This window comes from Oxyura jamaicensis, chromosome 2, assembly GCF_011077185.1.
Source record: "Oxyura jamaicensis isolate SHBP4307 breed ruddy duck chromosome 2, BPBGC_Ojam_1.0, whole genome shotgun sequence".
Taxonomy (NCBI): domain Eukaryota; kingdom Metazoa; phylum Chordata; class Aves; order Anseriformes; family Anatidae; genus Oxyura; species Oxyura jamaicensis.
In genome coordinates, this window is record NC_048894.1 from 113,445,733 (window position 1) to 113,506,680 (window position 60,948).

General features: G+C 37.8%; 1 protein-coding gene across 4 annotated transcripts; it reads right to left on the reverse strand.

Moving 5' to 3' along the window:
- Window positions 1-7,608: 7,608 nt before the first annotated feature.
- On the reverse strand, window positions 7,609-58,292 carry TRAPPC8 (trafficking protein particle complex 8). 4 transcript variants are annotated; one of them, XM_035317552.1, is made up of 31 exons: window positions 58,014-58,292; window positions 53,080-53,274; window positions 50,177-50,260; window positions 47,343-47,432; window positions 45,921-46,095; window positions 44,295-44,448; window positions 43,068-43,152; window positions 41,713-41,960; window positions 40,107-40,222; window positions 39,141-39,291; window positions 37,742-37,842; window positions 37,150-37,255; window positions 35,477-35,608; window positions 33,306-33,530; window positions 32,458-32,566; window positions 31,235-31,429; window positions 30,929-31,056; window positions 29,831-29,905; window positions 29,048-29,174; window positions 27,842-27,999; window positions 26,933-27,375; window positions 25,029-25,176; window positions 23,659-23,755; window positions 22,815-22,883; window positions 22,676-22,716; window positions 21,116-21,301; window positions 20,451-20,552; window positions 13,263-13,310; window positions 11,745-11,890; window positions 10,463-10,552; window positions 7,609-8,652 (listed from the first exon to the last, which is right to left on the reverse strand). In XM_035317552.1, the coding sequence occupies exons 1-31, from the start codon at window positions 58,168-58,170 to the stop codon at window positions 8,418-8,420; spliced, it is 4,416 nt and encodes a 1,471-aa protein (XP_035173443.1). In that variant the 5' UTR covers window positions 58,171-58,292; the 3' UTR covers window positions 7,609-8,417. The 4 variants fall into 4 exon arrangements, with proteins under 4 accessions (XP_035173443.1, XP_035173444.1, XP_035173445.1 ...); XM_035317553.1 differs by lacking the exon at window positions 13,263-13,310; XM_035317554.1 differs by lacking the exon at window positions 50,177-50,260 and having other exon boundaries at window positions 58,014-58,291.
- Between the last annotated feature and the right edge of the window lie 2,656 nt (window positions 58,293-60,948).

The window sequence follows — 60,948 nt, forward strand, 5'->3', positions numbered from 1 at the left end:
GGGAATAGTGTCTGTCCTCAGCAAGTATGCCGACGACACAAAGCTGGGAGGAGTGGCTGACACGCCAGAAGGCTGTGCTGCCATTCAGCGAGACCTGGACCGGCTGGAGAGATGGGCAGGAAGAAACCAGGTGCGGTTTAATAAGAGCAAGTGTAGAGTCTTGCACGTGGGAAGGAACAACCGGACGTATCAGTACAGGCTGGGGGACAACCTGCTGAAGAGGAGCTCTGAGGAGAAGGACCTGGGGGTCCTGGTGGACGACAGGTTGGCGATGAGCCAGCAGTGTGCCCTGGTGGCCAAGAGGGCCAATGGGATCCTGGCGTGCATTAAAAGGAGTGTGGCCAGCAGGTCAAGGGAGGTGATCCTCCCCCTCTACTCTGCCCTGGTCAGGCCTCACCTGCAGTACTGTGTCCAGTTCTGGGCTTCCCGGTACAAAAAAGACAGGGATCTCCTGGAAAGAGTGCAGCAGAGGGCCACAAAGATGATACGAGGCCTGGAGCATCTTCCCGGTGAAGACCGGCTGAGAGACCTGGGTCTGTTCAGCCTGGAGAAGAGAAGACTGAGAGGGGATCTCATCAATGTGTATAAACACCTGAGGTGTGGGAGACAGAAGGATGTAGCCAACCTCTTCTCAGTGGTTTGTGGGGACAGGGCAAGGGACAATGGCCGCAACATAGAGCACAAGAAGTTCTGCACCGACATGCAAAAGAACTTCTTCACAGTGAGGGTGACGGAGCACTGGAACAGGCTGCCCAGGGAGGTTATGGAGTCTCCTTCTCTGGAGATATTCAAGGCCCGTCTGGATGCCTACCTGGGCAGCCTGCTCTGAGGAACCTGCTTTGGCAGGGGGGTTGGACCCAATGATCTTTCGAGGTCCCTTCCAACCCCTACAGTTCTGTGATTCTGTGATTCCACAGCTCTAGGCAGTAACGCCTCTCAGTCTGTGAGGGAGTTTGGGGAACCTGCTACATTATGTCAATGCACATCACACACAGATCATGGGGCTGCTGGCTCTCCTTGGACTGCTCTGGGAGAGGCCAAGTCACAGTGCTTCATTTATCTGGTTAGATTATTGGTCCTGTCATTGGTCCTCTCTGCTCCTCTGTTTTTGTGGAGAATAGTCTTTTATCATCACATAACCTAACAATCTTCTGAAAAGGAAAAAGTCACGTTCACCTACTGATGAGACAGAACACATTTAGAAGCAGAAAGCACTAGATGGCAGCAGTGCTTAACTCATATAATTTGGATACAGAAGTCGTAGGGCAGCCACCCATACTCAACAATACAATGGGATTTTTATGTATTTCCCAAGGCACCTGAGGCAAGAATTTAAAACTAAAGACAACGCAGATAAATCTCACAAAGCTGTTGATAAAATGCCAGTGAATACAGAAAGCAACAGTAGAATCAAGAGATTTTCCAACTTCCTGCCAATGTAAGACATGTAGTAGTAACATGACATGACATAATTATTTAGTAGTAACTACTGGAAGTATTTTTCAATGTCAGAGGGAAAAAAAAAAAAAAGCAGAACTGGAAAGCAATACAGTGCTCCTAAATTAAACCCTGTATACAGACAGGAAAAAATACAGAGTGCCTAGACTTGTCTCTCAATGCAATACTGGTCCTATGGCTCCTGTTCTTGGGACAAAGTCACATGGCCCTCTCTACCCTCCTTCATACTTAGACGAATACACATTTCCACTCTCTTTTCGTGGCTATTCCCACATTCGTTATCCTTTTTTCAATCTTTTTGTTTCACCACATTCTCCTGCAATCCCTTTCAAGGCCTTCTCACTTTTCATGTTAACTTGGCCTCATCTGTCTCCAGTTCTCTGCATCATCCTGTATTTTAATCTTGCACCCCCTGGCCTACCGGATGCTTCTTTGTGGTTACCCTCTGCTTCTCATGACACCTCCTTATTGTCTTTACCTTGCTTGCCTGGATAGACAACTGCTTTATTTCAGAATGGGTGTCCTAGTTCTGACCTTGTTTGAGAGCAGTACTGCTTGCCCTAAAAGTTTAAAGCTCCCAAATTTCCTTCTTCTTTATTACCTTTTTAGGTTTATGTCACTTCTAGCATCTGTATAATTCTCTCTCATCTTCTACTTCCCACTTCCATTTGGTTGGGCAATGCCACCCCTCTCCCCTCTGCCTGCCTACCCTGGCAGTACCAGCACTACCCTCATGCTGCTGAAGAGAGGGTGGAAGAAACATGAGAAACCAGCAGCACCCCTGTGAAGGGTTTGGTTCTAAAGGGCAGCCAAAAGTATCCACGTACCTAGGGAAAGATGTTTTCATCAGCATGGATGCTTCTGAGAGCAGCCTCTCACCATTCCCCATACCAGAAGAGCTTAAGACCAAAGAAGCTGTCACCAGCACTATCACCTATGTGCACACAGAGTCACAACGGTGGTCAATGATCAGGTTTACCTTTAGCCTTGACAGATGGGTCCCATCAGCTGGAGTCACTTCCCCTATGTTTGAATGCTCAAACACCCATTGCTGCTACGTAGGGGCAGACTGCCAGTGCAAGGAGCTCAGCTGGATCCTTTTTGCTTACGACACCGGGCGCTCAGTCTCCAACAGTCATATCTTGGTTTCAAAGGATGGGAGTTACACATTTACATTGATCAAGAGCAATATAAGAAAGCTAAAAGTGCTGTTTGGCAGGGACCAATTTCAGATACAATGGCACCATGAATAGACATATGTCCAAGCATACCTCTACCATCTTTCACCTGCTGCCCGCAGACACCAGTAAGTTTTGGAGTATGCAGAATCCTGTCCCAAAGGATTCTGGAAACAGGTAATTTATCTATATCCTCTAACAACTGTTCAGTCACAGAAGAGGTGACTGTCCTGCCTTAAGAGAGGTTTCAAAGCATTACTTTCCCTGACAATGGTTTCCTCCCTGTGATTACAGGTGCCTCCCAGATTGTAGTCTTGACCCAGAATGGATGTCTCCTGTGGCAGCATCGGGCTTGTCACCAGCATGATGCATGTTGCCATGGGTGAGAGCATAGATTTGAAAAACACAGATACTATTTGAAGAAAGAGGGTGATTGACCATGCTAATTCCTGTGATCAGCAATTTTTCTCAGCTGTATGACCAAGAAATGCAAACTCAGCTTGAAGTTAGCAGTCTGGAAATCTCAGCAGTCCTGCACTGGGGGGATCCTCACAGGGAACTTCCAGAACAATGTCTATTACTTTGACATGCATGAAAATATCTTTGAAAACTGTATTTGTGCTCAAGCCTGACAAAATGTTTGTTCACTTGATGACGGTCAGCAATCCCTATGTGCAGGCTTTCAATGCAAATGTAATAGAAATTGGACTTAAATATGACAGAAACATCCAATAATTCTTGCATTTAATTCTGGAGCAGCAGAATGTGTTGCAGAATGTCTCTTCTTTTGCACAGGCTGACTTCTGTGATGGCATATGTGATGGAGAGGTGTCTACTGCCACTGTGGACATCCCTGACAATGTCATTGGCTGTACTGATGTGGCTCCCACATGCCTGCACTTATTGCAGTGTCCTGCCCACCTACAGGAAACAGCACTGAGAAGTAAATTCAGTTATGCAATCAGCCACAAGATACATGTCCCACAGTTTCTTGCTGGAGAAAATACACAGCTGGACAACCTACAGATCAAAGCTAACTTCACGAATCTGGGATGTCCTTTATTGATACATTGCAAAAATCCTCAGGCACCAGTTCTTGAGTTACGGGAAGATAAAAAATATCAGAAGTACGTCTCTGCTGACTTTATGTTTGAAATACACAGAATGAATAACTATGATTATCTTTTGACTGCATATGACAAAGTGCTTCTCTCTACCTCGGAATTGGACGACTTTGCTGGAAGAACAGGAGTTGCCAGACCCACATACTGCATGGACCAAAAGTAACTATATGAGCTGTAAGAATAGGAGTGAAGCTGAGTTAAAGCGGCCCTCCATCAAGCATCTGATTCTTCATAAAGATGAAAATAAGATCATTTTCCCTCCATATAACAGCCTATGCACCTTTAAAGCCAGCGCAGGGGATACATTTTAGTTGTGATTTGTCTGTAACCTTCTCAGTATATACGCATGGTGCTTTTTCCATGAGCTTTCTAAACTTTTGGACAGCACTGTCAGGCATTCTGATTTTATTTTTGATTTTGACAAGATATTCCCTACCTTATTTATCACTAAAAACTGAATGCCAAAAAAAATGCCAAGAGTCAAAGTGTTTTGACTGCAATTTTTGAAAGCCTCTGGGAGATCAAATTGCAGTTCTCTTTTGTTTGGGAAAGCTTTCTTGTTATTACAAAGATCTGATAGGGAAACTAGTCCAATGTCCTTTTACCTAATTAGAAAGTTAAACTTTTATTGTTTTGAAGTTGTAAAAAAGAGTTCATTTCACAATGGTTTTAACTCGTTAACCAGCTTTCCCCATTTTTTCCCCTAATTTATCATTCTAAACATGTCACTGATCCTGCGTGGTTAGAGACAGCATATATTTTTTTCCAATACAAGCATATGATTTCAGAAACATGACAGTGTTTAAATTTAATTTTAGGAAATAACTTCTAAATCAAGTGGACTGAAGAGAATTCCTTATTAGTAAGAATGAGGACTGTATGACAAAGACCAATTCTATCCAGATTTCCAAATTTGGAGTTGTAAACAACTCGCACAAAGAGCGAGGCTTTTCACTCATGCTGAGTAGCAGAACATTATCTGTTAATAACAATTGTACTGTGAAAGACCAACATTCTCCAGAATGTCTAAATCCATCCTACAGGTGGACTTGGGTATTTAAAGTAAATTGGTAGACATTTTCCTAGTAAGACACTAACAGTTTGCACTCAATACCATGATAGTTAAAAAAAAAAAAAAAAGTTTATATACAGATTAGACAAAAATGGTTACTGTGAATCCTGCGAATTTGCAGTATATGGCTTACTTTTTGGTATTTATTCATAGTTAAAGTCTTACTCTAATATACTGAATGTTTAAACAAGATTTAAAAAATGCAGTTTAGGACAGATATTAAAGATGTGTTTCCATCACAAGTAATTTAGACTTGAATTTAAAGCTAAGATTATTTTTCTTGTTCTGATGCATGAGAGTTTAGTTAAAAACTTAAGATGAGTCAACCAGTGAGCTTGCTCACAGAATAGCTGAAGGTTCCATCTTTCACTAACCACGAACTGCAGTGACTCCAGAATTTGTGGCTGACAGCCTGAACAAGAAATCAAACATAGCTTCAATATCAAATACAGACTTTTAAACTTTTTTTTTTTCCTCCTTGAGAACAGGCATTAGTATGTTGTCTTCTTCAGCTTGCCCTGTGCTGCTCAGTTTCTTCATTTTTATCTGATTTTAAACTGTGATCCCATCCTTCTCCTTTCCAAAGTTTCTCTAAAAGCTGCCCCTTCCTTTTTCAATCCTGCCGGACTTGCACACTTTCACAAGTTTTGCCTGAGTGACAGCAGTCACCTTCTACTATCTCTTTGGTGACAGGACGAGGGGGAATGGGCTAAAGTTGTGCCAGGGAAGGTTTAAGTCGCATATTAGGAAGAACTTCTTTACCAAAAGGGTTGTTAGGCATTGGAAGGGGCAGCCCAGAGAAGTGGTTGAGTCACCATCCCTGGAGGTCTTTACAAGACATTTAGGTGTAAAGCTTAGGGATATGGTTTAGTGGAAGATTTGTTAGCGTTAGGTCAGAGGTTGGACTCGGTGATCTTGGAGGTCTCTTCCAACCTAGACGATTCTGTGATAATCTACACAACTGACAAGACAGCATGAAGGAACTGATGTTGATTTGGAAATAAAGCACTTTGGTTTATGGTTTAACATTTACAATAGTCATTCCTCAGACACATCATAACAGCAGCCTTTTCTAACGTTATACCAAGCTTTAAAAAGTTAGACTCAAATACTGCTCTTCCATTGTTGTCTTAGAGTATGACAAGTTGAAAATCTCAGTATCTTTTTAAGCAACATGTCAGGAAAGAATAAAGAGGGATATTTCACTGAAGGGTGAAGAGAAAGCAAATAGTGTTTTTTTTTTTTTTTTTTTTTTTTTTTTTTTAAGCTATACGATATTATATCTACAGCATAAGTCAAAGTCTAGTTTATTTATAGGGTTGATTTATAGATTTATAGGGTTGAAACAGCTTAGATCCCCTAGCTTTGCTTAGTTGAGAACTCCTTAGGAACAGTTGGTATGCACAGGAAAAGAAAATCTCATGTCTACATAAACAGACGTAGAAAAGCATCTCATAACTATATGCTGGTGGCTGCTAATTTTACCCATGCTGAATAAAACATTACTCCATCTCCTTTAGCCTCCTGCCACTTCAGTTGCTCACCCTAATCCTATAAGCACTGAGAAACATGAAGGGTTGATCTGGTAGCTCCTTCAAGCCAAACTACGTAATCTTATGACAGTGTTTTAAAAAACTAGATATACACCAATAGAAACATCAAGGACTGGTTTACTTAATCTAAAAGTTCGGATCACTGACAAAAAACTACACCAGGCAGCAGCTAATTAAGCAAGCAGTAAGGCTACTCTTGACAACAGTGGAACTTCCAAATCACGAGATATTTCTTAGCAGTTTCTTCTGACAGGCTGAAAGTCAATTAAATTCTGACTCATGTCACAAAACTCATGTGGAAACATCCTGTCTGAATAATGTAACTTCTGCCACTCAAGTATTCAAAGAAGTGCTGAAAACACATCAGATATGACTTCATGGCCTACAGCATGATAGCTGACTGGCATAAATAATGCTCTCTTTCCTAAAAAGAGTGCCAAGACAGAGCACTCGTGACATAGTATAAGGCTACAATGCAATGCCAAGAAAAATTTATGAAGTGTAGCCTTCAAATCTGCCCAATAGCAGAAAAGAACTCCATCCCTTAAGCAGCACATTTGTTATGTAATATTCAACTATTCTGTTGATAAATCAGCACAGCCCATAGTCATTAAGTATGACTATGTAAGGCCACGTGCTGTGAATGAATTCAAAGACTTTTTAGGAATTTAAGTCCTGGAAATCGGCATATTAGTATTGGATAGAAGGTGTCAAAAAAAAAAAAAAAAACCTTCTGAAGGCAGATGGACTGTTTCATAAGTCAGTGCTGTCCTGTGATGGAATTTCCTTCAGCCACATGATAGAGCAGACAGACAGAAGTCTTAGGTTTCCTTAGGTACTTCAGTTTTTCCTTGTACTCAGGTAATCCATCACAAGCCACATCTAACTCTACGCTGGTTTTGCTGCACTTGATTACTTCACAGCCTTCTTTACGTTCAGCAGCTACTACTCAAATTAAATAATCCTCATCACATACTAACTGATATTGCCCAGATAGCTGAATTCTGAGACTTGCTCACTGTGTGAGAACTCAAAAGGCAACTACAGCAACCTCTGCAATTTTCCATGTATACCAACACTACCATGACACAATGGAAACTTCAGAGCAAAAAGGACTAGAATGAACATATTCTAGTGTACACAACTGAATTTATATACAAACTCAGCACTAGTAGGTTGCCAAAGCTGTATGCAAAGGAAAAAAAATTAAAGGCAGGAGTCCATACAGTGAATATGGTGTATGTTTTATTCTATTTACAGTACATTTGTTATAAATATAATACATTTCTTGAAAATCTTGAGTAGATTTTTTTTTAAAACAGATCAATTGTTATAGTTACATAATAAAGCAAGTGACAATTTAAATGACAATCTCATGGTTGTGAAATAGTGCATTCTGTGCTGAGATGAATGAGAAAAAAATACTCAAACTGGTTGAAGAAATTATTTTTGAAACACCATAGGTGGGGCTTATATGTAAACCTTGAAAGGTCATCAGCTTTCATAAACATGAGAACTCAAAACAAAGTTTTATACTAAAGAACTGAGGAACAGATTGGAGATACCCTATTGAACTTCACAGTAAGGTTGGGATTTATCATGACTAATGGCTTTAGACAGGAAAAAGCCAGTGATGGTTTCTTCCTGAACCATATCCTAATACAGCCACAAATATTAAACACACCATGCTGGAAGTTGGAACAGCAGTCAAGCTGCATTTTTGACAGGGCATAGGACATACAAATATGTTCAGATTTGGAGTTAAAGATTATTTTGTGTTATGAATATCTTAATTACCGGAGAAGAAATACATTATAAAAGGATAAAGGAATTTTCAGTCCAACGTGCGTTGCATTGAGAAACAAACTGACAAGTAGTCTGAATGTCTTGCTATTCTCTTTCCTACACAATCTCTAGTAACAAGTTAGATGTTTGAGGTGCTATTTCAAAAAACTGCAGCAAAATGTCAACCAGCAATATAAGAAAAGAATCCCATTTATTTTGTCTTTTAGTATGATTTTTCAGAAAGTGGTCAGATGTTATTAATAATAATCAGTGCAGGCATGGAGTTCTGCTGACTCGTTTCAAACAAAGTAACTTGGTCCGCTAGCTTGGCAAATACTCTGGGGGTTCCAAGATTATAGACACCTGTATGAACAAAGCAAGCTTTTAGCTGCAAGCTATAGACTTCCTGGCTTTTCAGTTGAAGCTTGTACTGTGTTTGCCCAAGCCACGTAAAAGATCCATGGATTTCTAGTGCTTCTGGGCTGAAAAAGAAGGTAACAGGAGTTATTTCTCTGTATTTCTAACATTAGCAGTTCACATGAACCCCTCAATTTGAAGTTTTCCCAAAACTTCAGAACACACTTTCATAATTAGCCCCTTACAAATATGCTTGTTTATGCTTTCTGAAAACTAACCAAAAAGACAGGAATTGGAAAACTAAGTTCCTATTCTAGCAGTCTTCAGATGCTGGAGTGCCAACTGCCAGTCTTCTTTGGAATCTTCAAAGTTGCTGGGCCTTTTTCATTGCTTGCATATAATAATTTCCCTTAAATCACTGCCTTCCCCAAATAAATTGTGCTTTGTAGTTCCATGCCCCCCACCTTATCATTAAGAGATTACAAATTCCCTAGCAAGACAAACCTAGATTTTAAAAGATAACAGCAATCAAAGATACAGACAGAAGTGTGCTTAACATTTAACCAAGATGCTAAACAGTTTCAAAAAAGCAGCATGTTTATATCCTCTTTCCCACCACGCACACCATGAGGCAGAGAACCTAAGGTCACCTTAGGGATCTGCAAAGATACTCACTGTCCACTCATCAGGTCCATTTAACTGAGTCCTCTTTACTTCTTACCAAATATTTTTTACTACTCTGTGAATCTCACAAACTTTTATAACTACTCTTCCTTTGGCTCATATGGATTCGTACAGACTTGATCAGTACAGACTTTAAAAGACTTGAATATATTCTTAATATATTACGTTCTTACTATATTGTACACCACACAAAAATTTATACATCTATTCGTAATTATAAATTCCAGTGTACTCCCAACTTTTATGGAACCATGACATAACAATAGACTAGATACAGATTGTCAGGATTTAAAATTACTGCATAATGTATTCTTAAGGCTTGTCCCATGAACCAGAGACAGATCATGTCAACAGAAATAGTTGTGTATTAGGCTCTGGGTCTTTAATTTCTCATTTACCACCTAGACAGCCTGTTGGCAAGAAGCAATCATTCCCCATAAACAAGTCCTCAATGTGTCTCAATCTGTCATGTCATCTCCTTCCTCCCCCACCCTCCCTCCCCCCAAGATCATTCAAATCAGGAATCCCACAAGTTTATTTTGTGATGAATCAGGTAGCATTGTATCTAGGATTATGGTTCACATGAATTTTATATGAGTTAAACTGCCTTGTTTTAACAGAAATGAAAATTAGCAGTACCTCATGATACTGAATTCCATCTGTCCCACAGAAATATCTGTAAAACTTTTAGAACCAATTCACAAAATGTTTCCCCTGTGGTAGTATTTTCACATATTACTCCAATTCTAGGTGAAAAGCCATAAGAATAAGCCGATAAAATACTAGGGGCAATCTTAGAACCTTAGGTATCTTTTTGACAACTTTTGATACTAAATCACATTACAGCAGAAAGTATTCAAGTTCATACTTCGAAAGTTGTTTTCTAAAAATGACTTAATACTTTAAAACTGAAAAAAAGCAACATAGGTTTAGTAATGGAAGTTTGCTAAAGCTGGTATTCTGCAAGTTCAAAAACGTTTCCACTTTTTTTTCCAGAAAAGGTCTGCAAAGTTTAACTACTTAAACTAGAGTTCAAGGTCGTCTCTTAGATATAGTCAGAAGCAAAACAAAAATTGAGAAGTGACTGAAGACTCCCATTTGACTGTATGAAGCCTTGATCACCTTGTATTCTTTCACTGAAGCCACTATTATAAAGATTTTATGCTAGATATTCTGTGCAGTTAAATTGCAGAACTTCCTAAAACTAGGAAGCAGTCTCAGGAAGTGTTTTGATTAACATACATGCATTACCTTGTTGTTTTATGCCGCAAATCAATCATCACATCTACAACAGCCTGGGAACAATTGGAAAGTAGGAGAGTGACAGGCACCAGACAGAGGCTGCAAAGAGAAATAGTTCCACAGCAATGAAAAAAGTATAATTAAAGACTACCCAGAATAAGACTTAAGTAGTCAAAAGAAATTCCAGGTCATGCAAAATTAACATGTAGTTGTCTATTATACAACAGTCTGAGACAGTGTACATATCATCACTTACTGTCAGTAACTCTAGTCAATGTAAAAAACTATTGAGCCAATTAAGCCAATGCTGAAGTCACTACCTTCCTTTCCTGCTGAGGAAAATTAGCAGAAGCATAATTACCATCTTAATTCACTAGAAATTGCCATTGAAATAGCTCTATTCACCTAAGAAGTGATTTGTGTCACTGGAACTCCTTGCCATTGCTTAACAGTTTAAATATTCTAAGTTAGACAAACAAGAACTACTAGAAACTATAATGAAGATATGAACTTGTTTCTGGAAAGATGCACACTTCATAATTGTCATTAAGATATGACACCTTGTAAAGTGTTAGACTTTGTAAGGAAAGAAATCCCTCTGTTGGCATTACATTAAAGCAAATGCAAGTATACCACAGCAAAGTTCACAGGAGAAAAAAAACTCAGACCCAAATAGCTATTTTTATGTTACATGTACAATTCATTTCATGTCTAGAAATCAATTTGGGGGAGGGGGATTGTTCAGATCACTTTCATTTTGGAAGAGTCAAGCATTTTTGCAGGCTCTAACTAATTCACCCTAGTAGTCTGCTTTTTGACAGGTTAATTTTGAGATTCTTCCAGGTGAAAAGCCCAAGCAATCTAAACCATTATCATCTTTATTTTTGACATAAGTCAGAACCATGGCTGATCTTGACAAGTAGACACAGCAGTTCTTTTAATTTAAGAGTACTGTTTACTGTCTGCCGAGCTCCTCAAAGTAGTTATGCTGCTTCCTCCTTTGACATCCTCCACCAAAATGCACACAAAGGCACCAGAGTATTTATTTTGTTCTCAGTAAGTTTGATAACATTCCCAGTTAACATTAAAACTGCAAACTGTGATATTACAGCCTGTTTTTCTACATTGAACTTCCATTTTACCTATGTATTACCTAAGCAGCAAGTTTAAGAATTCAGCAAGATTTCATGCTGTTTTGTCTTCTGTACTATAATCCACATCGCATCTCTCAACACGATTTATGTCAAATTAACAATATTTCAAAAGGTTCTGAAGAAAATATTCTACTAACCTTTTTTGATGAAAAGAGTGACTGAAAGACTCTGGGTAATGAAGACTCGTCTTGATAAGATTGGAAAGCTGCTCTGGTGTTGGTCTTGCAGGTCCTGGTGTACTTTCTGGTCGAAAGAACTTTAAGAGAGCCATTTCTGGTAACTCCTGAAACAAATTCAGAATGACATTTAAAACACTGGCATGATGCACTGTGCAACACAATAAATCCAGTCACAGAAGTTACAAGTTTATTATGAACTCTAATTCCATGGACGTGTCTAAAGCTTAAATAATCCTACTTTTGTATTTAAGCATGCTAAGAAGGAAATGATATTGTTATCAGTTACCTTCTTTTGAGAGAGATTTCACAGTTGATTGTGAAAACACTATCTGTGCAAGTTTCACAAAAGCAGGCTAGCGTTGTGGTAATTTGTTGCGTTTTGGTTTTGTTTTATTATTTAAGAAAAAGGGACAGCACTTAGTTCCCTTATTCAGAAGCTGTAACTAGAAAAAAAAACTATCACCTACCCTGTGAAGTTCACAACAGAAAAGCCAATAACCAAGTTACCCAGAACAGATCCAAAGTAAAGCAAACAAATTTATGGAAACATGCTAACAATGACAGAAAGATTTAAAAAGGCAGAGTATCTCAAGAATTGTATAGCAAGCTCTTGTAGACATAGCAGTTGCCTTTCCCTGTCCCCAGCTGAAAGCCCAAGTAAAGCACTGACATTACTTGGGATTCATCCTAATGTTATAAGCAGAATCAATCTCTGAAGCAGAAAAAAATCAGATAACAAAGATGCAACACCAAATGAGGCAAATCAGGCTACATTTGGTCCAGCATCACAGCACTATTCTGTTGAACTCTGTTCAACATTTAATCTGTTTTGCAAGCAGGATTTATTGAGGAAGGGGCTACCTTCTTTATTGCCTTATGAATCTATTCTACAAGAAGTCCACCTTTAGAAAAAAAATAGAATTTGCAGCAATAAATGTGACTACTTAAAGTGAAGGAAGATTTAAACACACAAATAAGACAGTACACTGCACAAAGTAATATTTTTCATTTAAGGATGGGGACTTGTACCTTCTAAGTTGAACACAAATACCGTAGGCAACAAAAGCCTGACTCAAACATACACACAGGGCCCAGTGAAATCTGCAAGCGTTCTGCAAACATCAATGTTCACCTCTGCTGATATACCAGACAAGCCAATTTTTGGTGTTTTTTTTGTTTGTTTTGTTTTAAGTCAACATTGCAGTTCTTTCTTCTTGAAGAGTAGCTTTCTTAAAATATATTTCATTGTTACTGTGTAGTATCTCTCCCCCGAAATTACTTTAAGCCCTGAATGATTTTGTTAGTTCCACCCTAACCTTGTATGTACCTAATTTGATGTAACTTGACAGCATGAAAAACACCACCCTTCAGGAGTTTAAATTATAGTTTTTCATTTTAATTTATCTCAATTTATAACAACCTCTTTGACCATACACCAATATCCTACACACTGTAGTTTGCCCTAGAGTTAATTACCTGTTCCAAGTCCTCCCAATCAGAACTCCCGAGTATTTTTTTAAAACCCTACAAAAGACAAATACGAAGATTTATCTCTACAAATAGACAAAAACATCATGAAATGCAGCAGGAACATTTACTGGTGAAAGTGCAGTATACTAGTAATATTTAAAATCTCTGTTTCTAATACTACACCTCTATTGAAGGACTGGAAGGTAGCAAGATTAACAATTTACCATCATTAATTCCAGTCACCCTCTAGGTGTCAGATTCAGCTAAAGATATCAATTTCTTCAAGTTCAGTTGCTCAAAGTCTATTTTCTTTTTCAATTTAGCTAGAACAAAGGCTCTATGACATTTAGCACATGATTCTCTTACCTAATGCTTCAGGAGGAAATTAAACACTTTCAAATGGTAAACAAGAAGATCTGCATGCAGATCATGAAGCTACCTAGAGATATCTAATAAGAAATACTAAGTTGAAAGATGCATTAAACTCCTCCTCTACTCTGGAGCTTCAGAAATTGAATCAAAACTACCAAAAAAAGGATACCCATACTCACTTGGGCACCTGTACCCTTAAAGAATATGCAAACAGATAATAGCCTCACGTCACATTTAAAGTAAAACAAAGCTAAAAATTAAATGAGTGGCATTTTGTTGCTCAAATCCTAGAACACCAACCCAAATGGAGTTTTGCCTTTGTTTTTTTGCCTTTTTAAAGTTCTGAGACCGAAAGTCAGCTTGTTGACCCGTTATAGCTCTTTGCAAAACCTCTGTGGGCCACAGTACACAGCAAGCACTATATGTTCCACACAAGAAGACCACAAGGACATTTAGGATACTCCCTTTAAATAATAGTTTAGGTGCAATTTGAAGATCTCAACCATATGTAACAGTAGTGGTACAGATAAGCTTGATTGGAATGGATTTCATCATAGAGTGTGAAAGAACTGAATTTCAGTTATAGCAGAACCTTTTTTCCCTGTCAAGTTCTATAGCTGCATTTGTCATTTTTTCTTTTTTAAATTGAAACATTCAATAGAGAGCAGCAATGGAATTGCACCACTCCCAGAGTTGCCTTCCAATAGCTACGAACTGTACAGCTGGTACTAGAAAAGCTGTTTCTATTATTAGAAATCTTTTTGCTGTCCAAAGTCATCTACAAAGCTCAGTTTCAAACATACACCTACAAAAATCACAAGCTTAATGTTCCAACTAGAATCTTCACAACTTCATTATTCATTCACTATTTTTTAAAAAAAAGTAAGGACCATTAGAGTGAGGTTTTTTGCTTCTTTGAAGCAAAGCTGTGTATTATCCCTAGTTACACTTCTGAAATTGTGTACTAGTCATGCCAGTTTTTGATTTCTCCTGAAACTGTACTAACAAACTAATTAAAGCTAGAAAAGTTGAAATTTACACCCTGATCAATATAGCTTTTGCATTATATGATAGATGTAACAGACAGGTCTGCCCATAATAAATCCTTTAACTTTAGAAGGTACTTCGAAAGTAAGAAGTCTTTCCTTTCCATCAGATGGGCAGAAATGATGATATCTTTACATGCAACCATTTATTTATTTTAAGGAGTATTGGACAACTTAAAGCTTTCAGCTTCAGAGAATCTTCCCAATTATTGGGTCAGCACGCTCTTAAAGATATCAGGAAACAAAAATAAAACCAGAGTGCCATTTTTAAATCTCAGTTTTAAACTGGTTTTCTTCACCACATGATTTGTCTATATTCACTCTAACTCCCAAGTTACACCTACATTAAGAAGTAGTGTTACCAAAGCAATCATCTCTGAAGTGAAACTCTGCTAATCTGCTAAAAAGTCAACATGCATACCATAAGTACTTCATGGATTTTCCTTTGGGCTAGCACTAGTCTTATCCACAGAACTGAAATAGCAGCCCAGAAGCACATCTTGCGTAGTTCTGGGGCACATACAGAATAGTCCTGTCTGGAAATAACCCGTAAGTTTGTGCATTACAAGACCCCTCCGCAATGGAAGCAGAGAGCCATACAAGGCAACAGAATCACTTAAAAAGTATGCTGAAACTGATGCACTCGCACACACTTAACCTCATATAAACTAAATCACGCTCATATGCTAATGTGTTTCACAAGTATGGGTGCTACTAGAAAAAGTAGAAAGAAAGAGTACTGAACAACAGCCTTAGCTGAGAATGGATGTTTGAGGAAATCTGAAGTTACCCTGTCCTTTAAGTGATGGTGAGGAGGTAAAGAACTCAAGTGACAGAATAGCTGTATTTTGGATGCAGTCATATTTTGACCTTCAGTTAATACAACTGAATTCTTGAAAGCAAAACTCAGAAGAGAAACAGAAACCGTAGCAGTGGTGTCAAACAAACAAAAAGCCATTATCTACAAGTACCGGTTAGTTTTTATTAGTGAGGGTTTTTGCTTTGACTAGGCCACACACCACTTTGTGACGCCTTTGAGTTTCTGATTCAGCCAAAAGCTTTATTTAGCAGTTTTTCCTACCTTTTGCAAAAGGCCATTTTCCCCCAAAGTGCATGTGACGGAAAGGATAGGTACATAAGTGTTTTCTGTACTGTTCTGAGAGCTTTCTACATGATGTATAAAAATGGTTTAACAGAGTCAATATTTGTTAAGTGTTCTGTCAGCATTCTATATTCCAATTCCAAAATTCTAGAAGATGCAAGAAGCTCCTCACATCACCTGAGATAACTACTGTATCCAGCAACCTATGCTCAAAAATATTTAATCACCTACTTAGTTTTGCAGATAAAAACACTGTAGTGTAAAAAAAAAAAAAGTCTGTCTATAATAAGAGACAGACAAAAATTGCCTTGATTATAATGAAAAAAAGTTTAACATTTATGATTATACATTGATCACATGTGGGAATAAAGTAAAGCATGTGCATTTGAGCTTTCAAGTAAAGTTCATATAGAATTTACTTTTCTCTCTTTTTTAATGCAGGTATATAAAAATTTTAGCCAGAAACATTTTACACTACCTTGTACTTTACGGAAACTATGTTTTATCTTTAAAAAAAAAAAATCAAATGCTCTGCTACGTTATGCTGCTGTGGAACAGGAATAATTACATCCTGTTGTCTGTTCCACATCCCTGTTGTATACATGTTCCACAATGAACCAAATGGAAGTAACCTGTCCTTGCATCTCAGTCAGCAGACTTAACATTTTAGCTGAGAAATCTTAAGATAACCGTGTATCATCAAACACAATTACCAATCTACCAGCAAGTGCCTAAAGAACTTGAGAAACACGTCAACGAATACAGATCTAGTGCTTCTCTAATGCAGACCTTTACTGAAGCTTTGTTTCTCCGACAGGACATTTAAGTTTGAATAAATCCAAACAAAACCCTTAAAGGCTAGCAAAAAATTCAGAGCCAATAACTGACAAAGCAGAGGTCAGCAAGCACACAGAAATTAACTCCCCCTCTGCCCCTCCCTTCCCCAAAAAATAAGAGTAAGCCATCCAGATTTACTTAATTATTTGAAGAATTCCATTAAGATTGGAGTTTACTTTAAAATAAATTAATAGAACAAAAAAAGGGGGGAGGGTACAGTTTTATTCATGTTCTCTCAAAGTCTACTGTGAAATTGTTCTTGGTTGGGAATTGCTGTATTGCCAGAAGCAACAGTTCTGTTGGTGGTTACGACACCATGAAACAGAAGCAGTTCAAGTAAAGAGGAAAAAAAACACTCAAAAAGCAACAAGCAAAAACACAGCAAGAAACACAGGGAGTGAAGCAGACTCTTGCATCCTAGGTGACCACTGTTCAGAATCTGCAAATACATCTATTTTCCAGAATCAAGCAGCTCTTCACAGCTTACCTGTATAAAACAGTGGTAAAAAGCATGCATCTCCATCTCCCTCTGCTGTCTAGTCCATAGAAAACAGCTAAACGCTATACTGTCAACCCAAGACACTCCAAAACCAGTTTCCAACCCTACTGATGACTTATACAAAATAAACACAGATTTACAAAGAAACTATTTGACTGTTACAGTTCTGGAAAGTATGTACTGAAAATGTAATGACAGAAGTACTGTTTGACTTTGGGATTTCCTCCACCCCATTTCAATGGTTGTGTAACTTTAACTAAAGAACAAGGCATTTTAAAGAGAATATGCAAGCCTTAACTAAGGGATGACGTATATTATTTTCCCTGCATAGCCTCATTTAATCCTATTTTAGGTATTCTTTAAATTCCTTACTTCATTCTCTCCACATATTTAACTGCTGCAAAGTCTCCGATCATTTAACTTGTTACAGAGGGCAATCAACTGATCAGAAGAAGCCAGCATGGGTCTATAAAGGGCAGGTCCTGCTTGATTAACTTGATCTCCTTCTGTGACAAGATGACCTGCTTAGCAAATAAGGACAAGACTGCAGATGTTATCTGGATATTGGTAAAGCATTTGACATTGTTTCCTACAGTTTCTCCGGGAGAACATGGTTGCTCATGGCGTGGACAGGTATACAGTTCACTGGGTGAAGAATTGGCTGAAGAGTCACAGTGCATAGAGTTCAATCTGGTTGATGGCCCGTCATCAGCATTGTCCTTCAGGGCTCAGTCTCGGGGCCACTTCTATTTAACATTTTCATCAAAAATCTGAATGAAGGGATTGAGGGCACCCTCAGTAAGTTTCCAGATGATACCAAGTTAGGCAGGCCTGCTGATCTACTTGAATGTAAGGAAGACTTTGCAGAGGGTTCTCAATAGGCTAAATCAACATGGATTCCAGTCATGACATTCAACAAGGCTCAGTGCTGGGTCTTGTACTCAGGTCATAACAACCCCAGGCAGTGGTACATGCTTGGGAAAAAGTGGCTAGAATTGCCTGGCAAAAAAAAAAAAAAAAAGGACCTGGGGGGTGCTTGTCAAGCTGAACATGAGCCAACAGTGTGCCCAGCTGGCCAAGGAGGCCAAAGGTATCCTCACCCACATGAAAAACAGTGTGGCCAGCAGGACCAGGGAAGTAATTGGACCACTGCACAGGTCATTGATGAGACCACACCTCAAATACTGTGTTTGGTTTATGGCCCCTCACTACAATAAGGGTGTTGACTTGCTCTAGTGTATGCAGAGACCACCAAAGCTGGTGAAGGGATCAGAAAACAAGGCTTACGAGGAGCAACCAGGGGAACTGGGGTTGTTTAGCATGAACAACAGCAGGCTGAGAGGAGACCTCATTCCTCTCTACAGCTACCTTAAGGGAGGCTGTAATAAGGAGGGCGTCCATCTCTTTTCTCAGGTACCAGCACGTGAGGAAACAGTCTCAAGTTACACAAGGGGAGGTTTATATTTCTTCATGGACAGGGTGATCAAGCATTGGAACAGGCCACCCAGGGCAGTAGTGGAGATATTCAAGAGACATAAGGACAACAAAGGACAGAGTAGGGACTCTGTAGGTCAAGCTGATGGTTGGGCTTGATCACGTAGGTCTTTCCCAACCTTCAAACTCAGAGTCTGTCTTCTCTTTTCATGACATAAAATGCCAATTAAAAGAACGTGAGCATGCAAAGTCTCTCCCTCTTCTGCCATCCTGAGATTACAGGCTCTTGAAGTCCAATTTCAACCTGAGATTCGGTTACCATGAAGGCAGAGGAGTTAAGTATTTATTAAAAAAAACCACCCTAATCTTAAATAGATTTCAACAGCATGACAGTACAGATGGATATCTGCTTCTACAGTACAGAATAGTTCAAAGGAAGTTCTGAAAATTTGTTCATTAAGAAGGTGTATACAATCAATGTAGCGTCTATTTGTAGTTGTAATAACAATACTGATGGGAATGCAGACTTTAGTCTTTAAGACAGTAGCATGCATTACAAGTTGTGATCAACTCAAAACAAGTTGTGATCAGTTTTGTTTAGCTTGAAACAACTAAACTCAATGCAGACATCTAATATTCTGATACAGTCAACAAAAAATGAAAACCCCTATACCTAGCAGGTCTAATGTTTGGTGATATGTTTATTTTAGGATGTAGGTGCAATTCATTCCTACTTCTCTCCCCATCCATTTGCTAGAACAAGACATCAACAGGATCAAGGAGAAGAATTCAACAGCATTTTCCTTCGTAACTTCAGATGTTTACAGTATGACCTACTGTTCTACATATAACTTAAAATACAGAAAAGAATATTAGAATGGGAAGTAGTCATTAGACCAATATAGTATAATATTGTAAGCAAAGCTTGAGTCCACACATGCAGAGGCTTCTGTTGGAGTTTTTGCAAGAGAAACCTCTTCAGAAGTTAGGACTTAGATTTTCTGATTCTTCAGTGGGAATGAACAGCAGCCTGTTTAGATCAAACTAATGTCCCTTCTGATCTATTTCAGTTTCATAGCATAAAAGGACTAAACGGAAAAGTCTTAGTGATGTAAAATACTTACAGGCTTATGAACCAAAGCCAAATGCACAGCTTCAGATATTCAAGTAATTCACTATTTGTGTTATAACAGTTTCTATAGAAAGTCATGTGTGTCTTAGTGTTTTCTTACCAGAAAACATAAGAGGGCTCACTAAAAGCTGTATATGTAATGCAACGCTGGTAAAAGCAAAGAAACCAGCACCAAAGCAAAAAGGAAGAGCGTTGTACTGACCAACAGAAAACAAGTATGGTTTTTATTTTACACATTAGCCACCTTCATATACAAATTGCATCTGTCATACACGTTTTTATGCAAAATCTACAACTTTCATAGTTGTTACTGTTGCGTGTACCAAGAGACGCGCACAAGTTTCTTGCGGATGTTATTTTTATATATATAACCAAATAGGCTATAAAATTTGAAAATGAAATGATATATTATTAGTTTATATATTCTAATAAATCTTTCAATGTCTTACTAATTTCCCCAGTTTCTGCTTTTCAAAATTTTACAATAAAGGCCTTCACTTAGAAGTTGCATGTAGTAGAATTTAAGAAATTTTTATCCTGTTAACAAATAAATACATCATTTTAACTTTGACTTAATCTATTAATAAGCTTCTAGATGTAGTCTAAATACCACAGAACAGTTTACAAAACGACAACTGTACCTTACTGAAGTCTTACATTAGATTTTACAAAAGCACCCAAAATGATTCCACTTACTTCCATTTACAAGAAAATGCATCAAATGCATTTTGGGAAAGAAGCAATTGCAAACAGAAGTTTCATAGTAGATTACCTGCTTCTGAGGAAACGAAAAAGCCTCCTTCCCAACTGTGTTAAGGGCAATATGATGCTGGCCTTCCAAAATAAGCTGCTTATTGTCTTCCACAACATATGCCTACAAAATACAGACCAGAGAGCACAGACATTAGCTGATCAAAAACTATGATAAGCTTTATAGTTAACATTTTCTCCTTAACTGGAAGATGTTTTGTCCAAAACCTAAACGCTAACTTGACTTACATATTTATGTTTATGCTTTAAACTTTTCAAGCACAGACAACAACTGTGGTTCAGACTGCTAATTGCCACTACTTAAGATTTGCATTCTGGTAAATTGGGTCTTCCTCTTCAAAGCAGACGAGGTCACTCTTACAGATCTATGATAAAAGCAAGCATTATGAAAATTTAAAATGTAAGTTCTGTTAATTTTATCTCAAAAAAAAAAAAAACTTAGGAGCTGGATGCATCTAGGACAGCATAAAACCATTTAAGTGATTTACTACAAGTATTAGTACTATCTTGGCTTCTTACCACTTTCTTTAGTTCATTACTCTGGTTTTAAGAAGTTACATCTCTAAGTTTTGTACAAGTATGCTTGAAAGTTCTGGATGCCATATTATATTATTTTCTACATGTCAGAACTCAGCCAAATTTCAGAGAGCTTACAACTATACGTACCTTCCACAGTACAACAACATTCAAGTCCACTTCACTGCATCTTTGTACCAATCTGACTGCCTCGTCAAATGATGGTTTCACTGCCCTCTGAGATCCATGAGTATGAGATTGCACATGCGCTTTTTTTAATTCAGAGGATAAGCTTTGAAAAAGAAAGTCTGCACAAGGACTAGCTGAACTTATTATCTGCAAGAAAAAAAGAGCGCTCTCAGGAAAAGATGCAAGCTGGTACAAGTTTCTTTAATAGAACTCATCATTGTAGTATTTCAGTTCCATTCTCAAACAATCTCTTGCAAATATGCCACTCGTTCTGGTTACAATGCTTGCCCTTTTACAGCCATCAGCACTACATAGTGAAGCCTCTAAAGCAACATACGGGAACAGAACTACAGATCACTGATCTAAAAATCACAACTGCTGAACTTAGAAATAAGGTCTTTGATTATTACCAGACAGCCTACTGAGATGCAATCAAGTGTGGGGAGAGAACTGGAGTGTCTCCCCTGAACTAACTTACATGCAAATTACTATTGCTTTATTAATACTAATTAGTAATTTGAGTAATTATTAGGTTAATAATAAATTCTTCTAGTTAATTACCTTAACAGCCAGTTAGGAATGTACACTTTACTAGCTAAGATTAGAGATTGCACAGCACACTTGATCTGTTTTACAAGTACAGAAGTACTGTGCTGTTTGTCAAGTTTGGAAAAGCTTAACATAAGCAGCGACAAACATTAAAAGCTTGTTAAAGAAGTGGGGGTAAAGACTAACATCAATGATGCCTGGACAAACATCATATATAAGACTTCAGCTTCCTCCATTTAAAAAAATGTTAGACATTCAAAAATATGGTGTTGCAGAGCTGCTATTTTTTTCCCCCTTCAGTAGAATACTTATATCCAAGGAGAAAAACTGTTTTTTGAAGTAACTGTCTAGAATGGAAGGAACCCTTCCCACAGCCCAAGTGGAGAATATTTTCTTACAAGAAAGCTGAAGTTCATGAAGTCTACCCATATTTTCAGTCCTAAACTCAATTTATATGTCTATAAAAGAAATGGCATTAAGTAGCCTTTCTTTGCCTTTTAGAAGCCAGATGCATACATGGAAAATATACCCTCAACATAAAACAAGCGATCTAGTACTGACATCCAACTAACCAAATTCACTATCTTAGTGTAGATTTCTGATCCAACAAAGTGTCTTGTTTTCTCAAGTTTTGGAAAAACATTCCATGTACCAAGATCATTTTCTAAACTGATTCTTCTTCAGACATCTGTATGCTTAAACAGATTAATAGGGTGTGGTAGCCTGTAATTTTAACCATCTTTCACAGAATTAGAGAAACAGACTCCCTGAACTGATTGCAACATAAGTTAGTGGTTTTGAAATTCTAGTACCTACATTCATTAGAGGTTTCCAGTGTTTACGATAAGCCTGGAGTTAGAATTTTTAACTTATCTTAGTGAAAAAAATAAAAAGGCAATAGAATAAGTAATAAAGGATTTCACTAGGCTACGTAGCACAAGACATGATATGCAGTTGCACCAGTTAACTTACCTGCTCATTTCCAAAGACAATATCTGCAAATGTGTAGTTTTCTAAGGGATAAAGAGAGGAGAAGGCATTTCAGCATCACAAGAAGTCAACTGCAGTGTACAACATCCCAACTGTACTCCCCTTCAAAAATGTTACCTACCTTCTGAGTTTTTGCATCTTACTGCTTTAAAGCACAACTTTGCTTTCTCTCTGCTAGCAAGTTTAGTATCTGAAAGAAAAAATTGCAAGATATTTTTTCCCCTCAACATAATCACATAGCATGCCATATTAGCCAAAAGTCAGCCTTTGAACTTCAGAAATAAAACCACACTGACATTTAAATAGCATGTCTGAACAAGCAGAACTGCATTATAGTAAGGATGACCTGCTAACCCATTCCACCTACTCCTATAGCAGAAAATAAGCTGTACTATGTAAAGCAGATACAGGGAAAGAAAGAAGAGAAAAAATCTCATCCAGCTGGTTTACCTAGAATACTAATGCAAGAGGAAGATTTGTCTAGATTTCACTTTAAATATATAAAGCATCAGCATACGTGTAAAGATAGCACATTAGATACAATAATAGATGTCTGTTTTCTTGAGTTGCCTTTTCAAAAATTAGCAGGTTATATTAGCTAATGCAGGATATGCAGCACTAGCGATTCTGGGCTATTTCTAATAACTGAATAGAGCATTTGTCAAATATTCTGTTGATCAGTCAAATTTTACACTGATAAACAGAAATAAAGGAACGCCATGAGACATTTTTCTTGTGAGGCAAGTTATCAGCCAAACCAGACTTGGATTTCTCACAACACTTAACTAATTTACCTGTAAATTAAGACCATTTTTTAAGTTACTGAAAGTTGAAAGGCACTTTGCTAGGAAGGAACACAAAAACATCTATAACTGAGTTATTCTGAAAGGCAAGTTCAACTTCTTACAAGATTAACTTTTGCATCCTTGCTAACTTGCTATCCTTTTGGTATTACGGATACACACCTTTGTCTTCAGAGATGTTAACAGATTTTTGAAGCTTCCAGTGTTTGCTATTACTTGAAACTTGAACTATATGAAATTCTTTAACACCAGCCTCACTCTAAGAAAGAAACAAAAATGATGTCAAATAAGACCAGTCATACTTGTAGTGTTCTTCATTGCACAGTAAGTGTTCATCACAAAGCGGTATTGTTGGAATCTTCATTTAACTCTTCATTCACACCATCTGCAATACAGTACTAAGGAGACAAGAACAGATTGAAGACCCACTGTAATACAGAACAGTCCCAGCTCCCAGCATCCTTGAATTCCAGTAAGCAAAACTGTAAGAAGTCAAAAGATCCTATGGAAAAAACTCCCACAAGGTGGCATTTTCGATTAACATGACTATAATAAAACCTAGACTTTTTAAAAACTCCTATGCAGACCACTGTCCAAAAGGGCACTTAATTTCCAAAACTACTTCAGGATCCTTGCAAAAACATAAATCCCAGAAATTCAACAACTGTAAAATTACATACATATACACAATGGAAAGTAACTTTTGGGATGGTTTTCTTTATTGGAAAGAATGACATGACAGTGGAAAATTAAGTTTTGCACAATGTCATCTGTAAACTCGCTAAGTGCACTCCCTCCTTCCTTTGTACACTCCCTCCTCCTCAAAGACTGGTAATATTCACCTTAGTATCTGAAGGAAAAAATATACACACTTAACATGAAATGACAAATCAGCTCCAAGATCCCACTACTATTTAAGTGTCTAGGAATTCTAATAAGCAGAATATTCTATTACCTGGCCTTGTTGTTGAAAAAATGGGAGCAGCTTTAACCAGAAAAACTAAGTAAATTTAAATTAGCACTGTTAAACTGAAATATTGTCATCTGCTTTGCTAAGCCAACAGACCACAACAGACTGTGTTTGTATTGAGCTTCCAAAAATGTGAGAGTTTGTTAATGAATATGGACACAGAAGCTTCCTTCAGGTTGTTGATAATTCTGCTGGGGTCAGGGGTGCAGCACAGAGAGAAGGAACACAGGTTGTCTCAGTCATAAAGTTGCAAGCATTAGGAACATCCATGAATTTGGAACAAGTCTTCCAAAAGGAGCTTGAATACAGATTCGAAATCACATACATTTTACTATGTGATTAGTTGAGGTGGTTCTAGCAGACATCCACAGCTTGTTTTGAGGCATAGCTTACTGTTAGTACTTTCTTCCCATTATTAATTGGAAAGTCTAAATATGCAAGGCTTACTTAATATTTCCAGTCAGTGTAGTATAAAAGCTTTTAATTAAATATTGGTTCTACTGGAGATGTTTACATGTCTGCTGAGCTTAAGAACAGTATTTTCATTAAAAAAACAACTTACAGTATTGATATTTTCTATATCCACAAACACCAACATGTTGTCCCCTCTGCCTTCATCATCTTCAAGTGCATTACTTCTGCAGACAGTAGCTCGAATATGTAGAGATCGACTAGTACAAATAACTGCAGTGTGCCTTAATACTCTATGACTAGAAACGGAAGAAAAAACAACATTCTGAAGAACCAGGACTGCTGTCCATAACATCTCAAGTCTAGCTTTTACATTTCTCATCAATATCAAGCTATTAAACAATTTATTCCCTTCAACGACCAAAAAGCCATTTTTCTTTTTAATATTATTTTGATAGGATGCTAAACAACCACGCTGCATTGGGTAGGCACTGTTCAAACAGTTTCTTACCCAGTTCAGAATACCAGAAAAAAGGTCAGATGTTACCATGACAAAAAAATACTTCGTTAATATTTCAGATTTAAGACAAGTGGCATAATGAAAGCATGGCATTTATTGGCAGAGGGATGTAATTAAGCAATTTAACATCACCACATGCTTTGGAAAACAGTTTTTCAGCAAGTAAACCATGAAAGGCCCGCTAGTGAATCACACCTCCTGCACAAACATTTACTGAAACACCACCACACTCAAATTCCCATGAACTGGGAATTACCAAAGGGTACATTTACATGATTTGTATTTTGATTTTCAGGAACATGCTGTTGATCTAATCTTGACAGGCTTCAACTTACTTTGCTTTGGTTTACACGATGAAAAAGTTTCAGAAGCCAAGCTCACTTGCTCTCTCTCAGAACTAGCCTGAAAAACAATGCCAGCTTGTGGCTGGAGCTTAAGTCCATGGGACTAGAGCTCACCTAAGGTACCATCATTCTGAATGTCTACCGTATGGAGGCAGCTCCTCAGTCCTGATGCTACAGATGCATTCCTCCTAGCCTGCACTACTATTTAACATAGGCTGAGATGCACTTCTCCAGACAAATGAACCTAGCACATACAGCTCCATTATTTAATTTTCTGGGGGAGAATTTCATTATTACATTTATTAAGTCCACAAACAGATTTCTTACTGGACTGAAAACTAAATCTAGATAAAGTCTATTAAAACTTTTTTTCTGCTCTAGCTTTGAACTCTAATAGCTGTAAGGTAATGTTGTAAGAACAGTACTTGTACAATGGTGAAAGTCAGCTTGTAGGGGCACGAGGTGAGGAGAATAGACAGTCTTCATAGTGAAGCTTTAGTAAACAGATAAATTCAGAAATGCCTTCCTAAAGGCTGATACCTTCGCTTTCTGAGCAAAGGCCTATTAACCCCAGAATCTTTGAAGAACAGGTTTCTCAAAGTAAGTTCTCCTGAGCCACCTTAGCTTGGAAAACGTGGGATTTGAGAATAAGCAATAGTAAAGTTAAAGGAATATACTATTTGTTAGCTTGTAGTATCAAACTCAACTGTTCATTATCCCAGGAATGGAAGAGCTATACAACAACATGCAAGTCAAACTTGGTATTTAACCCCTACAAAGGCTAACTTCATCATAGTACAATCACTAGCCACATTTTAATAAGGAAAAAATATCTTCGGTTTAAATCAGACCTATTTTTTTTAAAGTACAGAAACAAGTCATGAAGTTTTTCTTCTATCTCGCAGAGTGATGTGCTCCCAGAGACACAAACTACGAACAGTCTGTATTAAATAGTTCCATCAACTCTCCCTCTGTTAAGTTATTAACTATTGGCACTCTTATGGAAGAGGCATAGGCTATATAATTGCCACACGAAAACTGGATCATACAGTAAAGTTACTGCTTAGAACAGCAGATAATACGCCACATTTCTTCACTGCAATTCAGAGAAATTCAGTAGAGTTAAAATTAATGCTTATGGTGTTTATTATTAACAGCCTAATAAGTAAGAGAAAAAGGTAGATAACTTACCTCATTTTCGAGTGTCTTTTAACACTTTCATAGTAAAATAAAAAGTTTATTTCATGAACACCTTCTTCATCCGGTCCTCGTAACCACATTGGCAGCTGCACTGATGCCCCAGGAAGAAGAACTGAGTCAGGAAGCGGGACTTGTATTACCTCAGGTTGACCTCCTGTGCCAACCCCAAAGTCTACAGAAGAAGCTGAAGATAGCAGTGCTGTACGCACAGAGGTAGGATCTGTCACAACAGTCTTGTAAGCACTACAGTTTTCAGAAGCTGAAGGACTTAGTGGCGTTAGAACTGCAGTATTTGCACCAAAAGTAAAAAATTCTGGATGCTTGGACACAACCTTCAGCGCAGTAAGAGGACACTTGCTTACGTTCACAAATTCCACATACGCTTTTCTGATTTCTCCACAGAGAAGCCCTGTAGGAAAGTTTATAAAGAACACCTGTATTGGAGAGAACAGGAGGAGAAAAAAACTGAACATTGAGCAAAGTTATGAATGGGCTTTAAAAAAACCTAGCATTTAAACTATTGAGGGCTATCATTATCCAGATAGACCATTTCAATAACCCTAGGAATGAAAACCACCACTTTTATTAACCAACTTGAAGTATTCCAGATGAAGAATGGCAAACACGACCTATTTGACTCTTCCCTACCCATAGTTATAATTTGGCTACTAAAGCTGACGCAAACTAAAAATTCAAAAGGGAGGATAACAATTTCAGAATTATATTAATTTGGAGGCTTTGAGTCTCCTTTGGAAAGCAAAACAAATTATGACCTGTCACTGCCAGATTTAACTGGAAAGACTTAGGCATAAACAAAGTTTCAGACTTCATTGTTTGAACTACATTTATAGTTCTAGATTCAGCAATTTGCTCAAAATTACCAGTAAAAAAGCTACATACCTCCAACAAAGGCATTTCTTCCGTAATAATGGGATCTAAACGTCGATCAGGTCCATACTTAATTGATGTTTTTTCTTCTTTTGTGTTATTAAGTCGAGGCCCCTGGATTTCTAAGTCTTGTCGTCCTCGTACAGATAACCCATTGGAGACAAACTTTCCTGAAACAGTTTTAAACATGTTTTTTTTTTTTTTTTTAAAGCAATTCTTTCTGAAAAGTGATCTGAACTTCCCTTCCCAATCTTATATGTCATTTTGATTTTTGTTACTGTGAACATGCAGCGTTCACTGATTAAGCAGCAACACTGAAAGAACTGTTCAGTTTACTGCAACACAGAATGCATTGCTATTGCAAGTTCACACAGCCAGGTATCCATTTAAATTTTGCCCTTTAAATTTTACTTCAATTCTTTAAAGTTCTGGCAGTAAAGAGAATAGGGATACCAGACTGACTTGGAAAAGAGGAAGGGGTATTGAGTAGAGGTGATCCATTTAACTTCCTAATATCTGCCAAGCTAGGGAAAAGTTGCTCAAAACACTTTCTTCCTTCAAAAAGAGACCACCACTCCCCAGATGACTTTTATTCCAAAGACTTAGCCACACATTTCTAGTTCACAGATAGTTAACCAAGCTTATTTCTTTTAGACATCTACAAGTATGTACTTTAATCCCCATTTACTTCAAGAATGAAATTTTCCCTGTGGGAGACAGTTCCAGATGAATGACTCAACAAAACATATTAAGTAACATGCAATTAAGGCATTTTTATGTTAATATACAGGAAAGACAACCAAAGAAGTCAGGATACGTAAAGCTATATCAGCTGAATTTGTATTTGGGAATCTATGACAAAAAGTTTAGTGCAACACAGACAAAAGTTAAAAAAACAAACCAAAATAAATGGTAGTCAATAAATGTGTTATAGACACAGATGGAATATATGAATTTAAGGGTTTCAGAATTTCTAAAGATTTAGAAAGAATGTAAAAACAGGTTTTGCAGAAGTTTCTTTCTTATGGTAATCATAAACAGGTGCCAATTCATTATTTCCCCATTCCAGTTATTTCCAGTTTCTATCTCTTTACTTGATTCTGTATCTTTACAGAAAGAAAGGCCTTGCATTGTCAAGACACTGAACACAATTCAATTTACTCAATGGAATCCACAACTCCCCTTTCCAGACGCACACACTTGGAGTAATACACTTACCTTCCTGTAATCCAATAGCAGGATCTATCCCATCTAATGTCACAGTACCCTGAACAGTGCCAAGATTATAAACGACTCCCAGAATATGTAGCTCCCCTGTTTGATGGGGAAAGAGCTTTAGTCTTGCCTGTGGAGATATGTTAAATTTTTGGTGTTGTTGCTACTAAGTAATATTACATTTAAATGTCCAATTACTAAAAGACACTCATAGCTACGTTTACTTTACAGTTGCATAAGACATAACCATATATAGTAACTACAGGTTATTTACTGGAAAGTACTTGTTACATAAGAAAAGAATCCTAAATTGTAATAAAATTTGACTTGAACAGAGTTAGAATTTCTAAGGAAATTCTCAGCATTTCTAAGGTTTGAAGGGACCATTGGAGGTCTTTTTGTCTGACAACCCTGCTCAAACAGGGCCACCTAGAGCTGCTTGCCCAAAGACCTCTCCCAGTCAGGTTTGGAATATCTCTGAGGGAGACTCCACCACCTCTCTTGGCTGCATGTGTCAGTGCTCCATCAGCCACACAGTAGGTTCTGCTTCCAGATGTTCAGACAGAACATTCTATGTTTCAGTACATGCCCATTGCATCTTGTCCTATCTCACTCTCCCTTCAGTTACTTATACATATTGATGAGATCTAAAAGATCCATTTCTTCACAGATAGTAACGTTTCCTCTAAGTTTGAATTCACGTTGTAACATTTACCGAACTCCATCCTATCCCAAAGGTTTTTTTAAGAATAGTCTTACCAATGATATATAAAGTATGGTACTTACCACTCTTGTCTCCTCACTATTAATCAGAAATTCTGCTATTGCTTCAGTTCCTATCATATCATCATCGCATTTTCCCTGAAAAAGAAGACAAACCTTCTCAGATATTACTCCTGGACAGAAAGATCACCATATATACTATTTCTTGCAGCTTTCCTAGAGCATTCAAGGTCAAAAAGAATACAAATTCCAGTTTACAGACTTAAAAATTGGCAACGTGGTGTGCCCATCCTCTTGGACTTTCTGGACTGTAGCAGCTGCTGAGAGTTCAAACACGTTCTTGAGAGAAGTTTAAGACTTATCACTGATTAAGAAAAGTTCCAGTTCATAATTTCACTGATACTCACAGAATTATAGATTGTACCATTAAAGTAGCAGTTTAGACAAGAATAAAATTGCAGATGTATGGTAACCGTTGAGATTTATATAAAACCTCATAACTAGCAGAAACTTGCAGCACCTTTATGGATCACTATTTTCCAAGACAGTTTTTTGTCTAAGAAACAATTATCAACAAATTTCTTGTAATATTCAGTATCAGAACATTTAACAGCATTAAAAATAAGGGAGTTATAAGAGTCCTTAAGAAGGAAGTTCTGGCAGTATTAGTTTAAGTGTCAAATTAAACACTGAAAATACTCAAAATATTTTTCATTTTAGTTGTAGATACATAGAGGTTCATATATCATACCAGCACCGCTTTTCAGGACACATACTTTACTACATATAATGTAGTGAGTAAGAAAAAGGCATTACATAAAACACTTATTAACCCTGCAAATCATTTCTGTTGATCAAGGTGCCTATTGTGACTCAGATATGCTACATGTGCAATAAAACATTGAAGTATTTTGCTTTGCATTACTGTAATGAGTATTGGAAAGCCTAAGTTTAACTTGGTTGCTTTGCGCCCTGTGTGTGAAAATCTAGACTCATTCATAAAGATACACAGTAGCTTTCCCCACATCCCATTCCTTTTAAATTTACGCTTAAAGCAGCTGTTTTCATACTCTGAAACTTTGAAAACTTAACTTTTCAAATTTATAAATCCATAACTGTAACTGCCTGTTTTTGGTTGGAAAAAGATAACGCTTTCCTTACCGGCTCTTTTACTTCATCATGTTTAGCACTGAAGTCTTTGGGTTGAAATTTCCACAGCAACGAAAGGTCAGTCAACAAAAGCGGAACTTTCAATGGGTTTCGGAAAGAGACTTCTACAGTTACTGGTTCTGTCAAAGAAGCACAAGAAAATAATGACAATAGGCTACCCCCATCATTCTGAAGGCTCACTTAACTCAGAAGGCCAATAAAATAAAGATATTGGTTTAAATCTACAGCAACACAGGAAATACTGTACAAATTCATTTCAGAAATAAATGGAACTAATTGTATGTATCTCAGCTTTACCTTCTACCACAGCAAGGGGAAATCTGGAGTTATCTGAATAGCGATTTAAGCAGAACTGTGTTGGTTGAAAGTTTGCCGGTATTACTCCTTTGTTGATCACAGAAACAACCTGCTCCTCAAGTTCCTTCCACTGTTGTGATGACTCCGAGTCATACTCCTGATCCAGACTTACATGTGTTGCTGCCTGCTTTTCACCTAATAAGAGTAAGGCAGTCTTAGAAAATGACAACAGTGGCACACAACAAATGCAGAGGGCTGCACTGGCAATTTGGTAAGTATTGTTAAAAAGATTCAATTCTCAGTCAGCATCACTTTTTAGATTAATCAACTAGTCAGTGGATTGCCAGAGACTTTGTTGTGGGGAGCCAGGGGTCAGCCTCTTCTCACAGCTAACTAGCAATAGGACTAGAGGCAATGGCCTCAAATTGCACCAAGGGAGATTTAGGTCAGAAATTAAGAGACATTTCTTCTCAGAAAGAGTGGTCAGGCATTGGAACAGGTTGCCCAGGGCAGTGGTGGCATCACTGTCCCTGAGGGTTTTTAAGGAAAGGCTGGACCTGGTGCTTAGGGACATGGCTTTGTGGATGATATTGATAGTAGGGGCATGGTTGGACCAGATGATCTGGGAGGTCTTTTTCAACCTAAATGATCCTATGATTCTGAAATGCACATGTAGAACAAGATACCAAGGATGAATTGAGAATACTTTTACATGCAAATATTGGAATTCTATGATTTTATCATGCTATGTAGTATACTCAGCAGTATATACAGTTTATTTTTATTTTATGCCAGAATAGAGACCCAGCTTACAGAAGAATTTCCACTCAATATGCTTTCCATTCAGGAATTGGTGTTTCAAACACTTCACCCTAGAGAAAGTTAATTGGAAAGCTAATTTTTAGCTCTGAAACTAGCATCTAGCATTTACTAAAGCATTTAAATCCCTTTCTTGAAGTTCTTGGCAGACTTGCATTGAAGCTTTCAAGCTATGAAGAATAATGAAAGTCAGTACAACTGCCTATGAGGATTTCACATCTACACAAGGAGTCTGAATACATTTAGAGAGTAGGTGCTAAGCTGAATCTTTTTTTGAAATCCAACTTCAAAAGTTACCTTGCCACATTAATTTTTATGTAACAATGATTTTTAAGAAGAGAAATTGCATAGGTTTTAGTTCCATAAAAACTGAATTTTAAGCTGTTTACATAAAGTTCTCTAACCTTCTGCTGGTCTTCGATCATGCCCAAAAAAAATACGGGTTGCTGAACTGTTAATATATGGTAAAGGAAGCTGTGGTAAGGGACCGTCAGGTGACAGCTGGGTTACATTCTAGAGTAAAGGAGGAAAAAAGTGTCATGTCATCAAAGTGCATAACATACACACTGCACATTACCAATGTTGGAATGATAAGGAGACCAAGTTTTAAGCATTCAACACTTGAACAAGTATTTTGAACTATGAAATCAATCATTTCAATGAACTGTTCTGAGAGTTCGTTCTGCCTCAGTCTTCGGTGGTATTTTCTCTCTCAATAAGATCTTGAAGTCCATGAAGTCTTTACAAAAAAATTAAATAAAGTCTCCATTGTGTACTCTTAACTACTGGTGTGGCTGTGTGGCTGTTGCAAGCTTTATTATGATGCAAGGCTTAACTCAGAATTTGATAAGCTACATTCACTACATCATCACCATTCCACAGACTCACACCACACTGTGGATTCCAATACCAGTCTCAAAAAAGGTCTAACACAAAATAGCAAATATTACAAACATTCTGTTTATAAGCTTTAAAAGACACTAAGCAACTGGAAAACTGCAAGTTGTGTGGAGATAATCAGCACTAAACACCCTGTAACACACACTCATCAGTGGAAATAAGCTTAACACACACCTTAGATGCAGCAAATTTGCTTTTTGAAACCTGAAGTAGAAAATAAGTACATCAACTAGAGAAAAACCAACCCTGGAACAATGCAGGTGTGACAGAAAAAAATCAATCAGTAACGTAATACAAAATTACCATTAATGAAATTGCTGACCACTTCAGGAATTAAAAGAAAATCATTTACCTTATAAACATAAAGATACTCTCTTAAAAAAGCTCCTTGCTGAGCTGGAGGTTGTTTACTATCATTGATCAAAATATGCCTGAATGCAGACACAGCATTATCAAGCTGACGAAGCGTAAAGGACTGGCGACCAATAGTGAAGTTAATATGATCTTCTGCAAGAGACCAACCTTTCCCCTTGTAAACCTGCATGGCTTGACAGTAGCAACGTAAGGCATGTTTTTTCTGAAAGAAAAAAAAAAACAACACATGATTATTTCTCAGATAGTCTCATTAACCAAGCATTGCAATTGTAATACCAGGAAGATAGAACAGCAAGTCAGAAAGTTATTTACCATAATCCCCACTATATTAAGCGTAACATTTGCAGACCTGTACTTCATGGAACCCAGTCAACATTAATCTAAATACAGAAATAGTGTTGGCTCCTACAGTGCAGTGCCTAGCTTGCAGATAAAGTTCACGTTCTCCAATATCAGCAATAACAGGTAGTAAGTTAGAAAACAAGAGAAGACTAGTTTTAAAAATACTGTTCTGCATTGCTTTAGAACTGAGTGCAGGAACTTGTAGAGGTCTATTAGCAAGCCTTAAAACAAACTACATTTATTACATTTCACTCTAGTAACTGTATCTTTCATGTGATATTTCTACTCAATTGTTGTTCAGTAAAAAAAATAAAATTCACACCAAGTAAAGCAACAAACAGCCCATAGAGTGCATATGGGACAAGATTGCCAATTGCATCAGCCACTGGGAAATGGATGCTGTACTCCCAATGACCTCTACGGTTCCTTAACTGTGGATATATCAGGACCTGGGCATTCAATCCCAAGTCTACTTACTGAACATCTGCATAGGTATTCACAGTACAGGCAAGTCTCAGCTTCTCAAAAAGCGAACAACATTCCCTCATTTACAGCATTAATGGGAATTAAAACAAGACATGTTCAAATAAGTATGGCATCAACAGCAGAGTACAAGCAGTAATCCCTTAACATCAGGATATTTAATACCGCAGTATATCAGCCTGGGTGACTTTTCAGTAGTTTTTAATATTTTGGTGTTTATGATATGGAGAAAAAATAGCCTATGTTTACTGTAACACTGAAAAGCATTTCCTGGAAAACAGAATCCTTACAAGAATTAAACAAGCAACAATAGAGCTGTTACCTGAATACTACGTCAAAGCATTACAAAATGTATGCAGTTTTCCAGGCAGAAGAATGAGATTGTTAAAAAAATGAAAAAAATTATGGGGCAGATACCTATTAGTAGCATTGCCAAAACTATAGATGAAGAACCTAGTGCAAGAAGAGAACCAAGTGGGAAAATATTCTTACTATTTTTGCTGGAGGGGAGGAAGGGGGAGGTCTTAAAACACCCCTATACACACACAGTTTCATTTCAAAAGTAGATCTGATGCCTAGGTTCATCTGTATTACTGACTTGAAATACAAATTGTATTGATACCTTGTATCACAGGTTTGCAGCTTTTAAGTAAAAAGAAATTGACTATTTGTGGACAGCCCCATAACTGAATTTCAGTGGCTAACCTCAACAGAAATCAAACAAGCTGTCCATAGAATCTATTGCACAACTGAGACACAAAAAGCACATGATTAATGTCCAAACTGAGTTTATCACAGAGTTAGAGCTGCCTGCCCAGGAATGTGAGTGGAAATAGAACTAATTTGCATTGGTTTCATTGGTAGAATCAATCCATAACCAGATACTACGGTTTGTCTTGCACTATTCATACACTTAAAACTCCACTGAAAAGTATCTTGTCTTCCTTGTGCATTAGCTGTATATCTAGGTTTTGTTATTATTCTCACAGCATTTAACAAAACTAACTCCTGCAACTCGTATCTCAAAAGTAAAAATACTCCCTTACACAATGAAGTATGACTTTTTATTTGGGGATAAAATTGAGACCCAGAAATGAAAAAAAGGCATTACTCAATTTCAAGCCTGTGATCTCAGTATTACTTCCAATACAAATATAAAAGACCAAGGCAGGAATCATTGTCAGAAGATCGCTGAGCTCAATACTTCTAACACAAAACTATCAGAAGCTACATGTCTTTTACCAAACTAATAATCTGAATGACATGTTAAATGTGTTAAGTATCAAATACTGATCATATTTTCCATCTGAAAAGATAACTTACCTGTCCTGCTTTACTAAACCTGTGGCCTGCTAATATCATATGAAATGCAAACTTTCTAACCATGGGACTTTTCATGTTTATAAAGCAGTGTGCTGCCTGCTCCAACAGAAGTGCACTACGAAGATCTGAATCCTATTTAAAAAGGAAAAGGAGAATTAGTCTCAAAAGTCTCAAAAATATAAATGTAACTAACAGTAGCTTGTTTTAATGCTAACAGGAGAAAGATGTGACACTGCTGTAAAGTTGAAAAGCCTTAAATACAAACATTATATGTATGCACACAAAAATAAATGAAGACTACAAGTATTCTTCACTTTGTCACATGCATAGTGATAAACAAATAGTGATAACCAAAAGTGCTGTTAACAATCACCTCCCTCCATCCCCATTTATCAACCAGCTCCAGTGTGAGTTACAATAAGTATGTTCTGCCTCTTCAGTTACTCAGGCTATGAAGGACTCTGTTACCCTTTTTCCTCCCTCTCCCCCTTAATTTCAGATACTGTCTTATTTTTTATTTCTAGGCTTAATAAAATTAAGGGAAAAATAGAGGAAACATAGCTTAGTGAATTTAGATCACAAGAACCAGGATGCTTGCCTTACAGTATACAATTCTTCGCTATTATTCTCTTCTCATGCTAAGACACAGCTGTATTACTTCAGCCAATAGGAACAGAATCTATTTGATTGTACCACTACTCAACTCTACTGTTATCAGTAGTGTTTAAGTATGTGCCTGGACTACAAATATACTCTGAGACAACTTCACAGTATCCTATATTTTCCTTGCAACTGCCAAAAGGCAACAAAAGCATACGACATATAATTTAAAGAAATGAAATGATTGCACACAGCCACTAGTATTTAAATTTAAGTAACTTACACTGCTCACATAGAATTTTGGTTTTGAGTTTAAGTTGAAAGTGCAAGAATGAAGCTATAAAGGCACTTGAAAGAATAACTTACAAAACTAAATAAATTTATTCCATGCTTAATAAATTCCAAGAATTCTCAGAAGCAACAAATTCAGTGCAGCTGGCTACAAAGCCAGAACTAACTGCTAGATAGACTTTCCTCCAAGCTACACAAAAGATGCTTGAAGAAGTGTGAAACAAATGTAGTACCAGTAATAGTTTAGCAAGACTCTTTCTGGGCTGCTAAGAGCTAGTTCCATGCTTAATTTAAACCAATTAGTATTACTGAAGTGTTCAGGCCAGCTTTCACTTACACAGTAAGCTTCTAATGATTCATAGCAGCTAAGCTGCAGTTATGGCTTCATTGCTTAAACTACTGAGAATTTCTGATTATATGTGAGATAGTATTCATCACAGCTCTGGCAAGCCATGCTAATATTTTTAACCCAAGAGTTCTTAAATTCAAAGTATAACACAAAAGCTCAGCAGATGTCAAAGAAAATTAATTCCAAAGCCAAAGACAACAAATGCACATTTAGCAGCTGTTTAAAGAAATCAAATAAGTCACTTGACTTAAAAAAAGAAGTACTAATTTCTTCATTTGCAGCATAAAGAGCTTTCTTCACTTCAAGCTTTAATTGGCCATTTGCCATCACTGGATAGCAGGTACCCCAGGATAAAAATCAGTGTCACCTAAAAGCACTTCAGGAAGTACACAAGTAGGAGGGAGGACATGAGTGGAATAAACTAGCATTTTACCTCACTGGTTAAACGAATCAGAAGAGCAGCTGCCTCTGAATATTTGCTTTGACTTTTTAAGATTTCAGCACTGAGAAGTACACAGCGTTCAGCTAGAACCATATTCCTAAAGCAAAAACAAATATATTAAATATTTATTGAAAAGAAACATTGGAAAACTTTTTACCTCAAGTCTGACAAGTTTCCTCCACATTACAGACTGATGTTGTTTATTCTTTTTAAATTCAAAGGGTAAGTGTCAACCTTTGTTTTTTAAGGGATGAACTTGTACCATTAAGTTTCTCATGCTCCTATAACAGCAGCTTTAAGTCAAAGATATAAAACCTTTAGCATATCTTATTTATAAAATACCAACTAAAATAATGCAATTAAATGATCTGACAAACAAGAAGTCCAACTACCAGAAACAAATTTAGTAAGTACTCTGTTAAGAACAGCATGAGTCTCATTCCTAGATGAGCTAACATAACTTACTCTGTAAAGAGGTTATCAACTTCTGATCATTTAGTTACCTGCCACTGTCTGCAGAAAGAAAGTTAAGCTACCAACTAGTTCATCTTTCATAGGATCAGCATGAAAGTAAACAACATACTTGCAGATATCTCGGTACGTCTGAATTGCTGTTTCCATATAATGAGCAGGATAAGGTCTAGGAGCTCCAGGCTGAAGAAAAGCTGATACTGCTGCCATTTCCTACAAAGAAAAGTCACTACTGTCAATGTTGATGTTTTCAACACGTAAATCTTAAAACACTGATGAACACATCTCAACAGCTACTGTCTAAAAATATTTATCTAGTCAATCACTGGCATGTAAGGGTGCAACCTACACACTGTAACTGATAGAAGGTTTAATAAAATAGCCTACTTAACAGCTCTGCTTGTAATCAACTGAACAGCAGCAAAAGTTATACACATTTACACAACTGTTTTCAGTTGACAGCACACCTCAATAATATACAGCAACAGTGATTCAGTACTGCTTTACAAGTCTGAGAGGCAAACTTCCTACTGCAGGAATAATATTTCTGATCAAGTTGCATTTGTTTTAAAATTAGGACTGTTTTCTAAGTCTTGCTTAAAGGATTTTTTTCATTTTTCAGTTTCCAAGGAAATTAAGTGTTATTCTACTCTATTAAACACATCCTCTGAAATTATAGTTCTTTCCTTACAGGGTGAAGGCAGGATAGTAAACTGTTCTTCCACAGTAACTAGAGACTGTAGGTTTCAAAAAATAAGAGCTCATTAAGGAATTATTAATAATTAAATTATCTTTTGAGACCAGCAAAATGCAGTGCAGCTGTGTGTACTGCAAAAATACTTATCTACTTAAAGGTTTTAATTCAAGATGGAACTGTGTACAAAAATACTTCCATAGGTCTACAAAGTAAAGCTTCAAATTTGAGTTAGACTAGGAGAATCAGCTCCTCTATGTTGTTAAAAATTGTTAGTTTTCCCAGGGCTCCCACTCATCTTATTGGGAATTATTTCAGTCCCACAACTCCATCCTCAAGAACTAAAGATTGAGAATGTTATTAATGATGAACTATACTGTGAAGATGTACTCGAAGTACACCCCTCAAAAATCTTAATAAAAAAAATTGTACAGCACCATATTTATAGTGATATATTTGCCAGGACGTCAAGACTAATTATTAAAGGATATACAATAAAGTTATTTCCGACCCTCTTGAGTTCTTAGACAAGTTTAAAGACCAATTTTGCTAGGAGTTTACACTATAAGTATTCTCCTTTCTGTATTTTACATTTTAAGAATTCAGTCTCCAATTTTTATTCACACTTTTATTCCCTTCATAAAACAACAACCAACAGCTTTGAGAATACTTTAGGGCTTGCTGAAGATATTCAGCAAGTTTGGCAAGACTATTATAAATTTGGATGTGGAGTGAAGAGACTGTTTTGTTACTTTCAGACATATATTAGAAATTATAGTGAAAAGGTGATAGAATATTTAAAACACGAAGTACCAACCAGCGCTCCAGCTGCATAAAGCATTGCCTGATCATTTAAGAAATCTTTCTTTGCTGTATGGTAACAGCTATATGCAAGTTCATAGTGTTGCACCAAAAAGCATAAGTCTGCCATTTTCCGGATTTGAAGTTCTGGTGCTTCTGGTGGATACCTATAAGTACAAATATTTCAATTTAAAGCCCTAATTTCAATATATAGAGCAAGACATACTTTATTCTCATCTTAATTTCTATCCAGAGAGAAGGAATAAAAACTGCATTACGTTCAATGTTACCAAAAAACAACTTACTAAGAAGAGTGAAGCTGCTTCTTTTCTGCCATGTGTAACTTGGTTTCACAGCTTACTTTCTGATTAACAAGATTCACTATCCCACTAATATTCAAAGAAAGCATTCCTCTGAATGAAACACTGAAACCAGTACACAGCTATCACTGAAGCTGCTCACTATGACTAACTGCTAGAGCTAAAGAAACCTGTAGGAGAAGGGAAAAAAGACTTTACAGACTGTTCACCTAGCTGTCGTTATTTATCCCACTTCTCTTGAACAAAAAAAATATTAGAAAAATCTATGTCTTATGCCAAAAGACAAAGCAAGTTTCTGTCCTCTGCTATCAGTAACTTTTGGTCAGTCAAGTGTATATATAAGTCATTTTAATGGAAATCCAATGTTTTCACATACACTTGTTTGTAAGACTTTGTAAGAAGCAAGCCATACTTACAAATTCAAAATAGAAAGTTTAAATTAAGAACAGTGTGATTATGAGCCTTATGACAATTAAGACAAACCACACAAACATAATGATGTAAACAACACAGAGTACTTTGTGTGATTCCTCCACCAAAGCCTTTTACAGTACTACTGATTCAGTTCACTTTGAGGAATACCATTAATAAACATGGGCTTCCACTCCCAAGAAAGAGGTACATTTTATTTTGATTCAAAGGTAATGACTGAAATAACTTACAGCAAGCCAGAAGTATTCTTCAGTTCATTTATACTTTTCTCTGGAACCTTACTGCCACTAAACCATTTTTTAGTGGCAGAAAACAATGATCGACTCAAGCCTTTCCTGGATATTAACTGCAATAAAACAACAAATTAGAGTACTAGACCACAAAGGATATAAATAAGTTACATCCAACTACAAACACAAGCTCCACTAATACTTCCCAAATTTTATTTTCTTCAAGAAGATAGAACAAAGGAAAAAAAAAAGTGAAAAGAACGCACATCATTGGAGTGAATCACTGATGGACAGACATTGTAATCCACATTTAATGATCCTCAGCTGTCTAAAACTGTCTATTGCTGCTGTAAAACTTCAGATATCTCAATCCAGAAAAAAAAAAAACTGATGTGTTTGTTTGAATACATAGTACTTATTTCCTGGTATATTGCAAGAGAGCATTCTCCCCATCACCATGGGAAGCATCACCACATAGTAAAACTGTTTTGCAGTGTCAAGTGTGCTAGTTATACCTGCAAGCAAGGTTACACAGTTATTCTTTCAGAGAAGTCCCACAAATGAGGAATTCTCCAGAGAATTACCATTCCTCCAGGTCTAAGTAAAGCTACATCTCTTTTTAAAGGTAATTAAAAAAACATGACATGTTTTTCTTACATGCATTAGGAATATATTACTACATTCCTAGCCATAATGCTACACTTATTTAATCTTAACTTTAAGCTTTCCCAATGTAAACACTGTCAGCATATACTACATTCCAATCAGGGAGACTGTGCTCCTCACAGCATACTGTATTACTCTCAATAATCCTCTCCTAAAAACTATAGCCTAATTGGACAATTCGGTCAAAAAGACAGTTCAGAGAACAGACTGATATTTGGGTCCAGGTCAACTGCTAAATCCAGTAATTTGATTATACTTGCATAAGTCAATCCATCTCTTCAGCTCTTTAAGATACACAGAAGTGAAATACTTTTTAAGAGACGGGATCTTACTGTGACAGAGAAAACTGTATGGCATGCCCATGCTTTGAAATAGGCATGAAATTAAATAGCATACTTCCAAAGAACCCTTTTGAGTGACAAATACTTGGCTGCAAAAACTGCTGATATCAGAACAGAATTACATGATTTAAGATGTCCACGCATTTCTTTCCTTGCCAAGAAGTATCAGTTGAAGCATCCAGCTTTTTTGGAGACAAATATTGACAAAGATACATTTCTTAGCTTTAGTGGTGCATTTGAGTATTGAGAAAGAAAGTACATTTTGTTCTCCATGCTAGAATTGTTTAGTACAAGCATAATAAAGATTTTAGGAGCAAAGGGTTATCTCTGGTAACATTTCATACAGGCTTTCACCAACAAGCCCCTTTGTACTGAAGTTTTGTTGACACAGGTGTTGGGTTTTGGTGTGGGTTGTTTTTTTGATTTAAGGACAAATGAAGCCAAAAGGATAACTGTTCCTCTTAAATTTACTTACAGCTTTCAGTAAGATTATTGAATCACTAGATGCACAAGGAAGTACTGATTTCAGAACAGACTGATGGATAACTGGATTTATACCACTACTGTTTTTGAGTAAGAGTACATAAAAGTGAACTGACCTGATCATTGAGTTGCCGTATAGTCTTCTCTATATGTGGCAAAAGTCCCCTAAATGTAAATTCCTGTATGAACTGCCTAATTCGATCATGATCTGTGAGTGTTAAACAAGCACCATGAGGCATTCCGGAGTTCAATTTCTTTGATTCCTGCAATGATGTAGTAGCCTTCAAGTAATCAGTGCTATCCAAACTGCCACTGGGGTGATCCAGTTGTAAGGGATGAGTCTTGAAGTTGTTTGAGATGCCATCTATTAAGAGATGGAAACACCAAAATCCTTGTATGAAGTTACTGAAGTATTTATGGTTTTAAATGTCATTTTTATTAACCTTAATGTTTTCCTTATTTATAACTCTGTTAAGCAGAGCTATTCAATCATTGTGCACTACAGACCAGTATCAGCAGAGTACTATGTGACTATTATGTCACTCCTGAAATTAAGAAAGCTCAGTAAGTCTCAGGAAATGCAACGTGCCTCAGAAAATATGTTTTCAGTTCTAGTCTACAGTGCAAAGAATTCCCAAATATGCTGATCAGTATCAACAGCACAGAAGGAAAACAAACAGTAAATTTAAAGTCAAATATTCATGAAAAGATGGAAATGCATCAATTGCTACAGTGGATACCATGGATCCAATTATTCTTTTCTATTTCTAAGTTTTAAAAACTCTAGTTTTCCATGCCTTTCTGAGGCAATCATAGTGAAAAATAACCTCTTCTGAAGTCCCCTTACTTCAATAAGAAGGGTGACTATTTTTGCATCTAGCTAGCCAAACTAGATCAAGACACCTATTCACTCATATTTTAATAGTCCTCACACTTATAATCTCCTTCCAATATATCAGTTTGCCTTATCTGGGCCTTGCTAGCACTAAACAAAGCTGAGATGTGAAAGCAAATTATTAATTGTCAAGAGTTCAGAGACAGTATGCTTAGTCTTAAAGACAAGCCTAACACATCAATACCTATTTCATTAAAGATACAGTTAATAGTCTATTAAATCAACATTATGTTTTCATTTGTTGACATACAGCTGCTACCTTTGAGCATCACGGAAATTACTAATCTCTTAACAAAACACACAAAGTTTGTAATCACCAACATTTTTCCAATCTCAGTTTGTGGGCTACCTTACATTTACCCTATACCTTGATTATAGATTTATGGAACTTTATCTCAATGTATTAAAAATCATTTTTCAAACATTCATGAAGTTTAAAACCAACATAGTTAACACTTAACATAGCAGTTTATATAATCGCACAGCAGAACCTGCCCAGCACTCAGAAAATTACTATAAGAGACAAGGCAGTTCTATAAAAGCTATCACATCAAAAGTTTGATGGAAGTTAAATACCTTTAATTTCATTATCTAAGCCATCTGATATCAACTGATCGGTATTCTTATTTGAAATGACAGCATAACAATCTTCATAGCAATCCTACCGGAAGGGGAAGAAAATTAGTACTTCAAGAATAACAGAACACACACAAAAGCCAGTCAACAGTAATTGTTAACTTTATAGCAGTTAACTAGATTAAGAGAGTGCATTCCGCTAATGTTAATATACGTTCACTGAAACATTTTTTGAGCCTTTAAGGTCCCACCCTATTGTAAAGATGAAAGTTATAATCACCAACAGATGAAGCAAGCTCCTTCTGGTTTGCTCAAAATAGCCCGTCAACTAAGGCAAGCAGCTCCAGCAGCTGATCGGAACTCTGACACAGCAATGCCCATAGCAGTAAAAAAATATGCTCCCTAAAACAACTCCTGAACAAACTCAAAAAAAAAAACTAACATACAACATGGAATAGTTGACATGGAAAAAAAAAATATAAAAATAAAAAAATAAAGATAACTAGTTTATGGTTGAACATTACTCACTGCTCCTCTTAACAGCTTACAGAATATGAATAGCTTTGATTTTCCAGGGCCAGGTAGATTTGTTAAAGAACTATGATTCCACAGACATCTTTTAATCAGATACTGTTAGAACTGCAGAACAGTCAGAAGTATATTCAAAAAAGGCACATTTTTTGGTCTTGAATTCAAAAATAGACATTTATGGCAAAAAGAACCCAAAACTCTGAACATACACTATCATTTGCTATCTTAGCAGATGACAGACTATGCTTGACTGCAAGAAGTTACCACAAAAAAAAACAGCCATATTGTTTAGTGAACTACAAGAACCTGTAAATAGAAACATTCTGGAAGTGACAAAAATTAATCAAAACGAAGGTAAAAGGCTACTACAAATAAGACTTCTGCTCTATGCATTGCAGGCAACCTCAGGAACCCACTATTTCCATGTTCCTTTCAGTGTAGCACTTCTGTGCTTCTTAGAGTCACTAGGTAGCAGAGTACAGCTCTCTAAAAAAAAGGAATCATCTAATGCCCTCACAGAAGAGTCAGGTTAAAAAAAGTTAAATCTTACAAAACTTCCTTAGTCTCTTCTACCTATTAGCTTATTCTGTAAAATCTTATACATAAAACTTGTAGAGTTTTAACACAACTAAAATAAGCATTAATATGCACCTTAACTTTTTTTTTAAAAAAAAAAAAAAAAACACATTACAATACCTGGTTTTGGATAGTGTTTTTCTGAAGGTACTGGCTCCAAGGATCTGGTATCTGTTCATCTGTTCCTCGGTTAGACACCCGCGAATTTATTTTCAGCAAATAGCAACCCTGAGTTCCATACCTCTGCTTCATCTCTTCATAAATGGTGTCAGCTCTAAAAAAAAAAAAAAAAAAAAAGTACTGCAACATCTATTCATTTTGATATTAAACCAATTCTAAGTGTCTACCACAACAAGTTATTCTAGACTATTATATGTAAGGTTTAAAAATAAAAAAATTAAACTGGTGTTTTATCCAAGAGTTAAACCAACTATCTTAAGAGCTGGCTGGATGGCCGGGCCCAGAGAGTTGTGGTGAATGGAGTCAAATCCAGTTGGAGGCCGGTCACTAGTGGAGTCCCCCAGGGCTCGTTACTGGGGCCAGTTCTCTTTAACATCTATAACATCTATATTGATGATCTGGATGAGGGGATTGAGTGCACCCTCAGCAAGTTTGCAGACGACACCAAGTTAGGTGCGTGTGTCGATCTGCTCGAGGGTAGGAAGGCTCTGCAGGAGGATCTGGATAGGCTGGACCGATGGGCCGAGGCCAACGGTATGAAGTTCAACAAGGCCAAGTGCCGGGTCCTGCACCTGGGGCACAACAACCCCAAACAGAGCTACAGGCTGGGAGATGAGTGGTTAGAAAGCTGCCTGGCAGAGAAGGACCTGGGAGTAGTGGTTGACAGTCGGCTGAATATGAGCCAGCAGTGTGCTCAGGCGGCCAAGAAGGCCAGCAGCATCCTGGCTTGCATAAGAAACAGCGTGGCCAGCAGGTCCAGGGAAGTGATTGTCCCCCTGTACTCAGCTCTGGTGAGGCCGCACCTCGAGTACTGTGTTAAGTTTTGGGAGCCTCGCTACAAGAAGGACATGGAGGTGCTCGAGCGATTCCAGAGAAGCGCTACGATACTGGTGAAGGGTCTGGAGAACAAGTCTTACGAGGAGCAGCTGAGGGAGCTGGGACTGTTTAGCCTGGAGAAGAGGAGGCTCAGGGGCTACGTTATTGCTCTCTACAGGTACCTGAAAGGAGGCTGCAGCGAGGTGGGGGTTGGTCTGTTCTCCCACGTGCCTGGTGACAGGACAAGGGGGAATGGGCTAAAGTTGTGCCAGGGGAGGTTTAGGTTGGATATCAGGAAGAACTTCTTTACTGAAAGGGTTGTTAGTCACTGGAATAGGCTGCCCAGGGAAGTGGTTGAGTCACCATCCCTGAGGTCTTTAAAAGACGTTTAGATGTAGAGCTTAGGGATATGGTTTAGTGGGGTACTTGTTAGTGTTAGGTCAGAGGTTGGACTCTGTGATCCTGGAGGTCTCTTCCAGCCTAGACTATTCTGTGATCTCTGAGAATTTTCTCAGTGAGCTAGCAAAGAAAGCAAGCTTTCAAGAGCCTGAGACTTCAAGAACCTGGGACTGATTCTTTTTATGCAAATACAATAATTAGACCTAAAAATACTATTTAATGAAGTCTACCTTGATAACTGCATACTGGTTAATAGATTCTGTTGTATGCCTAATCTCAACAGCAATTTATAAATGCAAGCATTCCAGTCAAAAAGTTTATCTGTAATGTCACTGAAAGGAGAAGACTCACCTTTGCTCTTCTCCTGTGCTTACATCATGCAGTAATACATAGTATTTGAGCGTGTTTGGTATAAACCATTTTGGATACATATATTCACTACTATGCTGAATTCTATGTTGTTCTTGAGACAGCTTCAGGAATTGCTCCACAGGCTCTGGTTCACTAGAAGAAACTACGAGCATACCTAGATTCGTGTTAAGGACATTTACGTCAAGAGCCCAGGAACAGCCACTGATGATAAAATAGGCAGCATATAAACACTGCACTCATTCTATTCTAAGCCTATAAAATACACTGCCATAAAAGCAAGTACAACTAGAACTTGGCCTAAGTCTCAATAAAAATATATATATATTTAAACAGTCAACTAACTGTTAACATCTGTAACTAAAATGAAACAACAACTAGCTCCAGTTCTGAAACGAAATCCAAGTTTAACCTGACATATAATAGCTAATAGTTAATTATATTTCAAATCCAGGTCCCATGTGAAACTTTTTTGTAGAAATATAACTGAAGTTCACTGCAATGCTCACTTTGCAATGTTCAAAGAGCTGGGACTTTCTCTTTAGGGCATCACCTGAGCAACAATAACAGCCAGTATTCATAAACACAGCAATACCTACTAAGTAAAAGACGGATGTGTTCTACCTTTTACCTCAATGCAACTCCATTATCATTAATAAGGAACAACCTGCCCTGCCACACGTATTCACCAAATTAAAGGCATTAAATCAGAGAGGCCAGAAAGCAAATTGTACTTTACATAACTGCAAAGGCCAGATTCAATATATTGCCAAATTAATTCTGTACATGACTCTGACAGATCTTGTACAGAGGTATACCATGCTGAAATTGTGTATTAGTTAAGAGTTAGAAACAAAGTATTATGAAACCTGCAGCATTATCTTTATTGTTCAGCTTAACACCAGCTACACCATGAAACAGTATATATTTTTATTTTTCCTGCAGACAAACAAGTCAGGATTAAGTCACAGCAACCAAAACACTGAAAGCATTTTAGCTGTATTAGACAACAAGTAGTCTAGAAAAATGCCTAAAGTCCACTGTTTTTTCAACACACTCTTCCCAGCCTCCCCCATCCATCTGCTAGAAAAACTATAAAAGGCTGCAGGTGCATCCCAAGCACACAAGCCTCTGTTGTGCTTTAGGACCTAAAGAGTTATAGCAGAAACTCACTCAAAGTGTTACACATATTAGCTCAGAGTTCAGTTTAAAGTGCGGCTTTTACGACAGAGAAAACCTGGACCCCTTACAAAATTAGTCTGTATAGTTGGACATATTGAAAAGGGTACATTTCAAAGCACTGTGGCAAAAAGTTGTTCCAAAGTCTCAAAGTCTCCTGCATTACATTTCTGCAGCCATCTGTAACAGTCTCCACCAAAGATGTCTGTAATGCTCAAAGGATACATGCAACATAGTGGTTTAAGAACTCATGATCTGATGCAGGCATGGACTGAAGAAAGCACTCTCTGTAAGACTCAAACCAAGGAGTAGTAGCTGAAACACAAAATAAGACCAAATTTAATTATTTAGCCAAACTATCATTTGTCATTTATAAAAAGGAAATACAAAACACTATGCCTAAAAGTAAAATTTGCAACTCTGACAAGGTTTGCATGGGAGGGAAAGGAAGGAGAAACAGTCTAAAATGAAAACATCAGAAATATACAGAAGTAGGAGGAACACTTTGAATTAAATCTTGTGAAACTGAATAGCATCTTAAGCACCAACTTCTTCAGCATTTCAGGCTCACATATTCAGTCTTTGTTAAAGAACATAACCACCCCTCTAAAACCACAGAAGCTTGGGAAAGAAAAAAAAAGTTCTTTAATTTGCCTTGACTAGGAATGTAACAGTTGACTGAGAAGAAAAAAAGACTACATAAAGGAACTAAGGATTATCAAAACCCTATCCTGACAGTTTTTTTTTTTTAAAAGGTGTTGTAACTTGGCTTAATAGTAGTCCCCTTCCTCCTCTCTGCTAAAATAAAGACAGCAACCGTTCATTGTTAGCTGGCAAAGCAAAGATCCAAAAAGCTGAAAGCTCAGATCTAAGTTGTGCCATTAATGCCTTATAATGTTAACCTGTCATCTTCAAATGACCTTTTACAATGGGACTTCAATATTTAAGAGTATCAAGTCAAAGGAAGCCAAGCATGTATGGGACGTACAAAGAACATGTGAACTTAATCTTGTCTCTTTCCACAACAACAATCTAGACATGAAATAATTGTTCTCCTTTTAAGCCTGTTTTATGCCATCTCAATTCTGCAACTCCTTCACCTAAGTCGAAAAAAGATCAGAGAAAAGTTAACCCATTTTTAATACCCAGGCTTCACAATGAGCAGTTAGAACCCTGAGTAAACTCACCTGCAAACTAGAATATAGTAACTGGTACAGAAAATGCATTAATAAGTTCTAAAGGTATTTGTTTTCCACATATGGCCCCAAGAAAGTACATTCCTTGATGTAATTCGCATAAGAAGTTCTAAAGCTTTGTTAGCCTCCCCCACCACCTCCCAAACCCTTGATTTCTTAGCCAACTTCAACAAACTGAGTTTAATTTGTACATTGGAATTCTCTTGTAGTGCATTAAGTTAACGCTTTTTGTTTAATCTTACACTGTCTGGCCATCTTATATCGGCTTCATCCATGCAAGGATCAGATATGTTATACATCTGAACTCAGTCTAGTAATCAGCACATCTAACTTTATAAAAAGATCAATAGGAGGCAAATTGCTAGCTTTTGACTACAGCCTTTCTAACCAAGTGCTCTTTGAACTTATGGTGTGAAAAATCGTTTGTCTTTACTAACATACATATATTCCAGCTATTGAAATGAAGGAAAACAGATTGTTATTAAAAACAAACAATGAGAAACTGATTAATACATATTTTTCACACATAAGACTTGTAGTAATTCAGATTCAAATTCAACAATGTTAAACTATTAGGGTAAAAACATGATGTACATTTTAGTTTCTAGCTCTATTCCCAGTTTTCTGTTTCTGTTGAACCCAGCAAATAAGTTTAAGTCTGACAGATCCACAAACAGGAATCCACTACATCTATTTTCCACCCTCTCACTCAGTCTAGTAAGAAACTTGGAACTGGCTATAAAGGTAACTGAATTTCCTCAACAGAGCCACAACAAACTTTACAGTCCTAAAATGCTTGAGTGAATACCGTTCACACTTGATATTTCAACAAATATGCACAGCATTCAAAACAAAAACAGAGCCCAAGAGAGACTTCAAATACACAACATATAGATTTCATATATAACATAAGTTTCAGCAGTGCATAGCAACGCTGTCATTTAGGAACACAGACCTGTATGCTCCACATTTTTCCAATGTGTTTATAGGATGCTAAACAAGAGCTGAAGTTTAAGTAATTTGCTACCACGTTCAGAAATTGGTACTTTCTGTTCATACATAACAGCTTAAGAATAAAAAGTCTACTTCATTAGGTTTCATATTTTTAGTTACCTCACAAAACAAGATGAATTCCACAAATACCAGTATGCTAGCCCCTTCAGAAAGAAAAGTATTTAGAAGCACCTGAATGGACACTACTAAAGCGTAGGTACTATTAATTGAAGGCATAAGCTTTGCTATTGTTTACAAATGAAGAACATCAGAATTTGACTACTTTACAATGAATCTCTATGTTGTGGTATGTTGTAGTCTACAAATTGAGAGGTCAATAGCCAATGCATTTTGGTGGAAACATGTCTTTAAGCTCTGCTACAAAGTGTTTTGTTTTTAAGTCATACACCAGAAAAAGGATCAATATAGCAGCAGCACACATGCTCCAGTACAGTTAACTTCTCAGTTTCAATTTAAGGAGTGCCACTATCCCGTGAGACAGAAATTCTACGGAGAAGCAGGAAAATATTTGCATTTTGAATACAGAACAGTGATAGCAGAAATTCCCATAGGATCAAACAAGACAGTGCTTTTACAGCATCAGATGATTCCCCTGCCCCAGCTAGACACTTACTGGACTCTACAGAAAGACCAAACAATTTAGGTTAACAGCAGTAGAAGTGTGACAAAGAAAAATTAAACAACCACCACCACCATTTTATTTTATTATTTTAGGGGAAAAAAATGGAGGAACGCACATCTGCGCCAAGAGAGGTGCTAAACAGTTGTAGCAGATGGTAAGGAAAGGTGGATGGAGCACATGGAAAAAGGAATAAAGGGCAAATTGGCACCAACCACAAAAAAAAATACCTGAATAAAACGTGGATGTGTTCAGTTCCATCAGTGTCTCTTTCCAATTACTGTACCAAGGAACACTAGCCTTAACTGAGCGATCTGATAGAAAAAACATGGTATTATTACTCTAACATAGGTCAGGTGCAAACACACTATCAGCTTTTACGCTCTGGTATCAAGAAGTAGAAAATTTATACCATATATGCCCATCATGGACTAAAGGCATATGATTCCAGATAACCTCAGTCATGAGAATTTCAGGTTCCTCCACATTTCATAATGTACTTCAATAGAATCCAATATTTATTTCTGGTTCTGCCCAGATTCTAGGCCTGAATAACAGAAGTCTATGAAGCAGTAGAGAATTAGAGTTATATAAAAAAATATATTTCTATTTTTCTAGTTGGAGTAAGCCACTAATTCGTGAGTTTTCTCAGCTTGTAGTAATGAACTACAAGTAAACTGAGGAGGTTCACTGCTGAAAGCGACTGCCCAACACTATCCCTTATATCTGTCATATTCCTGTATTGCTGTACACCAGAGTTAACATCGTGCCCCAAACAGTCACAGAAGTGATCCAGCTGAAAGCTATTTGGAAGAAAAATACAAGTCCTTTAGTAGGATCATTTCCCCATTCTCTACACACTAGTAGATCGGAGAGGCACACATGGCTGAAGGCAAGCGCCTTTGCAGTAATCAACCAGGTCCACCAGTACAAGAAGATTATGGAATTATGAATGCAACTATAAACAAGTAACAAAGAATGATTGTAACCAATTAAAACAATTCACTACAGCAGTCCCAGAGCTTTTCTGAAAAAGAGCAGTATCGTGATCCCAGTGTTGGTAATACCCATACATGGTTTTCTTAAGCCATCCCTTTATATATTCCTTCCAAATACATTGCATCATTAAAGATCAAGAAAATATGTTTCAGTATTGCCACCCTAGAAAATAATTTACCAAAAAAAGCAGCAAATTTAAAGAGATAGGTGTATTTCACATTTCCTTGCAAAAATATATATGCACACACACGTGTATTTTATGGCCAGGAATGAATGCTTCCATCATTTTTTAATAAAACACTCTAACAATGTAGAAAAAAACTTCTAGAAAATATTCAAAATTTTTCTAAGTAGAACAACTCTACCTGACAAGATAGAGACTTCCATACATCCTCCTACAGCGCAATGGGATTCAAATTTCATCATCAAGGACACTGTGCTAGTGTTTTGTGCTAAAACCTTAAGAAGGTGTACCACAGAACTATGAAATCATTACATGCTTCTGTCCTCATGCACGATATTAAATAGATTATACTCCCTCCTCAATCAACCAAGTATACAGCCAGTTTGAACAGAAATAAGAACCTAACCATTGGGAGACAGAACACAATTGTGTAAGAATTATCATGTCTGAGGCTCCAGAAGCAAATAAGGAAGACAAAAGGAGAGCTATTTCCTTCCAAAACTACAAATAATCATAAAAACACAGAATAGTTTGGGCCGGAAGGAACCTTAAAGATTCTCTAGTTCCAATCCCCTGCCATGGGCAGGGACACCTCCCACTAAGCCAGGTTGCTCAAAGCCCCATCCAGCCTCATCTTGAACACTTCCAGGGATGGGGGATCCACAGCTTCATCTGGCTTGATGAAGTGTCTATTACTCATTCTCTCTCTCCCCCCACTTGTGTAATATTTTTAACAGCCTCAATTTTGAAATTCACTTCATTAGATGACCCCAAGAAAGCAGAATGGCTTTAATCTCTAGAATTCAAGCTGACTTTCCAACCAAAAGTTTCCGTATTAAAATGGCAAGCAAATAAACCATTTTCTCAGATGAGAACAGGCACAGAAACTGAAAGGGGCTGCAGTTTGCAGCAGAAGCTCAAAAATTAGAATATTCGGGGTTAAGTATTTTCCTTTACTATTGATATTTCATATCAAGTTGAGGATGCAGCTTGCAAGGTAGAAAATGAAGATGTAGAATTACACACTTTTAATGTTGATGTTGAAAACTATTATGACAACATCAGCTACTAATCCTCATGAATTTTTCATAAAAAGTATATGGAAACCCTGTCTTCTCCTATAAGAGACCCAAATTCCCTACTGCACGCCAAACTGCATAAAATAAATTACTCATGTTTAAATAGGGCAATGCATACATGGTTTGAATTAAGTATGTACTCAAAGGATTTAATAGATTAGGGTCTTAATTGGGAGGAGTTTAATCTTCTCAGCTCTCAAGATCAGTTCTCATTTAGCATTATTCACAATGTCTTCCCCCTGGAGATTGGAAAGAAGTCATTGTTGAAGGTTCTGGACATCGTGACAGTGAAATATTAAGCACTGAGTATCGTGGCAAAAAAAAAAATGAGGCAAAGACTTGCACAACGTTCCTCAAAATCTTCCAATCCTTCAAGTGTTTGCAGTGACTTTATAAATTCAGTGCATTAAGCAATAAGAGACTAACAGAAGACAGGCGGACAAACTTTAAAGTAAACCCATACATTAGTACCAACAGTACTATCCAGCCAATAATATTTATCCAACCAAGGTTAAAAGGTTAGCGTCTCAATTCTGAGAAAATGAAAACCTCTGATCTGATAAGGTAATCATAAAACCAAAGAAAATATTTTCAGTTTTAAAATAATTCATGCTTTTACAGAAGTTCACAAGAACCATAACATTGGGAAACAAATTTAACTTATGAGTTATTAATTGCATTTAATTAGTTTTGTTTTTTATAAAATGCCACAAGAATGTTTGCTAATTTAAGCTTCAGTACAAGAACAATTACTCAAAACTGTTCAACCCTCAGAGCAACTTTAATACGCGCCACAAACTTGGTATCAAGGTTAGGAACCTTACAGTAAATTCCAGCTTAAGTTACAGAAAAATACAATATAATTACATACCGCTAATGTTGAGATCATAATCTCCAGCTGTGATCACGTTAGCTACCAGTCCTTCAGCAGGCTGACTGACGGACACCACTTCATTCAAAAGCTTCCGAATAGCACTGGGCTGAGGTGGGTGAGTAATAATGTTGTTGACAGCAATCTTCAGATTTTTAATTATATGAAGCTGATTATTGGGATCTCTCATGTGAACTAAAAAAAAAAAAAAGGCTTTGTTAAAATAGCTACCATAATTATTATTTCTCCAGACTTCTTTCTTTATACGTTACTTACTTCATTAAACCCCTCCATCAATTTTATATTTCAGTCCATAATGTTTGAGTATCAAAAAAGTGAGGGGGGGGTGAGAGTTAGGGGTAAAGGAGAAATTATTTCACGTTCAACATTAAGCTCACCTAGGCAGACTGATGAAAATATAAGCAGGATCTTAGTTTAGAAAAACATCTACTCCAAATATGAAGGTACCCATAAGATCTGTAGCCTACACTGCTGCACACCCTCTTCCTTGAGAAATATACTCAACTTCCACTGAAAGCTTATAGGAGTTCCACATGGAAGGCACATTACCTCTCATGTTCCTAGGAGTCTGACAGAAAAATCTAGCACACGATAATAGCATTTAGGAAACTCGACAGGGACAGCATAGCATTAGTTCATCCTAATGAACGTATCCTTTCATTTGTAATATTAAAGTGTGAGCACCATAACTTGAAGAAATGGTTTTAGAATTCACCTGTTCTCCAAAAGACACCACACAACTGATTTAATAGAATGTTACTGAAAGTTACATTTCTCAAGTGATAAACTATTTTTAGCTGATTAACCGAAAAAAAGTCAATAACACCTGCATGTCTGAATCACTTTTAAATCCTTGTTTGAAAACAGAAAGAAATCTTATGAAGAAATATTGATTTCAGAATTATGCAGAAGCATACCTGGCTTATTGCAGGCAGCCTCAAAAACAAAATCCTGACAATGCGGTTTATACCATATGGACATCACATTTATGACAGAACTACAAATAGCTGACAGGTGTTTAAGTTGCCACAAAGGTTGCTTATTTAGAGAAAGTAGACACCAATACATACAATATTCAAAGAACAGCAGCAGATGCAATGTTAAGATGAGCCTTTAAAATGGTGATACCAACCTTATGTTATTAGCACACAGTGGTTTATGCTGTCTGACTTGTGATATTTATCCCCAAAATGATTTCCCTCTCTACCGACTCCTCCAAGAAAGCCATCAGAAAGAAAACACTGAGAAAGAAACAGTCCCAAGACCATAGCCTAAGAGCTGGGGAGGAAAGAAGGGTGGGACACGACAGGGGGACAGGGTAGGAGGACGTTCAGCAGACTTCTCAGTCTCCTGAAAAGCAAAAAGTTACGCATCATAAGTAAATAAATAGAAGGGTGGACCAGTACAGGTAAGTATAAAAATTAAAGGTCTAGCTCTTCATAGCCCAACCACTTTGAGGGAAATAATCTCTTTTGTATCTTACAGATAATTTTACCAGCAGCAATAATTTGATCTTCATATGACTCGTAAATACAGAGCTCCAGTTGTAGAACTGTAGGGTTCCTCCCCCCCATCTCATCAGATGGGATGAATTATCAACCCTGAAATTACTAACCCTACAGCCACACAGTTACTGAAAAGATCAAATGCAAGAGGAAGTAGCAGGGAGAAACAACTAAGAGAACCATTTGTTCTCCCAGTGCAGCTATAACAAAACTCATCCTCATTGTCTCTCCTAAAATATAATAGCCATAATAATAATAACATGCATGTTTCCGTCCAGGATGTAGATGACATTTTTGGCATACTTGTAAACCTAAGGACTGACACAAAGGATGTATTTGGAACCACAAAATTTTGGCCTTAAACCCTAGTAAAAAAAAAAATCTTATACCATAATACTATGGAATTTTGAAGGAAATAGATAATTTCAGAAAGTATTTTTCCCAAAGCAGAAGTAATGTGTACCAGAACATCTTCCCAATAAGAAGCTGAGAATATTTGAACTCTAACTAAAATACTTACGAACAGAGAATTCCTAACATCAAACTAAACTCAAATGCACTAAGCATAATAAAAGCTATCTCAAAGTGACACTCGCTAGTTGAAGCGTAAACAAATTCTCCCACCATGACAGCACTAGTTCAGATAGTATTTTTAAAGCATCTCAAATTAATGGGATGCAATGTTAAAGAAAATAAATACATATTATATAGGTAGTTTAAGTTAGCCAGACACTGTTACTAAAAAACACAGTAGTTAAAAAAAAAAAACTGACACTTTTCTTTTATCAAAGAAAAAAGTTTGGGGGCTTTCTTTTTGTTTTCCTCTAAAGTCAAAACTTAACTGAGAGAGCAAAGTTGTCCTTCAATAACAGTAAGTGACTTAATTGTCAAAGTCAAAATTCTAAGAACTACACTGGAGAACTCTGAATGTCCAGTGAGGACTTCCTCACATCACAACTTGTTAGACTGCAAAGGTATTTTTGGCTACATCAACATTAGCAAGTCAGAGGCAGAAGTCGATCAGTAGATTAGCACTGATCAGTACTTGGTGCAGAGGCCCCCTACACCTACATCACGTTTGCTGGGTTCTGTTTGAAGTTGGATGTAAGCTGATCTCCAGTTTTCTTCTCCTTTAAGAAAAGTGGTGCTAAGACTGAAGACAACAAAACAATCATGAACAGTAAGACACACAGTTTTGGAGAAAGGTGTACATAAACACATTCTGCTGTACAATGATCAGATCATTAATAATGCCCCTCTCCCTCTTAACTGGGCATAAAAGCGACCACAGAAAAAATGTTAATGCCAAGTCTGGCCAAACCTATTATTGCACAGCAAAAACAGTTTCCAGAGTCTGGTGCATGGGATACAGTTAGCAGTGCCACTATGCTGTGACTGTCAATGCAACATTGTTTGTGCAGACTGCCACAAGCAGGTTTCCCTGTCATAGAGCTCCTGGTATTCCAGAGAAACTGTTCACTACTACACAGTAACTTCATCGCACTTAACCAGTGATCTGCCTCAAGAAAACACATAGTACCACTCTGCTTACCCTCACACTGGTTTTCATTGCAAGAAGCTACTCACAGCATGCAGTAATGCATTTTCCATGAAGCTAGCAGAGGAAGTCACTCTTGGAGTGAAGAACTGCAGTCAAGCTCAGTGTGCTGAATCAGAACACACCAAGCAGGATAGCCACAAACCCATCGTGCTTCAGCTTCTCAGTTCTCCAAACCTGGGTCAGGTTTTGAAAAGGGCAATTCAGGCTGTCAGAGTTAGGCAGGCTGGAAAGACGAACAAGGACACCCCTTCTCAAAGATTTCTCCTGACAGTCTCAGGTATGAAATTAGGAAGTGAAAACCGTATCGTAGTGATTTGGATGCAGTTCACAAGCATGTTTATTTATACAGTTACACTAGAGAACTTACAGAAGACCCATCACAGAAACATCAAAAGTCATGATGAGATCATTAAGTGGCAGATCCTTCCTACTCCAGTTTTTAGAAGAATACCAAAATCCAGTCACTATCAGCCTCCCAAGTAACAAGATCAAATCCTCAGGTGTATTGAAGGAGGGAGTCTAAACTTTAGCTATAACCAACTCTACTTTATAAAGTAAAACTTTTGAAGCAGGGTGAAGGACTAACTTGGTTTATAAACATTGATACTCTATGGCACAGAGTTCTGCATTTACACAGGAAACACTGAGAACAATTCAGGTTTGACAGCTCCTCAATTGTTACAATAGTCAGAACACAAAATGTTGCTATTAAGGAACAACAAAACTAAGTATTCTTCATCAGAAGTGGTGCTTCATTTTGAATAGCCTGGCTGGTTAGTTTTCTCGATGCGCTGCATTTTGCCAAAGAACCTAAGACGATGTTTAAGTAATTTCAGCAGCTTCAGAACTCCAAAGATTTAAACTTCTGCATTTATAATTCTTATCTGTTCTGCAGTCTCACATGATTCATAAGAGTTACCAGACAAGGAAAAATAGTTATAGAGAAGTTACCGCTAAATGCATTTTTATACATTTTCAAGGCTCGCCACAAATTAAGGTAGATTTTCACACACACTAGCTTTCAAGTTGTTGCCACTCACTTAACAGTGCAGAATATTTAGCTCAAGTGACAGCACAAGTTTCAGTTTCTTACACTGCTTTCTCAATGCAAGACTGAAGTCTCTCTGAGCCAAGTGTCTGCCAGAAACCAAATCTGCCAAATGCCACTGCATCACTATGCTGATGAGCAGTTCTGCAGCTCTGTTCTGATATGCAGTGAATTGAAAAGCACAGCTTAAAGTTATTACTTGGAACATTTTAGGTATTACAGTAAAAGAGCCCAATCATTTTTCCAGTGGTCAATTCCCAGTTCTACTGTTTTCCACAGTTATTTTTTATCTATGCTATGTAATCAGTTCAGTCCTCCCCCTTGTCGGAGCAGGTCTTGCTCACAGAAGCACTGAAAGAAGAGAATGTATATCCAACAGAAGGACATGTGAAACAGGGAATAGTTTCATGATGTTAGCTGTCATTTCAGCTGTAAGACCTTCAATATCTAAATAGCTTACTAAGAGCCTTACCCCAAGAGAAGCTACAGCAGGAGCTCCAGATACAAGCACCAGGCAAATGGGGCAGCTTAGAAGAAATCAGCCTGGGAGAGCTGGCTTTACAGACACCCTTCTCTTCAACCTTCTGCTTCGCGGCACCTCGGGGAGAACCCAACTTCCAGAACCCCACGGAGCAGAAGGGAACAAGCGCAGGCAGCCGGGGCAAACCTGTGCCTCGGCCTCGGGGAAGGGGAAAGGGAAAATAAAGAGGAAAAGAAAAGGGGCAGGGGCTGGGGTCCTCGCCTCCCCCCAGCCTGCAGGGAGCGGCCCCGCCTTCCCCACCCCCCTACCGGTACCGACCTTCGGAGGTGAGGCGGCAGAAGGGCTTGAGCAGCTCGGCGAAGCCGAGGTTGTTCCTGCGGGCCAGGCGCTCCGCCTCCTCGCTGCACAGCGCGGCCACCAAGGGCACGAACGAGTCCTGGAGGAACTCCTGCACCGACTGCACGCACTGGGCCATCGCCGCCGCCGCCGCCGCCGACGACGACGGAGAGACCGAGCCCCGCCACCTTCCTCCCCCGTGCCCCGCTGCTCCTGCTGCTGCTCCTGCTCCTCCTCGTCGTCCTCGTCCCCCCGCTCCTCGCTGTCGCTGTCGCCCCACCGCGGCCCGCCGGGCACTCAGCAGCGGGCGCCCAGTGCCGCCGCCATGTCGCTCCTCCGCCGAGCCCCTCGGGTAGCGCCCGCTCCCGGCGGCCCCCGCGCCCGCTCATGTGATTGGCCCGAAGGGGCGGTGCCGGGGCGGGGCAAGGGAGGGAGGAAGCGGGGAGTGCTGCGCATGCGCGATGTCCGTCCACCCGCCCCCGGCTGTCAGCGGCTGTTGGTGTGTTCCGGGGGGGGCGGGGCGGGGAGCCGGCACTCAACCGTCACCGTCAACCGCCGGCAGCGGCCGGGTGGTGCTGCTGGCCTGGCTGGCCGCCCCACGCACCGGAATTAATAAACCAACCCGTCCCTCACGCAAAATAAAGAAATGAATACATAAAACCAGATTAGTTAAGGTTTAAAGAATTGCTTGGGGTTTCACTAGCGGACCTGTCACTGCTCAGTTGAAGGCGTGAAGTGAAAATCAGGCGTTTTGCCCATGGTGGTATGCAAAGTTCTGCTGCTTTCGGCACGAATGGCTATAAACTGGGACAGGGGAGGGCCAGGCTGTGTGTGAGGGAAAGGTTCTGCACCCAGAGGGTGGTCGGGCACTGGGACGGGCTCCCCAGGGCAGTGGTCATGGCACCGAGCTGCTGGAGTTCAAAAAGCGTTTGGACACTGCTCAGACACACGGTCTGATTTTTGGGTGGTGCTGTGTGGAGCAGGAGTTGGACTCGATGGTCCTCATGGGTCCCTTCCCACTCAGGATATTCTATAATTCTGTGATTCTGCGTTTGTAACCTGCGTAAGGAAATGGCATGGAAGGTGAGCAACAGTGCTGAGCAGTGATAATTCAGAATGAGTAATTGCAATAGTAGGGTTAGGTTTTAACATGTTGTCAGGGACTTGTCAAGATCACAGAAAAAGCCCTATGGTGTTTGGAAAGCAATGCTGAGCAGGCTATAATAGATAATGATTTCAGTACTAAGGTTTAGAAATCACTAGCCGCTTTCTGTACACTTGACAGGCTCGTCAAGAGGTAGAACGTTGCTATGAAGTGAGGCAGGTAAGTACAGGAGAGAGAGATAGTCCTGATGGAAGATTTATAGCACAAGATGGCTCCTTCCTAATCACAAATCTCAGAGAGATCTTGTATCACTTAGGTTCAATGGGAGATTGCACATTGTGTTTTCATACGCATGATTTACAAAGTCATAAGAAGCCAAGCCTCATCGAAGTGTAAGATCCTTTTAAAAAAATAAAAATGAGGTTATTTCTGTAGTTGATGCTACAGAATGAATGCAACCTGATTGAAAACGAAATAAAACTTGGAAAAAGAATATCTAACTGTATTCCCTAACAGATTCCGTAATTTGGAAATTTGTGTTAACTCATCTGTCTACACCAGTTGGGTCAGCTACTTTCTCCGTGAATGAAAGATCGGTTTTTAATTCAATGATTCAATGTAGGCAGTAAAAAAAAAAAAAAAAAAAAAAAAAAAAAAAAAAAAAAGTAATAGGCCAGATTACTCACTGTTTTCCAGGTTTGAATCCTGGGAATGTTACCCAAAAGCTACTCAGTACTGCAGAAAAAAATATTTTGGCTTTGACAGATACTAGAACATGTCGAAGGCCAACATTCTCCAAATATTTTTTGCTTGTCCACATCTGTAAATTCCACAGCGATATTCAAAAGTAATGTTTCCAGAGATAAAATATGACCTCCAGACAGGCACTTTGAAACACCGGTGCTTTTCCCTGATTCCACTTAATCTGTTACTTCAGAACAGTGCATGGATTGCATCTGCTAGATTGAACTGGATCGGAAAAGGTTCCCATCCTGATCACAAATGATTTGATATTAAAAGCTATTTTAAAATGTAAACATCTCAATATCTTTCTAGCAGAGATTCAACTTTCATTTATTTGTTGCTCTTCGGAGTGGAAGCAGGTGACTATTAATGAACTTTGGTAGCCATTACACTGTGAGAAATCAGCTTTTTGTTGTTGTTGTTTACAGTGGACATAGTTTCTTAGTGCTTTTTATTGTTATTAAAGCAACTGTACATTCTAAACCTAGATTTATGTGCTCAAAATTTATTCTTCGTCTATGAAAAGTTTTTGTACACCTTTTCTTTTTACCCAGAATTAGGAATACTAGTCCTAAGAATTTCTCCCTTTCATGATAGTTCTCTTCCAGTACAACATTGTCCAAAGGGCTGATTCTGTCTTACTGGTTTGTTATAGCTCTTCAGTCTCATGGTCTGTGTTATAGTAAGACAAGTTTGTCTTCCCAAGGCTTAGAACTTTTGATTCAGCTCTGACTTGTCTGCTCCGCTGTGAAGAGTAAACAACCCCATCCTCAATGGACACAGTAGCTCAGGGTGTTGTATCTCAGATCTGGTGCTAAAAATAGTCTACTCAAAGAGGATTCAAATAACATTATCTTTATTTACAAGGCAGAAGGTACATTAGAAATAATATAATATAGCATCTCTAATTACTTGTGTCATTCAAAAGCCTGGCAATAACAAAACAATCACAGAGACAGAAAAAAATGTCCACTGTTTCAATAAAAAAAAAACTGTGAAAATTTGGACTTAGAAGTGCACAGCCTCTACTCTTCTGTGCTGCTTTGCTGCTGACAGGAGTGTGTTTTG

Bases quoted from the DNA above. Each gene is read 5' to 3' on its own strand.
- TRAPPC8 (XM_035317552.1), bottom strand. From the start codon at position 58,170: ATGGCCCAGTGCGTGCAGTCGGTGCAGGAGTTCCTCCAGGACTCGTTC. The intron at 33,531-35,476 runs GTAAGTTATCTT...TTTTTCTTTCAG, and splicing joins GGTTTAGTAAAGCAGGACAG to AAAAAACATGCCTTACGTTG. The intron at 25,177-26,932 runs GTAAGTTATCTA...TTCCGTTTCTAG, and splicing joins AAAAGACACTCGAAAATGAG to TCATAGAGTATTAAGGCACA.